The sequence below is a fragment of the Amaranthus tricolor genome, chromosome 13 (assembly GCF_026212465.1).
Source record: "Amaranthus tricolor cultivar Red isolate AtriRed21 chromosome 13, ASM2621246v1, whole genome shotgun sequence".
NCBI lineage: Eukaryota > Viridiplantae > Streptophyta > Magnoliopsida > Caryophyllales > Amaranthaceae > Amaranthus > Amaranthus tricolor.
The window spans coordinates 10,896,879-10,965,038 of NC_080059.1; the positions used below are offsets into that span (position 1 = coordinate 10,896,879).

The window sequence follows — 68,160 nt, forward strand, 5'->3', positions numbered from 1 at the left end:
TAAGACCTCTAACAAAAAAAGATAGTTGCAAGATGGTTTTGCCTACCAACTAGCTACAAAAAGTCTTTAATATCTCTAATTATTCATGACTAATTTATGAAGAACACAAAAAAAATATTTTAATTGACTTTGTCATGCACACTGTGCTCACATTCATGTATTCAAACAAAAAAAAATTATCCAAAATTATTCAACCTTCGTTTAATTTTCCTACAATAATCTCAAGTATTAATTAACCTTTAATTATCTCATGTATTGATACTCGTTTTTGTTTCCATTGTCATACTCACGGTCCATGAGGGCCTAGGAAGTCCCCCAGTCTAAACACACGATCCATTGTATTTTTAATTTTGCCCCCTTACTAATTTAAAATATATTATTTTTAAAGATGGATTAAATATTAAAAATAGTGTAACTTTCAATAGTCAAAATAGTAAAAATAAAACTTGAAGTATGTGGTTTGAAACTTGATATTATATTTCATCCGTTCCCTAAAGAAGTTTTCACTTTTCATTTTGGATTGTTTCATATGTTGTTCTCATAAGAAATCTTTTCGTTTATATTACAAATTTTAGACAAAAATAACCTTACTCATTCTTATTTTAATATTTTACGTGTGATCCCAACATATCATCCATTAACTTTATTTTAACATTATTATATCCGTTATGGTCCCCACATGTTTCCTACTAACTTTATAAAAATATTTTTTAATTAGTTGTGGTCTCTATATTTTTTCCACTAACTTTCTTTTAATATTTTTTTAATATTTTTGCTCCCCACTTTTCCTCCATTAAATATATCATTCAATAAAATAATATTTCCACTATCTAAAAGATTCTATATTTCTTAATTCGCGTGAATATTTCTTTTGGAAACTTCATTAAAGAAGGGAGTAATAATTTTTAAAACATTAATGTAAATTTCAGTAGTAAAAAATATATGTGCTTAACATGTATGTTGAAAAATGAAGAGTTTTGAACTTAATTAGTTATTTTAAATATACTTGACACATAGTATTTGATGATTAAAAAATTTCCTTGGCTTATTGGTGATTGAGTATTGAAATTTGATATGGTAAACAAAGGTGCCCAAACGCTTCATTTGATGCCTATTTTATCAGATTAACAAGCCTAAAAGCATTGTAATTTTATAAGGCAAGCTCCTTGCTTGAGATCCACATATTCCACTTTAGTCTCCATGCTCATTCTATGTTTGTAATTTTCCTCTCCCTACTACACTCTTTCCTCACATATTATCTCCCTTCATATAATGCCTTCATTTTATATCATTTAAGCTACTAGCTTCTTTATCCTTAAAACACAAAATATTATCGCTATGTTGGTGAATCTCGTTAAATTTGGTATTTGTTGTTGTCTTTTTTTTTTTTGTTTTTTACATTTCACATTATTACTTGTTTATGGTCTGGTTCTAATATATACTTTCAAGTTACAATTTCAACATGATTTCAGCTTTGTTCAATTGTTTTTATCTTCAGCTCCTGTGTTAGATTTAAATTCATAACATATACAAAAATTCTCATTTAGGACGGTAATAATCCAACTAAATTAATTAACATAAATAATTGTATGAGATGGTCTCTATATGTGAGCAAAGTAGGATATTCGATCTAAAACATGCAGTTGGATTGGATATCCGAAAATTGACATATCTGATATCCGATCCGATTCGAATATCCAAATTCGATGCTAATGAGGATAAATTGAAAAACTCTAATCGGATATTCTAAATATCCGATAGATGACATCTGAATTTAGTTTAAATGATTTTTTTAAAAAAGTTATAAATTTATTCTTATTAATATCGGATATCCAAATTTACTTCTAGTATAATACGGATATCCGAAATAATGTCGAATATCGAATATCCGACTACTCAAGAATGTCGGATATTTGAATACATCTCAAAGAGTTGATATCTGTATCCGTATCCAATATCCAAATTTTCAATTGGATATCCTAAGATTCGAATCATATTTTTGAATGATTAAATATTTTTGCTAAGCCCTAATGGTCTCCTTGTGAAACGCGCTCTATACATGGATTAAATAGTTTTACTAATACTAATTATGAGAATTTAAGTACCTTATTTTGAGATTGTTCCACTCACATACGGTCTCTCACAAAAATAACAAATTAATTCCAATATATATAAAAAAAATATATATCTACTATAATATCTTAAATACCTAATTTTAAATTTAGACTCAATATAAACTTAGCACTTGTCTTATAAACATGACTCGTTAGGAGACATTCTCGGATAAGATTTGCTCTACCATGTATATATACTTCTAATATAAAGGTTGTGATTAAGACAATATATGAAGTACTATTGAACCATAAGTATTGCAGTACACAGTCCACACATAAAGGGTGTGGCTATTGGCTATGTCTTATTAGTATTGTATTATCTTCTCTTGAATGCTTAAAAAATACGTAATATTTATTTTTGATAAAAATACGTATAATAGTAATATTCTGAAAACCAGTATAAGCCGGTGATATTTGACTTCTATCAACATCTGACGGCTATAATTTCACCAAACCCAACATTGTACTCCATCCTTCTACTAAATAGTTTATTCCACTAAATTTATTCTTTTCATTAAGCTATAATTTATATCTTTTCTTTAATTTTCGCAACACATTTAATTTAGTTTTTCATCACACCCACACACTTCTCCAATATTTTAATAAAATACTTGCTACTTATCTGCACTTTTCTTAATTTATTTATCGATTATTAGAGGTGTTCAACTGGGTCATCGGGTCGGTTTAATGTTGAATCTTGTATCTACGTTGGTTTTAACATGATTGTTAATTCATTTATGTCGTGTAAAATTGAATTCGACTACAAGATTGAGTAAATATCAGATCATTAGATCAAAATTAAATTTGATTACAAAATTGAATAAATATCAGATCATTAGATCTTTTTCAAATGCCTCCATAGAGTAAAGTTGGTTGGAGGAAGGGAACGAGTACTAATAATTTGCCAAACAAGTTTTAACATTCCATCCCCTATTCCCCTTGATCTTACACTACACGTCTCTTCCTCTATCCTTGGCTCTTTCTATACGCCATTATGCCGTTTTAGTCTACCTATATCACACGCTTTTGTTGCTATCCGCCTCTCCCTTTTCTTTAAGAAAGTGAATGTTCAAGTATGAAATACTTTGAATTGAAAGAAAAATAGTCATCAATTTTGAATCACCCAAAACCCAGAATCTTATGTTAGTACATAGTATCAATCATTGAAATTTCTTGTTATTCTCATCTCTTTGTTATCCATTATTTTCCTCCTGAGGTGGGCCTTTGCTTTTTTTCCCCTTGTTATTTCATTTTTTCCATCTTTTCTCAAATGGGTGGTAAAAAAAGTCCTTAATTTTATATTTGGATTGAAGAAAAATCCAATTTGTATACTTCTATTTGATTAGTTTGGTGTAATGGGTATCCTTTATTTTCTTTTATTTTATATTTGGATTGATTAAAAATTCAATTTTTATAATATTTAATTAGTTTAGCGTAATTGGTATTGTTTATTTTATTTCAATTTTCATCCTTTACTTTGTGGTTTTAAAGGCCCTTAAATTTGGGATTAAAAAAGATTGGTTTAAGAATTGTTCAAAGAAAGGTTCTTTACCTGTCTTTCAATAAAGGTGGAGAATTTTAGATAGATAAAGGGAGAGAATTAGAGACAGAAAGAAGGGCTGCCTTTTTTTTTTGTTTGGAATACATGAAATTCTTTAGTTATGATTATTAGAATGATCAGAAATTATCAAAAGAAAGACAAAATTTTCTCTTTTGTCAGAAGAAATTGTGCTTTTTCATTTTGATCGTTTGATTATTAGAGGTACCTATTTAACATTTAAGTACTATTTTTATCTCTTTTCCTTCAGTTGGTTACATTTGATTGGAATATTTAATTGGAGGTTATGCAGTTATTTGTGTTTATTGACCTGAGTGCTATTTTTGTTGCATTTCAGAAATTTTTTCTTGGTGGGAATGGGATGTTTCTATTTTTAGTTGGTGGGACTTCATGATATTGATTTTTGGTGTTTTATCTGTTTCTAGAAATTATTTGGCATGAATAATATTGATTTCCTTTGTGTAAGTATCAAATTTTGACTGTTATGTTCTGTTGATTCTATTCATAATTGTTTGTTAATAATTATATGGATCATGACTTATCAAATTCTCTTTATTAGCTTTGAGGTATCATGATGATGATGATGTTGAGTTGCGCGGGTGCGCAAATAAGGGCTGGCTCTAAGCAAGTGCAAGTCGTGCATGCCCAGGCCCTCAAAAAATTTTATTTTTCAACTAGTGCTAAGGTTCGAACTTTTCTATATACATACAATGGTAATGGTTTAGGGCTCATAAATAATCTTTCGCCCTAGTGCCTAGAAAACCTAGGGTCGACCATCGGCAAATTCTGTGTATTATTTGAGGAAAACACAATTCTATGGCCTAATATTGAACACAAATGCCTTTGGAAATTATTTAGGTGTAGCTTGAACCTTATAACTAGTAAGGAATTCAGGATTTGAGTTTGTAAAGGCTTTTCACCAATACTATTTTGTTTAGGAAATGATTTAGTTGTAGTCTAAACCTTTCAACTTGGATTGAAAAAAGGAAGTGCTTAGACCATCATTCAACTAATAGTCCAAAATTTTTTTCTTTCCTGTTTTGGCTTATAATTGAGATAATGACTTTTTGCATCACAAAAGTAGAAAATATTGTGTAAAAATACGGTTACGGTAACGTTCGCAAAACCTTATCCGGATGATTTTGCGGTCAGTGTGGCTATATTTTTGGTCGCAGTAAAGTCAAAAACCATTACAATACGGTCGCAATACGGTGATTTGGCCTTGTTTTGGCACTATGATAGAAAGTGAATAATGCAAACGAATTGATTATTTGGTGCTTTTAACCATTTTTTATATTCAGGCTCATAAGAATTGTGGCAAATATGCATCCTTGAGGTTTCAATTAGAAATTCCTCTCTTATTCCATAGGAGTATTATATTTTTTATTGGTTGGTGAATGGAGAAGCCTGTTGCAAGTCATTGAAACCTTACTAGATGCATTTTTGATTGTAGGGATACTCTTCTTTTAGTGGTTGATATTGTCTCTTTAATTTCTACTTGAGGATGTAATGTCAAACATTGGGCAAAGGTAGTTTAAGGGTGTTTTGATATCCATGATGAGCCTTTTGTTCTTTTCTTCTGGAGTTCTGTTCTTTTCAAGTAGTTGTTTTTACTCGTCAATCTCTCATAATTCATCTTCTCTTGAACAATTGAATCACAAAACTCAAATAATGCCAAAGTCTTAGGCTATTTTTGGATGGAAACTTTGGAGAGAACATAAAGGAAGGGGAATGGAGGGAAGAAAAAGGAAGGGAAGAGAAATGGAAGGGAAGAAACTCTTGTTTGTTTAAGAGGGAAGGGAAGGGAAAGTAAGGGAGATAAAAGTTTTCCCTTTGAATCTTTTCAACTTTGGAAAGATTGATACCTTAACAAAAAACTGTCATCCAATCCCTCCAATCCCTTCCTTCTAAATCTCTTCCCTCTCATTTTATTATCCAAATAAGGGATCCCTCATCCCTCCATATCCCTCCTCCTCCTTTCCCTCTATCTGCTTCTATTCAAACACACTCTTAATAGCTGAAGATTGGGGTCGAGGACGCCTGCATGAAGATTATTTTTGGTTCTTGATCATGGGATGCAAATAATTTTTACGAAGTTGGTTATCATAAACCTATCACTTACGCTCTTCCTTTATCCGGGCTGTGGCTGGCAATGAGCAAAGAGCACTTGCAGGCGGAGTTAATTGAACCACAAAGCAAATTTCTGTAATCTGGAGGATATGAACTTATATTAGAAAGGAAAGTTTTAGTGCTCCCTATGTTTAGTATCTCCCATGGAACACAGGACACTTGCATATTTGTGCTTTATGATAAAACATGCATCACGGTTCTAGTTCCAGAACTGGCTTTTGTGTTCAGTTTTTCCTAATTGCAACTTCTAGTAAACAGTTCACGTCTGTGACATGTGAGAATTTCTCTCTTGTTTACGGCCAGATCACTGTCACATGATTCACTAATCTCTTTACGAATCGCGAATTATAATCGGTGTTGGGCTATTTTAGGTCATTTTGAGAGAATCGTGAATTCAAAAGACGAATTAACTGGCGAACTATGTTACAGTGGGCCTGATTATGACCCTAAATGTTCGCCTGCCTTGATTATGATTTGTACTTTCCTTTGTGAATGTTTTGTGACTTTATTTTCTATTATACTACACTTTTAGTTGTGTTGCTGATTATATTATGAGTCAAGTAACACCTGAAAGGCTTAAAGTGTTTTCATATTTTACTGCAGAACTGAAACTTGTACATATACTAATGGAAGAATGTTCTAGTAGAAGATCTTCTGGAGGGTTTTCTATATCCCGAAGAGAGCCTAGCCATGTTTTAAGAGACTCTGCTGAAAATAACAGGGATCAAAATGTTCAGGTTTGCAGTCGAGTTGGATGCAGCAGCAGATTGAACTCAATGAAGTATTCCTCTATCGGCTCTCCCGGCAAAGTAACATCTTCAAAAACTACTTTTAGTTCACCTGCACGAAAAAAGGAAATCAGTGAAAATTCATATAAAACTGTTGCTTCTCCTATTAATTTGAGAAAATCATTTTCAGACTTGAAAAAGAAATTACCTTCCAATTGTGACACAGATTCAGAAACATGCAGTCTTCTAGATGAATCTGTGGAACAAGCTGGAAAGACTCGGATGAGGGTTCGTCCTGAGACAGGAAATCATCATTATTCTGCAGAAGCTACAACATCTGAAGCGGGGCGTTCCAGTGTAGGACCCACTACCAGATCTATGAAGAACACTCAGAGATTTGGGTTGCGGCGAGAAGATTCTGCTTCACGTTCTTCTGCTTCGGTTTCTTTAAAACAGGCCAACGAAGGGCGAAGAAATGATGGTTCTAGTACAAGCAAGTATAATCTGAGAAAGTTCAAATGTAATTCAATCCCTGACGTTGTCTCATCGGGCTCTTCAGCGTCTTCAGCCGAGTCTAGTCACCGTAGGAGGAGGGACACTAGTGGTAGGAAGAAAACTGGTGAAGATGAGAGTAAGAAACTGAATGGAACTATGCAGGATGTTAGGAGGATTGACTATATAAATCGTGGAATCTCCATCTCCGAGTCAGGGCATACGCGAAATCCTGGCACTAGCAATGCTGGATCAGTTAGGACTCGTGGGTTATCTGCTAGAACAAGGCTTTCGAATCATGAAAATCGGGAAAGATTGCCACTGGTGGAGTTACCTCGTATACGCCCACCTTCGCCTGAACCTGAAATATCAATTGATGAAACTGATTTCGAAATGGGGAATCAGTTTTCTGGCCAAATCCCATCAATTTTTATGAGTTCTTACAGTAGATCAGGTAGCGGCAGTGAACATATTCGGCCTAATAGGTCTTTAGGTCCCTGTGATGTTGGTGCTGCTCGTTCTTTTATGAACCGTGATTCCTTGAGACAGTATAACTTAGATGGGATTGCAGAGGTATTTTATTGATGCTCTGATCATGTTTTCTTATGTTCTATCTCCTCGGGATATAAATGATCGTTTGAGATATTTCTCTTTGGATCTTGCAGATGTTTTTGGCATTGGAGAGAATCGAACAAGAAGGAGAGCCAACTTACGAGGTAATTAGGATTGATCCTGTATATCGGAGGCTTTTTGAATCATCTTTCAAGCTTACTTTATTTGTGTTTCGTTGTTGCTCATTGTTTTTACCGGGTTTTGCAGCAACTACTCTTTCTGGAAACTAATCTTTTTCTAGGAAGACTTGCTTTCAATGACCAGCATAGGGATTTGAGGATGGATATTGATGATATGTCATACGAGGTATGTATGTGTAACAGACTGATTCTGCCATCATAGTGAATAATAAAAGAATACGGAAATGTACAAGCATAGAGAAATGTAGTAATAGATCTTAATGATGTAATTGATAGAAAACAAGATAACACAATCATTCGAGTGGCTTGCACTCTCAAGAATTGAGCATAAAACTCATTATAATGTGTATACATCATTCTGATGTGTTGCTCTACTTCCATTTATACTAGTTTTCCCTCCCCTAAGATTATAACTAACTGGTACTAAATTACCTAAGATACCTCTATATTACATATATGCCAGTATGCATGACATTTCATTATATTGTTTGATGCATAGTGCAAAATTGTGTTAATGGTTGCGATCGTAGTAACGGAATGGTGATACGATAACATGAGTGACGTGGTTACCATAACGCTCAAGTATCGGCCAAATTCATGAGATATCCCTTGATATGGCCCAAAACAAGGTTATTTTTCACCTTTACAACATGCGAAATATCGGGGTTTTTTTAACCCTTACAATGTGGCCGATGCGAGTCGATGCGGCTTTGTTTTTGCACTGTGGTTTATTGTTAAGATGTTAACCCAGATGTGAATATTATTATTATTTGATAAATTTCCAATTATTATTATTATTTGATAGTAATTAGGAAATTGGAGATCAAATATATTTAGGAAAGTATAGTTTTGTTAATTATATAAGTTTCCTAAAAGTGTTCTATTAATAGGTTGTTTCCTAAACTTATAAGTTTAGGGTTTTTTTTGGACTCCTATAAATAGAGATGTTGAGTTGCTCATATTTGGATCCCTGAATTTGAGAGAGAGCCTATACCAGACTAGTGAGAGTTCTCATTAATGATAGAGGAAGAGTTTGAGAGTTCTAAATCAATCTTGCATTATTTGGCGTTGACAATAATATAAGGGTGCTAGAGTTTTTTCACTGAAATATAAATCTTTGTGTTTGTGTCATATTGTTATAAATATACGTTGTCCGTGTTTGTTTCTTGGATCTTTGTATTTCTATGACGGTATACTTGGATGTAAAACTTCTGGTTATATCGGCTGCTGTTACTCATACATATAATCTGCTATGTGATAAGCAAGTTGCTTATTCGTGATACGGGATGAGAATGAATTTGTTTTTTTTTAACAGGAACTATTAGCTTTAGAAGAGAGGATGGGAAGTGTAAGTACAGCAGTGCCAGAAGAGGTGTTGGATAAGTGCCTGAAAAGAAGCATCTACCAGGCTATTGCAGATTGTAGAGAGAATGCAGATGATGTCAAATGCAGTATATGCCAGGTACCCACTAATGACCTTTAATTTTAGATTTGTTTTAGGTTTCCAGTTAAAAATGTATGTCAACATTTGACACTTGACACTCGACACTCGACAAGCCATACATTGGGGGTGTTTTCCAAACCGCTGATAGCTGATTTGACCAGCTGATTTTAATAACTGGGTTGACCAGTTAATTTTAAACCCGCTGCTATGATTTGCTTCTTCGAAAAACAGTTTATTCATATCAATAAGTTATTTCAACAAGCTAGTTTACCAAACATTATAATTGTATGATTGTACGCGATGCTGGATGCAGGAAGAATATGTAGACGGGCAAGAAGTGGGACGACTTAGTTGCAAGCACAAGTATCACGTGGAGTGTATAAATCAATGGTTGAGGCTTAAGAACTGGTGCCCTATTTGCAAGGCTTCCGCAGCACCTTCACCATCAGCATCTCCACCTTCCTGAACTTAGATGTTATCTTCTTTCCTTCTGTACAGTTCTTGTACTATTTTGGGGCGTTGTACAGATTAAAGTCGGGTTTGTTTCATATCGTACAACTCATAGTCTTGGACCTTAACAAGTTGGTTTTGCTCTCCCTTAAAAAGTACATGTTTCGCCGTGATGTGTTATGATCCTTGGTTTGGAAGGATGATGTTCCTTTGTTCTTTTGAATTAGCTATATTACATAATATTTATAAAGTTCTCACTTTGATTTACGTAAATATACTTCAAAGGAACGGAGGAGTATTTTATCATAATACTATTGTTTATCAAATGGGCAATAACAAAAATTGGAATAGACTTGGGATATTTGCATTTTACAAAATTACTTTAACCGAGTCAAGTGATATTCACTTGTTTATGAATTTTATGTACTTCAAAACTTAGTATAATTTGTTTTCTTTTTACTCTTATTTTTATGAATTTACATACATAAAAAGATATATATTAATTGTATAATCAGTAAGACACACAAGTAGATACAATAACAATGATTCTTAGTAAATTAAGCGATATCAAGTAGAGTGATTTTGAAATAAGTTTACCAAAGCCACATTATATTGTATCAGTTTTAAAGCTCTAATAATTTCATAACAAATAAAATACCTTAATAATTTTCACTATTAATAATTTTGAAATTATCAATTATGAATACAATTTAAACATTAATAAGTCAATAACACCAAATGAAATCTAGCCTCAACTGATAAATAGAAAAGAAAACAGTTTTAAGGTAGTAAGAATTTTCATTAAAAAGCTAAGAGCCCCAACTCACATGCATATTGTTCATAAAACAGTCATAAAATATAGAAATTAGTATCCAGGGATAAAGTTTTTAGGTGGGCTAAGGCCCAATTTAATATTTTTGTAGAATATTTTTGAAATCGTGCCAAAACCAGTACATTCTAGCTGCAATTCTATGATTCTATACAATTCTAACGACTTTTATTGTGATTCTAAAATTTGATAGACATATTTTCTTTTTTAAGTTATATTCGAAAGACATGTTTTTTATGCTTTTAATCATTAGTATGATATCGATAATAATAAAACTTGATAATAATTCGAACTTCATCGGAGGTTGAGAGTTCGAGTCGAAGTAAATTTATGCATAATTCGACTCTGAGTGGAGGTGGACTGAAAAACATAATTCAAGTTTATCCAGAGCAAAGTCGAAGGCTGAATAATCTGAGTTGAGTCCAACCCATTGTCATCCCTACGGTGACCAATAATTCCCGAGTCTTCAGATTATAAGCAAAATCGCTTTGAATCAAGTGCAGCCAATTTACCCAGAATTTAAACAGTTTAACCACTAATCTTAAGTCACTTGATTTTGACAATAGATGGGGACTCTCAAGACATTCATGCCCTGGACAACCCAAAAACACATAATTTCTTCAAATTCTCAGCAAAATGTTTGCAAAAGGTCAAAATCAGTTGAAAGTCTTATTTTCTGTTTTCATTTGCAAGTTTGTCTGGAGGCGAGAGCCTCACTTATCGCAACCTTTTTATTTTCTTTGATAAGAATATAGTGCCGTTTTCAATCATTTCCACACTTGAACATAGCTTCCATGAACATGATTTACCGGATATCATGATGATGATGAAATTACAAATGAAAACATAATGAAAAAGTAAAGCTAAAAGATGCATCATGTATGTCTATTAGAAATAAAACCTCATACAAATGTCAATGACTATGTTAACAACATCATCAGAAATAATTTGAAATTTGAAGAGCTACATGATAACTTTATATGTAGATGTGAATCTGCAGGAAGGCCGAACAAAAGCGAAAGATGAATGTTCATATCATGTGAAATGTCCAAGCCAAGCTCACATGAACGCATTGAGTAAACGCTAATACCCTGTTGTCGTGCTACATAAAAAAGAACACAAAATCAAGCAGGCATTATTTCATCTACAGAAAGAAGAAAAGAAGAAAATGCGAATAATTGCTTTTATGCCCAGAGTTTACTTATACTCGGTGTCACATAATCTACTAATCTCCTCACGAATCACGAATCAAGAATTGATAAATGCAAACTATGTCGATTGTGGGAAATTTTCGGGCCATTTTGAGCAATTTGTGAATGACACTGGTCAATACTTTCACAAGATCCTCCAGTATAGAACATGGTTTGAGATATCTATTGCATAAGACCTACAATTGGAATTATAATAGTCTCACCAGGTTGAAGTATAAGCATGTCAATTTAAGTCCATAACTAGTATTGTTCTTCACCAATTTCCGTTGGTGATGACTTTGGCTATGAGCTTAAACCTTTTATAAATTATTATTTAACATTTTCTTCTTTAATAATAAGCACACAATCAAGGTAGAACCAGTGTAAGCTCTAAATATTGAGGCCCTAAGGCTTGACTTTAATAATAAGCACATCAACTTGTAGATTCAATCGCACAAATAAAATGGAGCAAGTACCTGAATTAATTTCCAACTTCGGAAAATTAACCAAAACTTTTCACCCATTGTTGTCTCTGCTAGAGCTCATGAAATGGCATCTTGATCTTCACTTATTACTTTTTCTCCATTTTTTTCAAGGGTCCAGCACAAGTATAAAGAATGGTCTTCAGAGCTATTCAAAGCACCAATCAAGTACACTGAGAAAAGAGCATACCCAACTCTTATTCTCAATTTCGCTTTTCTCATTTCGATATCCTCTGCAACACACAAATAAAGTGATGACAAGTGTTGAATATGATAAAATCAACTAAAACAGTCATAATAAAGCATCTACAAATGAAACTGAATAAGAGAAGATTGTTTGCAATTTACGCGTAGAATGAACTTCACGAAAGCACTAATCAAGGGTGAAGAGGAGGTATTCAATATAGTAACTTGCAACTAAGAGTTTGACCATTACTAATATAAAATATGTAATCACCAAAGCTTGGTATTACATTTTTTATTACAAGATAGACTGAGGGAAGGGGGAGGGTTAAGAGAGAATTGAACACCTGGGAAAATTCAATTTTAAGAACAACTCAAAACATTCAACTCATATAAGTGTATAAGACACCAAAATTTTAAAAATCAACGGTACTTCAAAAAGAAATATTGGAACAAGAATAGAGACATAGCTCCAAAGATATGAGGATGTTCGACAAGAACCAATGATTTATGTAAAGTTAGCTTTGATGTTTGCAATTAAGGGTCAACAATACAAAATAACTTTTTTGTAATTACAAAGTTAAGTTTGTATACATTCGTACCTAAAACTCAGCTTTATTGGCTTTGGGGTAACAGAATGTTGTTTCTTTCAATTTCCAATGATTGATGTCCACATCAAGTATCTCTTGTTGTCTTTCAATTCCCTCCAAAATTTGCTATTGCCCAACATTGAATCTTTTTGTTAATTGCAATCCAGGACAGAGGTTACAAATTTTGAAGCCAAAAATCATCCATACAAAATTTTACAACTGCAATAATCAAAACACTAACTTCTTAGGGAACAAATATAATGTTCAGTAAGACAGATATTAGATCTGGGAGGAAATAGGGACAACATACCCGCTGACAGATTGAAGAGTCAGCAATGACAAAAAAGCATGAATACTCGGTAAAGGCCATCATCATTGTACAGTCCCCTCAATGTTTATGAAATTGCTTCAACCGAGATTTCTCTCCGCTCGAGCAAACATGGCATGGAAAGAAGGGCTACGAACCACTCCTTCAACACAACTCCATGGCAATTTCAAATATTGCACTGTTCTCGTGCATCTTCTTTTCTTCCCTCTCGAATATGTTCATTCTCCTTTTTTATCTTTTTCTTTTTTTTTCCCATTTTTACTCTCACAGCTCCATTAGTGGACAGTATTATAATACTTACGGCTTAAAAAAGCACAAACTAAGTATACATTTAATTTGGCTGTAAAATAATTTTTGACTGCAGAAATTGGCAATAAATTAACCGACTATCAAGCAAAATTTCATCTTTCAACTGAAAACAAGCAAAGCAGTTGGATAACTTTTGTTCCTGTTTTCCAACAGCATACCCTCCGTGCAAAAGATAAAAAGAATACCAATAGAAAAGGTTTGGAGAATTTCATTTGTTTAACAAGAGATAAAAAGAAAACAAATCAAATATTTGCAAGAGACATATAACCCAAAAGAATATCCAATATTAGTGAAATTGCTGAACTATTTTATTGACAATAGCACAATCTGTTTAGAAGCAAGAATTGTGGGTCCCTCACAATGGGAATTTTTCAGAGTCGAGCTACAAAGACAAGCTATCGAGAAGTTAATGTGTTATTATTAATGTTGGAATTAAACTTTAATCTAAAAGCACAAATAGAGCAACATTGTAGCTCTAGCATTATGTAAATATTACCTTTACCAAGCTAAACAACAATATCCCTGCAAAACTTTCTATATGTCCTCCTCTTGGCTATATTACATGACTTAGGCTATAGGAAGAAGGCGATGACGGCCAACAAGAATGCTAAACATACAACCGAGCAACCACAACTGGATTCCCCACGAACCCATTCAATGCTTGCCAGTAAATAAATTCCTGACCATGAACAAACTATCCGAAAGAAGCTGTAACGACATCTCATGCTCAAAACCTTCATTTGATCTTGTGAAGGTCGAGCGACATCTGATGGGTAGAAGTCATCTGGCTTAGGATCAGTGTAACATGATTCGCCAATTAATTCGTTTTTGAATTTGCGATTCGCTCAAAATGACCCTAAAATAGCCCGAAACCGACCATAATTCGATTTTTTTGATTCGTGATTCGCAAGGAGATTAGTAGATCATGTGATAGTGCTTAGGATAGAGGAAGATTCAATCTGTCCTTTGACATAATTGATAACCAGTCATATATATCAAGTTCTTCGAGCCATAATGATCAACCCATCAGGATAAGAGGGAAAACACAAAATATTCCTTGTTAAAACTTATTTTTCATACGCGTGCATGGATATCTTCTCTAACAGCAAAGGCCAATCTACTCCAAGTTGTTGAGGGTTTAACTCCATGGCAACCTTGAAATCAAGCAAAGAAACTAAATGATTATCCCTTTGCTCTTCTAGATGATCACTACTTTGCATGTGTAAATGATTACTTGGCCACAAACCATTCATAAGTTTGCCGTGAGTTTGTTGTTTCGGAACAGAATACAGAGACCTGTTAGTTGTAGATCGAGAACCAACTAACTCTAAACAAGAGCTGATTAGTCGTTTCAAATATACATCCATCATGTTATTTAAGGTATTAGCACACTCCATTGTAACCCCTCCAAGACCCTGGGAAGCTGCAATCTGTTCCATTCGCCTTCTTATCATGCCACTATCAGACAGTCCACCAATATCAAAGCAGCTAACGTAATCACCAATGTGCATCGCAGGTAATGACTTGCGTGCTCCACCAGTCCTAGCAGAGCAAAACGGAATACCAAGAGGGGCAAGTAGAGGACTTTTGGAGACCTTCAAATGGCTAGCTTGTTCCACCTCATCCCCGTCTTTAACAACAATATTATTCTGCTCGTTACCACGGACACTAACAGAAACATCTAAAGATTTCTTTATCATCAGTTTCTCTTCATCCTCTGATTGCTCAATGAGCCCTTGTGAAGGCTGCAAAAGTCGTTGGTATTCGCATCCCATCAAATTCCCATTCTCTACTATCTTAACGCCAGTGTCGTCGGTTGCAGACTGATGTGAAGTAGAATCCACTTTCCCATTTGGCCCAAGTGTACTTGGCCGATCTCTGAGCTTCCGATCACGGATCCCAGACCTCACTTTTCGTGGAGACATAGGCAAAACAATCCCATTCGACCAAACAGGAGCCACAGAACTTTGATTCTGAGCTACAGCTGCACCCTGAACATGCCCATCCAAGCACTTTCCAGCTGATATAGCAGGTTTTGTGGGGTCCGCTTCATGAACTACCGGAGGAGGGGTCTTAGCACTACAAGCATTCTTCAAAACAGCCCTTATTATCTGATTATGCAAAGGCAGGTTTTCCCTCCCAAGTATCCGATAACACATCTTTTCAAAGTCACTCTTACTTAACTTCTGATTTATAAATCTGTTCAAATAATAGAAGTAACTCTTAAACCTCTCTGAACCAACTTTCTTTAACAAGTGAATCTTGAGTTCACTCGTGTCCATTCGCGAACTTTTTTCGGGTTGCATTCTCCCACAATCACACCCACAAACTCATACAACACAAAAAAAACCCCAATTCAAATCTCAGCAATCTTCAACTTCATCATCATACTAAAATTTACAAAAGTTGACAAAAATGCCAATACATACTACCAACACATACTCAACCCTAAATTTCAAACTATGAGACACCCAAGTAAAGATCTGACTATCTTCATAAATCACTCAAACCCTAAAATTAACTCCTGTATAATTCAAATCTGCAAGAAATTACAAAACCCTAAATTCAAAATCACCAAATTAAGCAACAAAGCTTACAACACCTCAACTTCAAACGGTAAAAACTGTAAAGTTCAGAACTATACCGTTGCTCAAAATCCCACATTTCAAATTCAAAATTAAACAACTGAGCACCATTGAATTTCCATTTCAACAACTGGGGTCGCTAAGTTTTAGTGTAACAAATAAAGATCAAAATTTCCCCTTTTTTCTTCTCCCAAAAATCCAACTTACAAAGCATAAATTAAACAAAAATTTAAATGCATAACAAGTAATATTACCAGAAAATTATAAAAATTAAACCCTTTTTGATCAGTTTCTGACCTTATTGAATATCGCAAGCAAGTAGCTTCAAAAGGTTGAGTCTTGAGTGAAGAAAATGAAAAATATGTAATTCTTCAAAACTTATTTGAATTGTCAGCAAAATTTTGAAGATATCTCAGCTTAATTAATTTTCTCTCTCTTCCCGCAACTGCATTTGCTAATTTTGCTCCTGTGTTTTTCTGGGTTTTGTGTGTTATTTTTTGGGTGTTGATTTATTATTTTTATTTTTGGTTTGAAAAGGGGGAATTAGATTTTGTTTTGCAACCTCGATCGATGTTAGTACTTCTGCTTTCGTTTCTTTTTTTCTTTATCTCTCCTCTCTCTTCTTTGTTGGTCAGCCTCCCACGGTACCACTATTCACTGTACATACTTGATAGTAGAAAAAAATTACTCACAAATTTCTCCGCATTTTTCCTTTCTACCAATTTTAAGTGAAAACATATATTAATATAATTTATCCCATTAATAAAAAAAATAAAAAAATTTCATCATTACTTTCTCCTTTCTACTTTTTTATTTTATTCCTTATTTTTACTCTCTTAGTTTTTATTTTAAAATTTATTTTAAATGGTGGGACCCTTGAAGTTCCAAAATTTTTCACTCACTTAGAGTTTTTTTTTTAAAAAACATTTACAATTTTAACTTTTTAGAATTTTTTGTCATATGAAATTAAAGATATTAAAGATTAAAATTGTGCATTGGATAGCGTGAAAAACAGAATTATAGCAACTATTAAAAACTAGAGGAAATATTTTTTAGTTCGTTTCATTAAATTATTGTTTAAAGTGCAACATTGTAGCTCTAACATGTGAATACTTCACCTTTACCCAGGTTAAAAGTGATTACTTTAAGACTATAGAAAGTGATCACTCTACATAAGCATTAAATTCATTATCTATAATGCAATTACTATTCCAGATTCTTAAATAAGATGGTCTTATTATGAAATCATCTATTGGTCTGGCTTAATATACGCATATTATCTTAAAGTTATCACTTTTAACCTTAAAGTCATTGCTTACAGTTTAAAAGTGTTCACTTTTTATAATCTTAGAGTGATCACTTACAATCTTAAAATGATCAATTAGAAAAATAAGCTAATTATTTGACTTCGTCTCAAATTGAGAATGTCTCATACAAGACTATTTGAATTATTACATGATTTTAATGCGAATTACAGAAATAACAATGTAATTGTTATTATTCTTTATCATACATTTTAACTTTTAACTTCTTATAAGGATTGTATATATCATTACTCTATTTTCATTTTTATCCTAAATTACGTTCTTTCTAAAAATTTTCATTCAAACATTTAAATTATATGTTCATTTCATCAACATATTGGTCTCACCACCTCACAATTTTTATTGTTCTCTCTTTTGTCTTGAAAATCCACCAAATATTAATAGGGTAAATTAATTGGGACATAAATTATTAAATTTATCTTTTAATTAGCGTTCTAATGTTTTTTTTTTTTTTTAGTTTTTAAACTTTTAATTGATATTCTAACATTTGGTAGGAATTTTGTTTTTAAATGTAATGGAATTGAAAATCATATCTTGTCTTTGTTGGAGTAAGAATCGTCTATTTCAGAAAGGTTTTGGAATCGAATCTCAATATTTTCTTGTTGAACATTTAGAGTATATAGACCTAGATTTGTATATACTACATACTTAGTATAGTATAGTAGTGGGACTAAATAAATATATTATAAGTCCAAATTAAATGCCTCAAAGAATTTAATGAATCATTACTTTGATTCATAAGTTTTGTTTGATAAATCATTACTTTAATTCATAAGTTTTGTTTGATGAATCATTACTTTGATTCATAAGCTTTGCTTGGTGAAACATAACTTTGGTTCGTAAGCTTTGCTTGGTGAAACATTACTTGATTCATAAGCTTTGCTTGGTGAAACACTTTTGTTTCAAAATGAGGTATTGTTTGATGCATAGCTCTATAAATAGAGGTTGCATGCCAAAGGACATTCATCCCATCTCTATATCAATTCTTATTTCTCTCTTAAGAATACTCTTATTCTTGTTCTTCCTTTCACGAGATGATATTGAGAGAGTAATTAACTCTTAATATCATCAAAGTTCATAATTCACTACAACAATTGTATTTACTATTGCAATTTCCTTGTGCTAGGATTTTGTTGTGTAGATTGTATCTCATTGTGAATTTCATTTATCATCCCAAGCACCTTTGTGGGAGAAAAATCACAATATGAAAGTGCATGAACGCCTTCTACTCATATCATGTTTCCGAGCGACTTCTCTGATTGTCGCAACCTTATCTTCATGGTGTCCATTTGGTGATTTACAAAGCAAGGAATTTCATTGCCATCCACACTAGGGAAATACAAATTGGTTTGTTTATTTGTATTTGCATTATATTTCCAATAATCTATTGTGATAATTTTTCAAAGATGGCAAGCGTTAAGGATCTCGTTAAAATTTTTCATCAAGTTGGATAATTATTTCAGCATGAAGTTCTGATGATGGCAAATGAAATATTTATTTTCATGGGTATCTTTAGTGAGAAGAAGTATCATGGAAAACAAGTAAGTTTTTCTTGAGATTTAATAATCATAAATTATATTTGATATTTTGTGTTTAAAATTGTGAAAAAGTTTTTACATACATTTAAATCTTCTTTTGGATGATCATATACATGTGTCCAAATTTTAATTTGAAGTAAAGCATGTGGGTAATAGTATTTTACAAAGATATGATCTAGAGAAGTGGGTATGTGTTTTTTTTTTTATGATAAAAATTTATGATGGAAATCATAAAGTGTTATTTTTCTTAATAATTAATTAAGAAAAGAGAATAGAAATCCATTCATGTGATCATCATTGTTAATAGGGCAATGAAATTTTGCAGTATGGAATAAAAGTACTACAATGTCAGGATTTATATATTATATATAAATTAAAATTGCCGAGTATACATTAAGTATGTGTTCTATCGGATATTGATTGATTAAAGTATGATTATGTTCTATACTTGATGGAATTAATTCTTCATGAGACATGTTTGAAGAAAGTGATTAATTTTGTCTTATCATGTTGATAATTGATGTATGTTGTGTAGCATCAAAACCAAAGGTATGATAATATTGTTTAGCATACTTTATTTCATAATTAGAACAATAAAATAAAACAATTACAAATCTACATATTTTATTGTTCTAATTATGAAATAAAGTATTAATTTTATTGATGTAACCATTTTTTGTGGTTAGTTATGGTAGTTATTTGTAAATAACTACTTATAGGTAAATGATAATTTTATTGACTTTTGTCAAGTATCTCATGATGAGACAAAATTAAAGTGACATATATTTTATATACCCAAATTTATTCAATAAAAAAAGAAAAAAGGGGTAATGATTTACATTGAAATACTCAAATGAGTTATGTAATTACCCAAATCAATCAAGTTATATTATAACTAAGATTAAGGGGTAGAATTTATATGTCATGTAGATATACATGTTTATGTATATGGAGCATTTTAAATTTAAATTTAATGTGGTCGGACCATTAATTATAATAATTAAGATTAAATTATTATGTATAATTCAACAATTTTGAAATTATAAGTAATTGGTTGTTTTTATCATTACTTATGAAAATAGTTATGAAATAAATGTTATTCTATATAAGAGAATAAATTAATTTGCATAGATTTTGCAAATTATGTTTTATGGTGATTAAAATTCCATAATGTTTATAAATCAAATTATTATTACTAGTTTGTAATAATAATTTTGGTATGTTTATTTGATCCATATAAGTAAATAGATGGTGTATAATTTATTCATAAATTATACGTGACAAGTTGATTTATTTTAAAAACTATAAAGTGATTACTATTTATAAGTATTTATTTATAAAATTGTGTCCTTTAAGACATGTGAATTATCAAGTGGTATGATAATGTATTTTATGCCTTAAGCATAAAATGTATATTATGGTAAATAAATTCCATAATGTTTAATAATTTATTTATTATTACTAGTTTGTAATAATGTAAGAAATTTTCTCAAATTATACATAATTATATGTATGAAATTCAATTTTGAATTGGATCACAATGAATTGTCATTTCTATTTGTGATTGAATGTTTACAAATAGGGGAGGTAATTTTAAACTTCCAAGTTTAAACTAATAAATATAATATTTTATCCACAAAAATTTGTCTTAGTTTTAGACAAAGAGATTAAATTATCTCTTGTTTGAGATGTTTGATAAAAAGTCATTTTTAAGAAAAAATGCGCACTAAGAAATTTGATGAATATGTTTTTTGGTCAAATATATTAGAATAAAATTACTTTTAGTTTTCCATATTTATTTAATGTGGAAGGAGATCTATTGAATTTTAGTGATGCTATGGCATCACAAGATAGTGCCTTTTAGAAAGAGGCAATAGATGATGAGATACAATCCATCACTCCATCACAGGGAATAATACTTAGGTATTAGTAGATCTCCCACCGACTTGTAAACCAATTGGTTGCAAGTGGAACTTCCGCAAGAAGATGAAAATTGATGGAACTATTGATAAGTTCAAGGCCCGTTTAGTGGCACGGGGCTTTAGACAAAAGCTTGGTATTGATCATTTTGATACATATGCACCAGTTGCAAGAATAAACACCATTAGGTTGTTGGTAGCGTTGGCTACAATTTATCATCTAGAGGTCCATCAAATGGATGTGAAAACGCATTCTTATACGGTGAGCTAGATGAGGAAGTTTACATGAAACAACTGGAAGGTTTTGTTTTTAAAGGACAAGAAAATAAGGTGTGTAAACTTGTTAAGTCACTATATGGACTTAAACAAGCACCAAAACAATGGCATCAAAAGTTTGATGAAACTATATTGTCCTTTGGATTCAAGTTGAATCAAGCGGATAAATGCGTTTATAGCAAATTTGATAACCATGGCAATGGAGTTATCATTTGCTTATACGTGGATGACATGCTCATCTTTGGTACTAGTATAGTACATATCCAAGAGACAAAGGATTTTTTGTCTAAATCCTTCCAAATGAAGGATATGGGGTAGGCCGATGTGATCTTAGGCAAAAAGATCAAAAGAGATGGTGGTTGTATTAAGCTTAGTCAATCTCATTACATTGATAAAGTGCTTAATAAGTTTAAATTGCAAGATTCGACACCAATCTCAAGTCCCATGGAGCAAGGTATGAAATTTACCAAGCATACCGAAAAACCAATTTCTCAATTAGAGTATGCAAAGATTATTGGATCTTTGATGTATGCTATAACATGTACAAGGCCGGACATAGCATTTGCGGTTGGTAAATTGAGTAGATTTACTAGTAATCCGGGTCCCCAACATTGGTTGGCGATAAGGAGAGTATTACGATACTTGAAAGGAATCATAAATTATGGTGTAACTTATAGTGGTGAACCTCCTATTTTGGAAGGTTATTTCGATGCTAGTTGGATCACTAATGAAGAGGATAATTGTTCAACTAGTGATTGGGTGTTTGTTTATGGGGAAGGTGCCATTTTTTATGCTTCCAAGAAACAAATGGTAATAGCAGATTCCACTATGTCTGCAATTCATTGCACTCGCCTCGACGACAAATGAAGCGGAATGGTTAAGGAATCTCATGTTTGAGATACCTTTGTTGCCAAAGCCAATTTCTGTAATACCCTAGATTTAAATTGAAAAAGGATTAATAGACTACTCATACCAACAAGATGCATCTTCTTTTCTAGGGAGCCCATTTGTTAAGAACTCCACAGTTAAGCATGCTTGGTGGGGAGCAATCTTAGGATGGGTGACTTCCTAGGAAGTGTTCCCGGGTGCGCACGGGTGAGGCCAACGTGCGCTGGAAAGACTTGTGTTGGTTTGTGGGGCCAATCTACAGTCTCCATGAGTAGTCACCAGCGGTCCGAGGGGCCGGGGTGTTACAATTTCACCCCGGTGGCAATTCATTCGGATTGCACAACGGCTTTGGGAAGAGCTTATAGTCAAGTGTATAATGGTAAGTCGAGACACATTGCTCTTAGACACAGTCTAGTGCAAGATCTTATCATTCATGGGGTCATAACTCTTGACTATGTGAACACCAAGTTCAATTTGGCTGATTTTTTCACTAAAGCAATGAGTAAGGTTTCAATTGAACAAGCATCAATTGAGATCGGTTTATGTCAATAAAGTTTAAAGGAAAGTCCTAACTCACACACAAGTAGCATTGTGTCTTGAATTCAATGTGGTAAAGTCCTTTAAAGTCTTTGAAAGCAACAAGGATGAATGACCCATAGTTGCTTTAGACCGTGATGACAAGGTAGTCGCTTAAGTTCTCAAGATCAAGGGTTGAAGAGCTCTTGGTGGTATCCTATCACGGGGATATGTTTTACGTAGTGAGAACCTACCTATATAAGTTTGAAGTTTTAGCCGCTTCAAGTAGTCAAGATTGGCATATCCGACTATGATAAACTTATGAATAGATATGGACACGACCCTATATAATGTGTCAAGGTAAATGACAATGTGTTATTGGTTTTGTGTGTATTTAACCTTCAAGTGGTTGGATGGGCTAGTTGATTCAATCAGTAGGGACATCATTCTAGTTCGATCGCTTGTGAAGTGTTTTATACTAGGCGTTAATTCAATCCGCAGGGACATTAGCGTTGATGCATGAAACGGAATTATATACTTAATGTGTCAAGGAAGAAGGAGGTTTGTTATACTCTAAATGGGGGAGGATTATTGACAATTTAGAGTATATAGACCTAGATTTGTATATACTACATACTTAGTATAGTATAGTAGTGGGACTAAATAAATATATTATAAGTCCAAATTAAATGCCTCAAAGAATTTGATGAATCATTACTTTGATTCATAAGTTTTGTTTGATAAATCATTACTTTGATTTATAAATTTTGTTTGATGAATCATTACTTTGATTCATAAGCTTTGCTTGGTGAAACATAACTTTGGTTCGTAAGCTTTGCTTGGTGAAACATTACTTCTTGGTGAAACACTTTTGTTTCAAAATGAGGTATTGTTTGATGCATAGCTCTATAAATAGAGGTTGCATGCCAAGGGACATTCATCCCATCTCTATATCAATTCTTATTTCTCTCTTAAGAATACTCTTATTCTTGTTCTTCCTTTCATGAGATGATATTGAGAGAGTAATTAACTCTTAATATCATCAAAGTTCATAATTCACTACAACAATTGTATTTACTATTGCAATTTCCTTGTGCTAGGATTTTGTTGTGTAGATTGTATCTCATTGTGAATTTCATTTATCATCCCAAGCACCTTTGTGGGAGAAAAATCACAATAGGAAAGTGCATGAACGCCTTCTACTCATATCAAGTTTCCGAGCGACTTTTCTGATTGTCGCAACCTTATCTTCATGATGTCCATTTGGTGATTTACAAAGCAAGGAGTTCCATTGCCATCCACACAAGGGAAAAATACAAATTGATTTTTATATTTGTATTTGCATTATATTTCCAAGGGAAACCTAGGTACAAATCTCATTAACCCCTCCCTCGCCTACCGTATAACATAAAAAAATTGGCATTTTGATTTTTCTTTTATTATCAAATCTTCTCAAAATTACTACCTCTATTAGTGGTTCTTTTTAAAAGTTAATATTTCCTTCGTTCTTTTTTATTTATTTACATTACTCAAAAGATAGTTTCATAAGTTTGTTTATTTAAATTTATTTTCTAATACTCTTATGGCATATTGTATGACTATATGACTATTGTTGGTGCTCTAACTTGAATTCTTAACCTCTCATCGTCTTCTAAAATCTTCTTTCATATTCTTTGGCATATTTTTATGTATTAATGATTGAATGCTCTGAGAGAACCCCAAATCTAAGATGTTACAATCTGAACTATATAGTGGTTGTTGAGTTAAAACAAATGTGTAGCATTATCTTGGTGCCCCATATCTTGTTATTAATTCATCATGCGTACCCTCCAAAAAACCAAGCCCCTGCTCCTTCTAATCAATCATCAAAGGGTATGTTATTGTGGTTTGGAGCCATTATGGGAAATGAAGCATAAATGAGAAGACAAAGATGCAGGAATTTCAAATTTTCTTTAGGATTGCTTTTCAACTGCTTTAGGGTTGCTGGTTATTAATAGAAGCATCCTGATATGGATTTTGGACTAATTCTAATACCAAACAACTATACCAAAGTCCAAAATCATAACAAGAAACGGTAAAAGTCTATTAGAGTAAAACTAAATCTTCTACACAGTTTCCATTGCCCAACATGGTCACTATAGCATATAACCAAACTCAAACCAAAAGATTCGTTAAGTGCACTCCCATCACCTCTATTGTCCCTCTCCTTCCCAACCAGTTTGATCTGCGAGCAATCTAAAAGATATGGACAACAAGGAGTCAAACTTAACTGAATGAGAAGAAGCAATCCAAAGTAAAACAGAACATGAGAAAACAAACCAAAAAGGTACAGTTGAAACTTGAAAGTAAAAGACTTAAAAACAACATTAGTCCTAGATCTTTGAGCGCATTAGAAATCTAGTTGAGAAGGGCCCCATAGCTCTAAGGCTATGTTACTCTCGGGTGAGACTAGACATTATCTTAATGACAATTCGCCTCAAAATAGGGAGTATAGAACAATGTGTCCCTCTACTCCATTAGTGGCCGGCTCTCGAACCCAATCCACTGACTCATATCATAACATCAGTATAAGTAATCACAATAAGCTTTCTCAATAATTTTTCACTTTCAAAAGAACTTTAATTAAATTATCTTAAGAAATATAAGTTTTCACTTTCACTTTCAATAATTTTAAGAGACTGCAACCACTCACCAATAATGTCGCTTCAAAGAGTAAAATCCAAGCAACGACTATCCGCTATAAGGTATCCTCGATGAATTCATCCCCAAAATCATATAAATATTCATAATTGTTACTAAGATGCGTTACTTTCTTATTATGCTTAATATATGACTTGTTACATCTCTTTCTAAAGCTGTAACTCAACTCAGATTCTATTCTAACAATCCAAGATTTAATGTCTTAAAAGTTGTTTCTAATTATAACAAAAAATTCAAAGTAACCTACGAACAAAAAAAAATTATAATATCAAGATTAAAGTACCTATTTAGTTAATCTACTCAAGAGTAAAAATGATAGAAATCAAGATTATCATAGACTAGCCATCATCTTAATTTATTCAAGTAATCGAACAATCCTCAATGATTAATGTTTAATCCAATAATAACATTACATAATTATATTTTCCAAATAGTCTCATATACTTTTCTCAATCTTTAAACTTTAAAATTAATTAATAAATAAATATTCTAAAAAATTTTGATGTATTACATACAATAATCAAATTTCTATATCTTCATTGTTCAAAGTACAAAAAATTAATAATTCTCGTTGTATTCACAAAAAAATATTTATTTATTCACAAATTATATAATCATAAAGCAAATTTTTAATAACTTTAAAGTTGTTATTAAATAATAAAGAAAAAGTAACACGACAATATAAACAAATCACTTTGTAAAAAATATATCTTTCGTTGCAATTGATTATGACTTATTGTATGGAAAATATCATCATTCATATCCTTCATTTGCCAAAGTGTAAAGTTCTCTTAAGTTACAACTTGTAAAATATATGCAACTCTTTTTCATGATTTCTTTTTAACTCTTCATTTATCTTCTTCTACATAAAATCTTCATTAAAATCAACTCTCTTCATATCTAAATTTCTCATAGACATTAAGTACATTTATCATGCCATTACCCATTACCATCACCATTCAACATATATTTAAGAGTTAAGACTCCATCAATACATCCATAACTTTAAGCATTAATCGTTAACTTAAACACACATTTAAGTCACACTTAAATATCCATATTATTCTGCATCTCTATGCAAACATTAATGTGTATCAAAATCGGTGCACTCAAGTCACTATTTCTCATATGCACGGGCTCCAAAACTCAAATTTAGTGAGAGTATAATCATGACAAAAAAGTAATTCAATAAAAAATATTAAAATAAGAATTAATTAGCAACTATGACCTTAAAGTTTAGGCATTTTAGAATTAATAACCTCGGAATTTTTTTTTAAGCAACAACAGCCTTCAAATTACCAAACATAACATAAATACAGCCATTTTACCGGATGACCTGCTAAATGATCGTTTACCATGTTAAATAATTTTTGACTTTCAATTAAATTTATTAATCTAACCTAATTACCGAATTAAACCTTCTTTCCCAACCTCTCTCTAACCCTTCCACAATCACCACCATTTCCCCACCCAACACCATCACCACCACCACCACCATTAAAAACCCTCCTATTAATAACAACATTAAAACCCCTTCTTTCTTCTATATTTGACTAAACCCTTATCTTCTTAAATTCACCCAATCCCACAATTGCAGAACGATTCCACCGATCCGAAAAAAGCCCGCAAATTTTCTTCTCAAATTATGGTTGCCCACTTCATAAAACAATTGAATTAAACCCAAAAATCATGAGTGATTGCGAAAAAACAATGTATGAAAAGGCAGCCTATACACTTGCATTTTTCATACTTCTCACATTTACTTACCTCTTCTTGATTGGAACTCTTAATCTAAGAGGATTTTATCTAACCCCATTCCTTCAATCTTTTCCTTCAAACCCCATTTGGGTCTCACCATTCCAGAGTTTAACACCATTAAGAGTGTACATGATGATCTTTCTAGGAGATTTAATATTGATATGCTTCGAAGAAAGAATACTGATCAAACGCCTGTAACAGCAAAGACATTTCCACCATGGACTAAAGTTTCTGGGTTGAGAAAACAACGTAGTGTTGAGTTTTGGATGATGGCTTCTTTGTATATTGTGCTGAAGGAGGGGAGGGAAAATAATCATGAGGTGAAAATGGAAGCTGCAAGAATATTGGATTCAGAGATTTCTGATGTGTTCTTTGTGCCCTTTTTCTCTTCTTTGAGTTTTATATTTATGGGCATAATATGACTGATCCAAATAATGAGCAAGATAAGGAATTTTTCAGGTAAAATCTTACTGTAAAGATTAAGTTTTTGATCTTTTTTCTGGGTATCTTGTTATTTCCTATTGGGCTGTGTTTTTTGTTTAATTTTCGTGTTTGAATCTGCTTGATTGTGTTTAATTGGAGTTTATTAGATTTGGGTAGTAAAAATGAATAGAGGAGGAAAAATATTGGTTCAGTTTTTTATTAACTTGTTATTAAAGTAGGGTGTTGAATGGTGGCGGTGATAGTAGTGTTGAGACGGGGAATTGGTGGTGATTGGGGAGGGTTAGATTGTGGTTGGGGATGAAGGGTTTAACTAGAGGTAATTGGGTAATTAAGTTAGATTAATAAATTTAATTGAAAGTTAAAGGTCATTTAGCAAGGTCAACGGTCATTTAACAGGTCATTCGTGAAGTGGTTGTATCAATGTCGTGTTTGGTCATTGAAGACTGTTGTTTGTAAAAAAACTTTAAGGTGTTTATTTTAAAATGCTTAAAATTTAAGGCTGTAGTTGATTATTGATCCTAAAAAATATCATAGATATTGTTTCGGTTTTGAAACGAGGAAGTGCGAGACACTTGATATACCTGGAAATAAGCAGAAGTATGATCAAGAGAAGCGACTTATGAGAGGAAGTGACCTGAATTCCTGCGACACAACACGTTAGCCTTATCCGGGGGGTGACCTCCCGGAAAACCCCTCCGACGCTCAAGTCAGAACGTAGATCGGAAATTAATGAATGACAGATTGTAGAATGAATGCAAGAAGGCAGGTCGGGATTGGGATTGCTAGTGCTAGTGCTAGTGTTTGGGAAGGCTAAGGAAGTAATGTAAGCAAGGATACTAGGAAAGCTATTTCAGATGTCCTCTCCCCTCTGATGGTTGTCCCTATTTATAATGTTGAAGGAGGAAGTTACTTCAGAGAGGAAAGGTGGAAGATCATGGGAGTAATGGGCAGCAGCTGGTGGTCATGAAGGAAAGTAGAAGATAGTGGGCAGTTATCTACCTTGAAAGAAGGATTATCAAAGAATGTGGGGGAGTGGGGAGTGGGGAGTTGGGTCAAACAGGAGGTTATTATTCTGGAGGGAAATTAAGGCATCTGAAAGTGAGTAGCTCATGGGCCATTCAAGGAGGATGGGACATTCAACAAAAAGCCCATTGACCGAAAGTCAAGGTCAACAGAAAAGGTCAAAGGGTATTTTGGTAATATGATGATAATTATTAAATAAATAAATTAATTAAAAAACAGTACCATGACATTTAGCCCCACGCATGAAGGGTGATGTGAAGGGAGAGCCACAACGACTAGAAACATTCTCCTTTATGCGGAAAAACAGGTGTCCTGGCGAATCTCCTCAAGGATCTTGAAAATTGAGCTTGCAAGCTTCGAATCGACAGTTCATGTGCTGAATTCCGAGTTGTAATGAAAAAGATATGACCTTTTAAGCTTGTCAGGTAAGAACGTATTGAATACGGGTCAAACGGGCATATGAAGCCGCGGCTTGAAGTATGCCGCGGAGTAGCCCCAGACGTGTTATAATACAACAGCGAAATAGTGAATGTGGGATCTAGATTCCGCGACATCATGTCTCGACCCTTGCTTTCACTGATATCGCAGAAATCAGGTTTTCAACAAAACACCCAAGGAGGGTCCGACTTATCGACTATGCGGATTAAATCAACTGTCTGTTTTGAACTGATGCCGCGTAACGCCGAGGGTATTTACGAATCGGATCCCTAGTAATGACGCGGCATAGCATTCTCCTCAAGATATTTTTACACCTATTGTTGAACTATGCCGCGAACTAATAGTTTGCGTCTTTACTCGCGAGTTCAGCACGAGAATCCCTCTTCAACACTTAGAATATTTTGAGAAAGAGAAGGACCACCTGGGGGTCCGACTTATCGACCACACGGATATCTTTGATATTTGTGAAAAAATGTTCAGTACTTCGTCAAAGCAGCCCCCTTTATTCTAGCATGATACGGAATGAGCCCCATAACTCGCATCTTCAATCCCGCGGACACACATGAGAGGTTCTATACTTAGAATTTTTCACCTGGACTAGGGTCATTTGGGGGTCCGACTTATCGACCACACGGATGAATATGGGAATCAGCCACTTTACTTTTCTCCCCTCCTCTTTTATGACGGGGAACCAGCTCGCAGACCCGTGTCTTCAATCATACAGAAATACGGGACTTCTCTCATACTTAGAATTTCTACATTATGACTGGGTGCACCAAGGAGTCCGACTTATCGATCACACGGATTTCCTTCGCCCTTGAGATATTTTCATATTTCCTTCCATCACATTTTACCCGCCGTGTCCATAAGTCGGACGGATGAATGGGTAATCTCTATACTTAAAATGATTTTCCTTTCTGGAGGTTCAGTTTAGGGTCCGACTTATCGACTCTCCGGACATATTCGAGTGCTAAAGGACTTGAATAATTATCTGCTCCCCCCTCCCTGGGGGTCTGACTTGTCGACCCACCGGTTGGATGGCTTTGACATTCAAACAAATTTATGACGTTCCTCTCTAATTGGGGGTCCGACTTTTCGACCTTCCGGCTATATTCAAGAGTTAACACTTAGAAAAATTTTCGCAACATAACCTTTCAACTAGGGTCCGACTAATAGACTTCACGGTCATTATTAAACACTTAAGAAAAATATGTCTTCCCCTTATTGGGAGTCCGACTTATCGACTTCCCAGCTTTCCTCCGGAATTCCACCCTTTCGTTCGAGTGCTTAAGTCCCAAGTAAAACATTTATTGCTGCTATAAATAGGGTAGTTGGAATAGTTCCATTTCACCTAATCTTCATTAACTCCCTCAAATCTTCAAATTGCAAGAAAGAGAAAGCAGAGAGAAACGCTCGGACAATCTTCATCCCCCCTTCAAACTTCTGACAAATCTTTCGAAGATCTTCAAGGTTTCTGACAGATCTTCATCATGTTTCTGACAAATCTTCAAATTTCTTTAAGGTATTCAAACTTTTCCCAGATTTTTCGAATTTCTTCAAGTTATTCTTCAAACTGTTCTTGAATGTTAGCCTAGAACTTTGAATTTGTTTATGAATTTAGTCTCTATTCTTTACAAGTTTCGACTACTACTTTATTATTAACATGGATGTCGCGGCTACTCAAGAGACTATAGCTAACTCAGACACCAACCCTACTAACTTGCCGGAAACTCCTTTGATAGTACGTAGGCGTCTTAATAAAAAGGGGTTACCAATGAATGACTCGGATGAAAGTAGTTCGGTGAGAATTACCCCCCATTATGAACCAATAAAAGCTGGGGATGAGTCGTCTGTATCCCCTATATACCCTCCGGAGATTATGAAAACTGCTCCTTGGGAAGTGAGCATTGCTTTCTTTCCAAATTACTTGCCGCGAATAAATCCTGACCTAGAAGGGTTATTGTATGTAGATATGGAAAACCTTGAAGGATCAGCCGAGTCTTCTGGAAGGGAGAGTGCAGCGCCAGTTCCTCCTCCGTTCTACATTCCAAACGGCGGGCCCCTAAACTACTTCATTGATTTACAGACCAAAAAAGATCTAGACAATCGCCGGGAGGCCATCTCTCAAAAATGGGGTTTGAAGGATAATATAAACATCATTACCCCGGGGAATTATGATACCGTTAGGTTTCCTCCCCCACATTGTATAGCTGTATACTTTCCTTCTTTTGAATTAGGGCTCAGATTTCCTCTTCACCCGTTTTTTAGGGAGGTGTTAGAGTTTTTGAACATTTCAGTGCCCGAGTTATACCCAAACGCCTGGGGTTGTATGGTGGCCTTTTTGATCCTATGCAAAGTTTTGGCCGTGCCACCAACACTCACAGCTTTTAGATATATATTCAGAGCCCGCCTATGTAATTCGCAATCATACGGCTGTGGCTGGATTACTTTTACACACCGTCGAGGACTGAAGATAGTCCAAGACCTCCTCGATAACCAGAAGGGGTATAGGACGAAATTTGCATTTTTGTATAACTCAGAGGGATGGAACATCAAGACCTCTTTTGACATTAAACCCAACCTCGCGGGTTTTAATAATGGGATCCCGCAGTGTTCTTTTAGTGACGCGGTGATCATAGAATACGCAAAGATGGACGTTCAATTGGGAAGGAAACCAATGAACGTCCAACTTAATTGGATACCTGGTCGCCCTGAGTTGGAGAACGAGAGCCTCCTCTCATCATTCGGCATCAGCTTGGCTATAGATCGGAGTAAGAATTGCCGGGTTTCTTCCTTTTCTTATGATATGTTTAACTGTTTCTAACTCGCGATTTTTACAGGGATAGCCAAGGCGAATCTTCGAGCAAAGAGTCCGGAGCTGATGAAGAAATTCAGCGTTCTAAGACTTGCTCAAGGGGCCATCCAGCGACCCGAGGATAAGCCTCTTCCCCTTCCTCCGAAGGTATAACTTCACAAAATTCTTCGTTATGAAAGATTTCTGTTGATTCTTCCTAACTTTTTCTTTTGTAGGACTCGGCGACTGTAGAGAAGGGTCTGGAGGACGTGCCCTCAGAGCAAGAGGCTCTCCGACTTCTCGAAGAGAGAAAACAAATTCACATCCCCGATGAATCTGAGAGGGTGATTCCTCCACAGACAAGGGGGGTGAAAAAGAGTGGGAAGAAGAAGAGGAAGCGGGATTCTTCTTCCCGCAAGGAGAGCTCGGCCAAGAGGCCCTCTGTGGGTACGATCCCTACGGCCGTACCTCTCCGCATAAGGTCGGTTGATGAGGAGGCGTCTCCCCCTTCGGACTCTCCACGGCCAGCTTCGAACAAGGGGAAGGAGAAGGTGGGGGAGTCTTCCGCGGCTCCCTCATCGCAGTTTGCTGAGGTTTATCGTCGTCGGGAAGTTTCCCCTTTTCGACACGAGACACCCTTTCCGGAGTTGGGGCATAAGGGCTTAATTGTTCGTTTTAACAGGGCGACGTCCAACTTAATCAGCAAGGTGGACGTCGACCTACTAGAGTCCATGCCCCCCCGTGACAGGGTGCGTCAGGCACAAGCTTCGGCGGCAGAGGTAATGACTTTTTTATGCTTAGTGGTGTGACTACTTGGTTTCCGGATTTCTTTAATTGCCGTTCCTTTGCAGGCGTTCATACGGTTGGCTTTTGAGCTCGACGCAAACCGTCAAAGTGCCGCGGACCAGGAAACCATTACCGCCCTTACCTCCCGCTGTGAGGAGCTGAATGACGAATTATCAAAATTGCGGGAGGACCTGCCGGGCCTAAAAGAGAAACTGGCCAAGTGTTCTGAGCTGAAAGAGCGCTTGGTCAGGACCGAACAATGGCGGGAAAGGGCAAGGAAGCAGCTGGACCAGACCATCGAGAACTTAGATGCTGCTTCCACCTGGTCAGCGAGCCTCGGTCATGAAGTCGGCTTGCTGATGGATACCCATGCCAAGCTCGTTCATCAGAACCAGCAACTCATGCAGCAAGTATCGACTGATTCTGCCCACTTCAAGATAATCCTATCCGCGGCTAAGGTGTATAAATTGTGTTTAACCAGGAAGGCCCGGATGGCTCGAGATTGGCTTCTTTCGGATGAGCCGGAAGCGTCGAAGTTTCTTGGAGATCTGACGGCGGAGATGGTGAGAGCCGGAACCCTGATCAGTGACGAAAAGTATCGTTTGGCTGCCGCAGAGTTGGGCATGGATTTTACATCCCTTCAGCAAACTGCTGATCAGAAGGGAAGTGAAGCCTTGTCCAACCTTGCTCCTGTCTTGGACGGGGAGTCGGCGGTACTGGTCGACGCTGCTTGGGATGCGGATGAAAGGAGAGCCTGGTCCGAAAGGATGGATGCAGAGGCTGAGAGGGAGGCTTTATGCCTCGACTTGGATCAGCTGGCTCTCTCTTCTCCTCCGGCGTCAGATGTCCCGGAAAACTTGACGCTCTCCAACCTGGAGGTTTTGTGCCTTGATCTATCGAATCTTATTATTGACGAAGGTAGGAACCTCCAGGGCTTGTCCCGAGAGCTGTCCGAGATCGGGGTGGAGCCGTTTAACGTTGAAGATTATGTAAGCTTCACTCCCAGTCTTGAAGAGGGAAGGATCGAGCCTCCTCTGCCGCCGGATCAAGACGTCGAGGCTTTTTTGGAAGATGTATAATCTTGCAATTTTGTAATTTTGATTTTTGCAAACATTCAACTCTGTATTTTGAATATTTTGATGTATATATCCCTGATTATGGAGTTTATTCGTGGTATCCATGCTATTATTCGTTGAGCCGTGGCTTCTCTCTTCTGAGGCCGCGGAATAATACTTAGAGGACGTGATTTTTCGATGTCACGCGCAGGCGACATCAAGGAAATTTGTACTTAGAATATTTTCAGCCTTTAGACCCCAGTAAGGGGGTCCGACTTGTCGATGTCCCGGTTGCGGGTTACCTTAGTGGGAGACTTGGGATTTTCTTTTGAACTCAGGGACCCCAAACTGGGGGTCCGACTTATCGATGTCCCGGTTGGGAAACATCATTTGGAATATTTTGAACTTTAGGGACCCCAAACTGGGGGTCCGACTTATCGATGTCCCGGTTGGAAAACATCATTGTGAAAAACTTAGAATATTTTGAACTCTAGGGACCCCAATCTGAGGGTCCGACTTTATCGATGTCCCGGTTGGGAAACATCATTGTGAAAAACTTAGAATATTTTGAACTCTAGGGACCCCAAACTGGGGGTCCGACTTATCGATGTTACGAACGGTTGTCAGATACTTCAAGTGATTTTTGGTCTTGGAACCCTATCCTAAGGGTCCGACTTATAGGTATCACAAGTTCGTTAGTGACAAAATAATTTGATAATGGGACCCCTCTCAAGGGTCCGACTTGTGGATATTACTGATTTAATAAGATTTGCAAAAGAATTTTACCAAATATTTGCGAACATAAGAGCCGGATAATCATTAATAAAACCTGTTTATTAATGATTGTTAAGGATACAAGCGATGATTGAAGTAATTTTGAATTACAACGCAATTATGTTGCGGAATGACTGTAGTCGCGGATTGGTACTGATGAGTCTGTCACTGATGAGGCTGTTTATGCTGATGCTTGTCGATTGCCCCTTGCAAATTTTATTAAATGAAGAATTTTTTCAAATGGTCTCCATTCCATGGTCGGGGTAGTTTTTTCCCTTTCATGTCTTCTAGTTCGAAGGTTCCTGGTTTGACGACGTGGGTGACTCTGAAAGGTCCGTCCCAGTTGGCCCCTAATTTTCCTTTCTCCACGATCTTTCCCGTAGCTTCTATTTTTCGGAGGACTAAATCACCAATTTGAATGCGTCTGGTTTTGTCGTGGCGATTGAAGCTACGGATCATCTTTTGTTTTTGTGCTATTGATCTCAGCATTGCGTTTCCTCTTGTCTCTGGCAGCAGATCTAAGTTTGCTCTTTTTCCTTCCTCATTTTCGTCGTGTGAGTAGTAGGTGACCCTTGTAGAGGGTACGCCTATTTCAACTGGGAGCACGGCTTCAGATCCGTATACTAAAGAGAAAGGTATATGCCCCGTTGCGTCCTTGATGGTTGTTCGACTTGCCCATAAGACGCCTGGTAGTTCTTCATCCCAATTACCTTTGACCCCCTCTATCTTCTTCTTAATGCCATTCAGGATCTCTTTGTTTGCGGACTCTACTTGACCATTAGTTTGCAGCCTGGACACTGAACTGAATCTGATTTGGATGTTAAACTTGTCGCAGTACTCGATGGTGTTCTTGCTGACGAACTCCCTTCCATTATCTGTTATGATTACCCGGGGGATGCCGTACCTTGTGATGATATTCCTCCATATAAACTGACAGACTTGTTTGTCCGTGATTGAGCTAAGGGCTTCCGCTTCTACATATTTTGTGAAATAATCAATGGCCACAATGATGAATTTGCGTTGCCCTTTTGCCGGAGGGAAGGGGCCAAGGAGGTCCATGCCCCACTTGTCGAAAGGCAGGACGGCTTGCATGGCGGTCAAGCAATTAGATGGCTTCCTTCCTATCTTTGAGTGGTACTGACATTCAGGACATCTTTTGATCAAATACTCCGCGTCTTCTCGGAGTGAGGGCCAATAATATCCACTTCTAAGGACTTTCCCAATGACAGTTCGTACTCCTTGGTGTATACCGCATCCACCTTCGTGTATTTCGCGGAGGATATAGTTTCCTTCTTCAAGGGATACGCATTTTAGGAGGGGGTGTGTATATGACTTCTTGTAGAGCGTTCCTTCGTGGAGTTCGAACCATCCGGCTTTCTTCCGGAGCATTTTGGCCTGACTTTTATCTTGGGGAAGCGTCTGATTCCGCAAATATTCGATGTATGGCTCAATCCATGTTTCTGATCTGTCGATGGTATCGACCATGAAGTTGATGCTGGGGTTAGGAAGCACTTCCCAGATTATGTCTCGAGCCGCGGATGTTTCTGCTGAGCTGGCAAGCTTTGCCAGGGAATCAGCCTGGGCGTTCTGGGATCTTGGAATGTGCTCCAACGTGAACTTGTCGAATTTTTGAACAAATTCCTTTACTTGCTGCTTGTACATTTTCATGCTGTCATCTTTAGCTTCGAATTCCCCGTTCACTTGTCCAACAATCAATTGGGAGTCAGAGAAGGCGGACAATTTTTTGGCTCCCGTTTCGTAGCAAATTCTCAGTCCCATCAATAATGCTTCATATTCGGCCTCGTTGTTGGATGCTGCGAACTCGAACCTGACCGCCCTTTCCATACGGACCCCGGCGGAAGACACAATGAGGAGTCCAGCCCCACTTGCTGATTGGGTAGAGGACCCGTCTACATACAACTTCCATTCCTGATTGGGTTCAGGATGATAGGGGAGAGTGCTTTCAGCAATGAAGTCAGCCAGAGCTTGGGCTTTGATTGCTGTTCGAGGCTCATATTCGATGCCGAAATCCGCCAGCTGGTTTGCCCAATCTGTGACGCGGCTTGACTTGTTTTTCCCTTCCAGAATCTTTTTCAAAGGTTGATCAGTCCGGACGATGATCTGGTGGGATTGAAAGTAGGGCTTTAATTTCCTGCTTGCCATGACGATTGCGAATAGGACTTTTTCGACTTCACCGTAGTTTCCCTCCGAGCCACGGAATGCATGACTTACGTAGTATATAGGAAGCTGTTTCTTTTCTCTTTCCACAACCAGTACTCCGGATAACGAATATTCGGAGACAGAGACATATAGGACTAGTTTCTCCTCTTTGATGGGCGAAACTAGTTTTGGCAAGGTGGACAGGTGCTCTTTAAGTTGGCGGAAGGACTCTTCTGCTTCTGCTGTCCACTCGAACTTTTGTTGTTTTATTGTTTTAAAGAAGGGTAAACATTTATCCGCGGACTTGGAAAGAAATCTTCCAAGAGCAGCCAGGCACCCCGTGAGCTTTTGTACTTCTTTTACTGAGGTGGGAGATCTCATGTTCTGTATAGCCCGGATTTTATCGGGATTTGCCTCAATGCCTCGCTCGTCTACCAGGAAGCCGAGGCACTTTCCTCCGGTAACTCCAAACACACACTTGTCAGGATTGAGTTTCATTTGGTGCCTTCGAAGGGTAAGGAACGTCTCTCGTAAGTCTTCGGCGTGCTGACTTGCTTGTTTGCTTTTTGTGATCATGTCATCTACATATACTTCTAAATTCCGTCCAATCTGAGATTGGAAGACCTTGTTGACCATCCTTTGATAAGTTGCCCCCGCGTTTTTTAATCCGAAGGGCATAACCTTGTAGCAATAGACTCCCATACTGGTAATGAAGGCCGTGTGAGGTTGGTCTTCAATTGCCAACGGAATCTGATGATAGCCGGCATTGGCATCCATAAAGCTTAATAATGCATGGCCTGCTGTAGAATCCACCAGATGATCTATCTTTGGAAGTGGGTAATCGTCTTTAGGGCACGCCTTATTCAGGTCCGTGAAGTCGACGCACATCCTCCACTTACCATTCGGTTTTTTCACCAAGACAACGTTGGATAGCCACTCAGAGTATTTGCATTCTTCAATAAATCCGGCTCTCAACAACTTCTCGACTTCCTCCTTGGTGGCCTCAGTCCGCTCTCTCCCTTGATGTCGTAGCTCTTGTTTTATGGGTTTATAGCCTGGTTTGATGTCAAGTTTATGACACGCGACATTGGTAGGGATGCCAGGCATTTCTTCCGTGCAAAAAGCAAAGACGTCGCGGAACTCAGCAATGGTGGCCACTATGTCCTGTTTGACCGTGTCAGGAAGATCTTTCCCCACTTTGATTTGTTTCCCTTCTAACATGTCTACTTCCTCGTATCGTTCTATGGGGCGAGGCCTTTCATGCGTGCTGAGATTTTCCTTGTACACGCTCATGACAGCTGGGACATTGTCTTCCCTTTTTCTTTTTGCAGGTGTCTCGGAAGACCCGCGTTTCAGGGTGTTGACGAGGCATTGGCGAGCCGTCACTTGGTCTCCCTTGAGAATGCCAACTTGTCCATTATCTGTCTCGAATTGCAGCAAGAGTTGATGGGGAAAGATTGCTGCCTTGATCTTATTAATGAGTGGGAGCCCCATGATAGCATTGTAGGGGAAGTTGAGATCTACCACTGTGAACCGTATGGGCATGGTCCGGCTTTCACTTCTTTCCCCTACCCGTACGGGGAGAATGATCGTGCCCAACGGAATGACCTGACTCCCTCCAAACCCAATCAGTGGTTTGTCTAGGGGTTGTAAGTGCTTTTCCTCGAACTTCATCTTTCTCAAGCACTCCATTGTAATAAGACCAGCCGTGCTTCCCGTATCTACCAGCACCCGTCTGACTTTCATTTGCCCGATTTTAAGAGTGACCACCAGGGGGTCGGTATGGGGTTGTTGCAGCGATTGGGAGGTCGTGGCATCGAACTTCATGACCGGTCCCTTAGATGCGGCCATGGGAGGTCCTTTCAGCAAAGTGTGGACGCTGTTTTTTGCCGCGCGGATAGTGGGATATTCCTCAGTGTATCCCCCAAAAATCATGTTGATAGTTCCCTGAGTGTCGGAACTTTCGCGTCTGGCTTCGTTCCTCTTGGGGGATCGGTGTTTCTGTTGCCATGGCCTCCTTTCCCCTTCTCTTCCAGCATCATAATCTTTCCTGTTGAGGAACCTGGACAGTTTTCCCTCGTCAGCCAACTGATGCAAGATGCGCTTTAGTTCGCGGCATTGTGCCAGAGTATGGCCGTGCTCTTTGTGGTAATCACACCACAGATTATAGTTGCGCCTATCAGAGGGGGTGGTAACTGGAGGTGGAGCTGGCAATTGATCTCGAACAGCGAAGAAAATGTCCCTCCTGTTTCGATTGAATGTGGGGTCGTTTCCTCCATCTCCCAGATTCCGCGTCCTAGTTTCTCCTTCTGTAATATATACGTGTCGGGCTCGTGGAGGTCCCATATCAGATGGCGGCGTAGGATGACGCGGCATGTATTTCTTCTCTCTCCTCGAAGAATGCTCCTCCCTGTTTCGTGAGGATTGATGGGGGGGCCCGACATCTTTTTTCTCAAATTTTCGCCTTTTCGGATCATGTGCTTGACATGTCTCTGAGGCCGTGACATAACTTTGGCATTGTTTCATGGCCTCTGCGTACATCTTTACTTGACTTTCAACCAACTGGAACTTCAGCCGTTGGGCCTTCATTCCGTTGATTAGGGCGTTTAGGGCAACCGACTCCTCCAAATCAGTCACTTCCAGCACTGCCTCATGGAACTTCTTAAGATATGAGGATATGGACTCTCCTTCCAATTGAGTGACACTGAGCAGGTGGAAGTTTGATTTCTCCTGCCTTCTTGAGGCTATAAAGTGGCCCAAGAACTTGCCCTCTAGTTGGGCAAAGTTGTGGATGCTTCCTCCGGGAAGGGAGGTGTACCACGTCAAAGCTACTCCTGTAAGAGTAGTTGGAAAGAACTTACACCATAACGATGAGTTGGTGGTGTACAACAACATAAGATTCTTATACGCCGTCAAATGCTCCTGCGGGCATGACGTGCCATCGAAAGCAGCCATGTTTGGTACCTTTATTTTCCCGGGATTGGGAGTATTCAGTATCTCTCTGGCCAGGGGAGAGACTAATGATATGGGCTCTTCAGGAAGGACACTCTTGTCGTCCTCATTCCGCGGCATGGAGGTGGGAGTGAGGGGACGGCTAGACCCGGCGAGTTGTGCCTTCTTCCTTTCCTCCCTTCTTTTATCTACCAGGGATTGGACGCTCTCAGACGTCTTTCGCTTTTTGCTCTCTATGAAGGTTCGGGCATCTGGAGTGGCGGTTTTGGATTCGCCATCTCGTGTATCTTTCTTGCTATGGTGCGGGTAAGTTCTGGACCTTTCCCGCCTATTTTTATTGCGTCTACTGGAATGGGAAGTCCTCGAGTTCCCGTCTTGAGATTCATGAGATTTTGGTATCTCTTGACGGGGCTCGATTCGTTCCTCTAAGTTCTTTATTTGGTTCGCCATGTCTTCCAGTACCCGTTGTTGAGTAGGGGTATTGTTTATGACGGCGCGGAGTTGTTCAGAGAACGCGGCCGTGAGATTTCGCGCTAGCATGTCCAGATCACGGCGAGTCACGGCTTGATTATTAGCGTGACCCGCTGAAGTGTCTGTGTCTGTGCTATGCACGGTGGCGGTTTGAGTCGGGTTCTTCTTGGGAGTCATGACTTCTTGTACAGTCCCCACAGACGGCGCCAAACTGTTTCGGTTTTGAAACGAGGAAGTGCGAGACACTTGATATACCTGGAAATAAGCAGAAGTATGATCAAGAGAAGCGACTTATGAGAGGAAGTGACCTGAATTCCTGCGACACAACACGTTAGCCTTATCCGGGGGGTGACCTCCCGGAAAACCCCTCCGACGCTCAAGTCAGAACGTAGATCGGAAATTAATGAATGACAGATTGTAGAATGAATGCAAGAAGGCAGGTCGGGATTGGGATTGCTAGTGCTAGTGCTAGTGTTTGGGAAGGCTAAGGAAGTAATGTAAGCAAGGATACTAGGAAAGCTATTTCAGATGTCCTCTCCCCTCTGATGGTTGTCCCTATTTATAATGTTGAAGGAGGAAGTTACTTCAGAGAGGAAAGGTGGAAGATCATGGGAGTAATGGGCAGCAGCTGGTGGTCATGAAGGAAAGTAGAAGATAGTGGGCAGTTATCTACCTTGAAAGAAGGATTATCAAAGAATGTGGGGGAGTGGGGAGTGGGGAGTTGGGTCAAACAGGAGGTTATTATTCTGGAGGGAAATTAAGGCATCTGAAAGTGAGTAGCTCATGGGCCATTCAAGGAGGATGGGACATTCAACAAAAAGCCCATTGACCGAAAGTCAAGGTCAACAGAAAAGGTCAAAGGGTATTTTGGTAATATGATGATAATTATTAAATAAATAAATTAATTAAAAAACAGTACCATGACAGATATATATTTTAAAAATTATTGTTTTCAATTTATGCCTTAAAACTAATATTCTTATAATCTATTTCTACGGATTTACATATTGTGAAATTAATTTTACAAGTTGTGAATTGAAAAGTTTATATACATGTGCTTTATAGAAGTTTAAGTAATAAAAATATCAAAAGACAAAAGTTAATAAAAAGTGTGTAGTTTAGTTGCTCACAAGTGTCCCTATAGCTTCAATACAAAAGGACTCAAGGTTCAAAAATTCTACAAACTCAGATGAGTGAGAATGAAAAACAATTTTAGTAATTTAAAAGAGAAGGAGTAAATGCTACCAACTAGGGGTGTGCATAAAAATCCGACCTAAAATATCTGATATTCGGTATTCAAAATCGAATATTTTACAAGGTTTTCACAAATCGGATAATTCGGATCGGGTACCCAAATTTTAAAACCGGATACCCGATTTGGATCACATATTTTTGAAAATCGGATGTACGGTAATTTTTTTTTTTTGAAAATAAAATGATTAGCCTTAGAGTTGAATAATCTTAATATAATTGTTCTCTCCATTTTTTTTATAATTGTTCTTACTTTAACCAATGAGCAATGCTGTTATTCTTTAATTTTCTTAAGGTAGAAATTTATAAGATTTAAACATGTAAGTGATGTAGACATTTACACACTTACAAGATTAAAAATATTCAAAAATAAAAATAATATTTAAAATTTAGAGAGTTAGTATTTGAATTTTATATAAAAATATTTTAAAATAAAAATATAGACAAAAAAATGCACCTTTGAATAAAAAAAGAGAAAAAATATTTTAATAAAACTAGGTATTCAGATCCGACCCGTTATAAACCGGGTATTCGAAATCCGGATAATCGGTTTAATCCGGGTCGGAACTAGGATCACATTTTTAGCATTCAAAAAACCGGATATCAAAATCTCCGAATTTAGGTCCATAATTATTTATTTTGTGAAATTTTTTTAAGAAATACTCCCACAATTTTAACCTAATTACTATTGCTCAACATAAGAAATTTGCAAACGTAAACCCTAATTTCCAAATTTATCTCCTCAAGAAAATTTCAATCACTCCAGAAAGTAGAAACAAACAACTGCTTGTCGTATATAGGGATGGCAATGGGTCGGACTCGGCTCGAATTGTACATACTCCGACTTTGCTCCGGATTTTAGTCGAACTTTTTTTTTCAGTCCACCTCCACTCGGAGTCGGATTATGCATACTCCAAGTTTGCCTCGACTCGGACTCTCGGACCTCCAACGGAGTTGGATACGGAGTCGGATTATTATCAAACTTTATCGTTGTGATATAGTACTAATGATTTAAAACATACGAAGTTAACAAAATATATTTTTCAAATACAATTTAACAAAAAAATATGTACGTTGAATTCAAGTTTAACATGAGAAATATTCCTAATACTACAATTTACAAAATTTTCTCGCATTTTGATTTGGTGTATTTTATTTCTCTTGATCTGATTTGTCGTATTTTGATTGATTGATCTAAATAAAAATACTAAGTAGTTTTTCAAAATCGAAAATTACAATTAGTATGAGAGAGAGCTTGAATTAGTCACGTCTAGAGTTTTAAAGGAAACAAAATATTGGATTAAAAGTCAAATTCAAAGTCGGATTTCCTTCAGGATCGGAGTCAGATCGGAGTGTCGGATTTTTAATAAAGTCCAACTCCGGTCCGTCTCTAACTCGGATTCGGATCGTGAAGTCGGATAACCTTTTCCTCGGACTCAAATCGGATTATTTTCCTCGGATCAAGTCGGACTAGAGTCGAATTCGGACTGAATTGCCATCCCTAGTCGTATATCACTCAAAATTAATTTTGAACTGTAGCAATCCCTCTTTCCACTCCTTTCATTTATCCAAGTAAGAGCTTGCAGCTTCTGAATTTGATTGTCTCTACCATCATTTTGATTTCAGGTAATAAGTAATTTCCAAGAATTTTTTAATCAAGCTTTTGGAGTTAAAACTTGGACATTGTTCTAAGATAAAATTAGTATTCATTTCAAGGCTTGAATTAGTGACGATTTTGTTTTGTAAAATTTGATATAAATTCCACAAGTCGGCAAGGATCATTTGATATATGCACCTCTTCTGTGCGCCAACCTGCAGAGGTTTATAGAAGACTACGAGAATTCGGTTATGGAATACCATTGGGTGGTGAGAGGGTGCGTCCATATGACGGCTATTCAAGTGATCGAACAAAACACATACAAGTGTATCGCCATTTTACTTGAGAAAAAGTACTAGAAGGAGCGATGCAGTTATTTTATTTACCCACACAACATAAATCTTGCCTTCTGCTCAGTTCACTGATCTTTTAAGCAAATTAGGTATGTCCTTGGGACGTCTTAGTTTTGAGGGGGTGTTGAGAATATGGCTGATATAGATACATCAGGTGTATTTTTCCCACCTCCAACTTGGTGTGTTCTTTCTCTTTGCTCTTGGATTTTGATAAACTTGCTAATATTACTTTGTTGTTGTTCTTTGATCCCCATAATTGAAAAAAAAAATGTATTTTAATGATCTGATACAAAAATCTAGTAACAATATAATAAATAATAATAATATGTTCAATGTATAAACGTTTATGAATTGCTGGGAGTGTGATGAATGTTATTAGCCTAGCCTTGGGAAGCTTGATATACTTCATGTTGGCATAGGATATTATATGTTCCCTCTGATCTGATTTTCACGCAATTTCCTGTATTGGTCTGAACACAATAATTAGCACACTATAAATAAGATGAGCTAACATATCTTCTTTTCCATGACAAACACGAGAGTCCTTTAGAATTAGGAAACATTGCATAAAACATATCCAATTTCAAATATTGTATTTGTTGGGATGAACTTTGAACTTAGTTTTCATCTAATAGACTTTTACCTGATGGTGACCTGAACATTAGGTCACTTGCTCACGTGGTTGTACAAGTGACCCCTTAATCTGACATGGTAATGCACATGTCACCCTTCTATGACGTGACTATACATGCAGCACAAGTGGTTTGATGTTCATGTCACCAACAGGTAAAAACCAACTAAAGTTCAAAGTTCAGCCCGTTACACGCAATTTTTCTTAGAATTATAAGCAAAATATATTTAGAGGGAGTACACTTACATTTAAATTTCTTTGAGAACTTTTTGTATTTGATCTGGGATCTCGATATCTTTCAATGTTGGGCAATCATGATATTCAGCTTTTTGAAGTTCACACAAAGCGTTAACTCCAGCCTTTATGATTTTCAAATTGTGCAATTGTTGGATGCGCAAAACGTGTAGTTTCCTGAATCCCCTGTAACCAAAATCTAATACCTTACCATCATAAGTGTTATCTAGTTCAAGCACTAGCAAATCTTTCGTAGTTTTTAGCGTTCCCAATGGATCTTTTTTCAATTGCGAGTTCTTTAACTTTATTCTTACTAAATGAGCGAGGTTACCTATCCATATTGGCAACTCATTATCCTTCAAACGCCCCACTAAGTAAAGACGTTCCAGAAATTGAGGAGGATTTTTTACATTCTGTAGGTTCAGAACATCGTCATCCTTCTCCATGGTTATGCTCAATGATCGAAGCTCGGTCATGTTTTCCAAAGCCACGTAAAAGGTTTCTGCGAGGCTTGCCTTCAGTTTCGCAATACCCAGCCTTCGCAATTGCGTTAATTCACACAAGTCCGTAACTAAATGGTCTGCACTGCCATCAACAAACACAAGCTTTTGGAGCTCCTTGAAGTTGTGTAACGTCTTCTCTTTGATTTTCACGGGTACCTTGTTTATATCTTCATAGCGGCCTGCTAGAAGATGTCGCAGCTTGTGAAGACGTTTTATTTCTTCTGGTAATTCCATAACGGAAGTTTGCTTCAGATCTAAAGTTTGCAGGTTCCAAAGTCCGCCTATAGTGTTTGGAAGTTGCTTAACTGCGGTGTTCCTCAAGCATAGATAACGTAAGTTGTGTAGATTTCCTACTACTATTGGGATTTCAGTAAACTCGGCCTTTTGAAGGTCAAGGACTTTTAATCGAAAGGCAGAATCCTGGAGTGGCACTGGCCATACAATTGGAAACTTCTCAGGATGAGCAAACGAAAGAATAGAACGAACATTAGAAGAAATGACGGTGTCTTGGAGATCACTGTGAACTGATAACCTTCGGCATTGACTATTTGTACTAAACATGTTTTGTGGCAGTACTTGACAAAAACGTAGATCAGCCAATTTCGGGAGCATTATATGTTGCCACATATTAGGAACTCGAAATTTCCTTCTTCTTCCTGTTTCGTCGCTCTCCAAAAGACGAAGCATACCTATTACATACATAATATGTTCGATCATATTAGGAATGTAAGGCAAGTAGCAAAGAAATACAAGTTCATATTAGGTGTAAGGAACGAATGAACTATTACAAGTTAAAGAAATCATACCTCTTTCAACAAGTTCGTTGAGATATTCTTCAGCGGCTTCTTCCACAGTGTTGTGTTCTTTAGCTTGAACAAAACCCTCAGCAATCCATAGACGAGCAATAGTCATTCTATCTAATTTGGAACCTTTAGGAAACATGCACAAATACAAGAAACAAGGCTTGAGATGATAAGGCATCTCATAGTAGCTTGAGAGTAGAAATCTCTTGGCCCTTGGCGAAAGAGGATTGATTTGAAAATCATGATACAACTCAATCCACTTCTGGGTAGTTGAGAACACTTCCCCTACTCTCTCAATTAAGAAGGGTAAACCATCGCATTCCTCCACAATTGTATCCTTTAAGCTTTCTAGCTTCCAAGGGCATTTTTCTTGGTTACCAAAAGTCTTTTTATTGAACAGAATTTCCGCATCTTCTTTAGACAAAGCTTGCAAGCCGTGGACTTCTCCATGGAAAGATGAAGTCTTCCAATAATTAGCGATGCCTTCACTCTTTGTGGTTATCAATAATCTACCACCGTTGCTGATACTCGGTATGAAAGCTGCCTTTATGATCCTTGACAACTCTCCTTTATCCGAGACATTGTCAATAACCACCAAGTACCTGTAGATGTATAGAAATATGCATTAAAAAGTTTTCCAATGCAAATCTTAGCACAAGGCCTACCTAGGCTATGGTCCGGATCATTGGATTAAAAATCCTATTAATGTTTAATTATGTATATAAAAAAATAGCCGAGTTAATTCAGTACACATATAGAAGTGAGTGTTCGACTCACCCTATACTAGTATACTGGATTCACCCATGCTTCTTATCAGATTCATAAATATATGGAGTAGCCAGGTCGAAGCTATTTTGTGTATTTACTTATATATTACCTATCAGAGGCATGGTTTTCTATGAGGTAAGTCCTCAAACGATCAGTGATTACCACCTCGTTGTTCTCCAAATTTTGCACATCTTGCACAGATATAGGATTAACTAAGGAAGTTTTTCTTGATTTTGAACAGTTAATGAATTGCTTAAACAAGCACTTAAGTAGATCGACTCGCTTATAAGGTTTGGTTGCTGTGGTCCAAGCATAGCATGAGAAATACTTCCTTACTTCCTCATCTTCATATACTTTCCGAGCAAGAGTTGTCTTTCCTACACCAGGCGGACCCCAAACTGCAAGCACAAATTGTCCTTTGTCATACTTAATCTTCTCCAAATCTAACTTGTGTATTATTTCCTTCTTTCGCTCATTAAATCCCACAAGTTCTTCTTCGTCCTTATAGAGTGGTCGATATCCAGGGTCGTGCAATTTCTTTCTTCGACCATTTTCCTCCTCCATCTCATCCTCGGAATCTGACTCTCGCACCTGAGTGCAAATCAGGTCCTCGTAGTTTTTTCCATTTCCTTTTAGTTTGTCCATTGCGTTCTTAATCCTCACAATCTTGCAAGCAAGCCCATGTTTACCTTTGAAACCTACAACAGCTGTGTTACTACCATGTAACAACTCCCGAATACCCATGATGCACCCATTATTGTTCTCTTCGTATTGATTGTTGTATTGCTGCTGACCTAGTATCTTGTAGTCGTCTAAGACATCCTCGACCATAAACACCAATCCTCTTAACTCTCCAACGCGTTTCTTTGTTCGATCATCTGCTTTATCCACTCTTTCTTCTGTTTTTTTGAGGAAATCTTTAGCAATTTCCATTTCATTTTTAATGCCATCAACTAGCTCTGGAACACTCAAGATTTTTTGAGTCTCTGTCTTAATGATTGGAGCAACCTTTTCTAACAGAAAGTTTAGCAACTTTTCTGGTATTGGTATTGCTAGAGCCATTGTGTATGGGTAGTTTTACAACTTCTTTTTGCTAGTGTAACCTTGTAACTTTCCCTACGAGTATAAAAAGCGGCTGAATTTAATCAACAAAATTATGTTACTACAACTTTCTGTCAGCAGTATATACTAATAATATGTATTTGACAATTGAAAATATAAAAATCATAAGTGACCAATTTGAATTAGTGGTTTCTCGTTTGATTATTGGTATCAAATAGTGATTATAGATATACAAAATGGAAGCAACCCCAATTTAATTCAATTGTCAACCTGACTGTTGGGAAATAAAAATAACCAAATATGTAGCTGAAACTGAGTTTCCCCAACTAACATGATTCAAACGGCATAAACGTCGACCTGAAAGAGTTTAATAAATGTTTGGATTACTAAAACCAGTGTGGACTTGAATTACTGTAACTCGAACCCTTATTAAGTCTAGAGTCAATCTAATTGACCCCGAGTTAAACCAACTGAAAACCTGAGCTTAACTAACATTTGTAACCCTAACCGAATTCACTAGCATTATTTTTGGATAAAAACTTTGGAGGGAAAAGAAAGAAAAGGAAGAAAAAGGAGGAAAGGAAGGGAAGAGAACTGGTAGGAAGTAACTCTTGTTTGTTTAGGAGAGAAGGGAAGGTAAAGAAAGAAAAATGAGAGTTTTTCTTTTAAATTTTTCTAATATTGGAAAGATTGATAACTCAATAAAAATCATTCAACCAATCTCTAGGTGGTGTCATAACATAACTGATGTTTTGAGTTGTGGCCTTAATAGGTTGTGATTTAGGTGGTGTCCACTTGGATGACTGATGTTTTGGGTGGTGTGCGCGTGGATGAATGATGTGGTGGTGGTCTAGATGAGGGTGGCTTGATAGGTAGTCAAGTCAAGGTGGTCGGAGAGGATAGGGCTGGGCTCATGTCTTTCTTTAGCTGGGGTGGTAAGGCACGGTGTAGGAAATGAAGGATTGCACAAGCCTCTTCATGTGCTTGAGGGAATCAACAACCAAAAGACAGACAAAACAAACAAAGCACCAGCTAGCTATACATCAAGCAGACTGGCAACCAGGGGCCCAAGAGGCAGCACCTGCTGCACACAAAAGCACCAGAACAACTGCCACATAATGCACAATGAACAGAAATCCAACAGAGATGCACAGCAAACCCCTGCTATAAGAGAACAATCCGCCCAGAAGAAACACCAGAAGACAGACCTGAAATCAGAGCTCACCAAACAACCAGAAGCAAGCCTTTATAGGATGAATATGCCCACTACCAAAGATTGAATTGTTTCTTTGGTACCATATGCCCACTAACAAGAACCTATGATTATCCAACTCATATTCAAAATAATGACCTGAAGCCCAAACTCAAAATAACCCGATCTAAAGTTAACCCAAAATTAAAAAATAACTAGACCTATAAGTTAAACCAAAATTAAAAATGATCCGACCTATAGTCCAACCCAGGGGCGGACTTAGGTAGGGAATTTTAAAAATGAATTTTAAACTCAGAATTTCTGATTCTGAAGGAAATGTGACTAAGCAAACAACTCAACCTTATCTCCTTATTCCTTAAAACCCTAAAACTTTCACCGATAGATTTCTTCCATTTCCTCCGCAAACCCCAACCCAATTTAGAGACAATCTTGCGTAAATTCTGATTTATTGCGCCTGATTTTCCTTATTCGACTTTGATATTGATTCTTAGCTCTATAATATTGTTTTATTGCTTCTAATGGGATTAAGTTATTTGACTTTAAAAGACTGGTAATGTTGCTGCAATTTATTTGAATTCCATATTGAAGAACTGTTATGTTTGATTTATTTGCGTTTAGTTTTGTGGAGATTTCTGAGTTTTTTTTTTTTAATTTTTAGATTTAATATGCAAAATAAAAAGCAATTGAAGAAATCTTTTGCTGTTTAATTACATAAAAATGCCTGAAAAGAAAGCAGGGTCACCATCTGCACCTCTAAAGAAGCTAATAAGCACATCCGGGACGAAACCCACATCATTTGTATTACCATATCAAACCCTCGTTTAAGGGATCATTATTTGATAGGAAAAAAGTTTGGTAAAGGTTAATTTGGTACAACATATTTGTGTACTGAGGAATCAGGCAATAATCTTTATGCTTGTAAATCAATACCCAAAAGAAAACTTGTGTAAAGAAGTAATGGATGTTTGGCGAGAAATTCAAAGAATGCATCATTTATTAAAACATCCAAACTTAAGTGGACTTATGAAGATTTCAGTTTTCCTGCGTTTGGTTATGGTTTATGTGTAGGTGTGCCCGTGAAAAACTATGATCAGCATTCGAGGAGGGAAGAAAAACGACAACCTATATTCAAAAAGGAGGACAGCTGAAGAGTCTCTTGGATTGAGAAAGATCCTCAAAATAATAGATTCTTGCATCTTACTATACAAGCTTAATCCTTAATCATAAAATTAGAAAAGTCACTATAGTGAAAGTTGCTGCAATTGTTGAGAAAATCAAGTGCTTATATCCAAATTCAAAAATAGGTTTAAATTTAATTATAATCCCTTATCTAGTGTTAATAATAATAAATGTTTAGATAGTCATTGTCGTCTTACACTCACTGTCTTACTTGTGTGTTGTGTTACTGAATGTTCATTGCAAAATATTGTGAATAAAAGTTAAAGTTTCACACTATTGCAATTTTTATTCAAGGTGTTTAGATATGCTGATCTAGACCTCTTGTTGAAAAAGTTTTCTCTGTCATATTTGTGCAAGTTTTTTCTTATAATTTGCTTTCTCTTATATTGTTTTTGTAAATGTCATTTGTGTTAGTTAATCCAATTAAATATATAATATGCGTATAATAATTGTAGGATGTCTTAACAAATTGAGAAGAGTTGGATAACTAAACCAAGAAATACTGAAGATTATAATATATGGAGGATTTGATTCTCAATGTTAGTATTGATGCTATTATACACGATTTCAATATATGAAAACTTGGCGAGAACAATTGTAATTCATTCTTTATTTTGTTACTTTTATTTCATTTTGTTGGAAATTTTTGTAAATTTGAACGTTATTATGTGAGGATATTCAACTCCATTAATCTTGTGGGTTGCCACCATTTGAGGTGGGGATGATGTTAATTGATCACTTTATATTACCTTGACTTTAGCTTGAGATTATTGTATTTCTACATATCATTTTGCAAAAAAATTTTAGTTGTTAGTTTTACCAATGAACCTCCGCTATAATTTCGTTCATTTGTTGGTGCCCCTAGGACTTTAAACTCAAGATCCACCATTGGTCCCACTCGATTTAACCTAGAAGAGAACCAACATGGAACCCACACCGTATTGACCTGGCCCAATATATAAATCCAAAACAACTTTAGCTCGATCTGAAACTGAATCTCATTGTGTATATCTTTCACTCAACATAGAGCCATACTCTAATATTTACCCGTAACCTAAACAACCCGAATTAAATTGCTAACATCACCCAATAAAACTTTAATTTATAGAATTCGAACACAATAAAGCCAACCCAAAAGCCCCCGACAGAGTAACCGAATTTAGCGTTCTAGTGTTGACAAGCATGATCTATTCCTAAATAAGAGCTCTAGGATCAATTTATATATTTTATTATTTGAATATTACATTGATAATATTATTGGTCATCTTTGTTAGAAATTAGGAAACAAATCAGGAGACAAATCAATTGATGCTAGAAATCAGGAAACAAATCATTCAAGAATATTCATTTAGGGGAATAACTAATATTGCAATATTGTTTATTTTAGGCAATAATGAGATTTTCCCTTGTATATATACAATTGAATAGAGATCAGATAAGAGAATGAATTACAGTGATTAAACCCAAAAAAACTTGTTTTATTCTTGAAATCATGGTATTAGAGGCAGAACGTTTCTGAGGAAGAAACAGTTCAAAGCGGCTTCATCATTTATTGGAAAAACTTACCTGACTGAAAATGGAGTCTGATTCCAAATCAGTTATTACACCAGATCAACCAATAACCATGGGGCAGTTATTGCAACTGTTCTCACAGTTAAACACCAACAAACCACCCAATGAAACCATAGCCAATACCCCCTCTTTTTCGATATTTGAGAAGTTGAACCATCAAAACTACACCAAATGGTCTGGGCTGATGTACTTGGCCATTAGTGGTCGTGGTCGGCTCAATCACATCATCGCTGAACCACCATCACCAAAGGGCCTAGAGTACAGCCAATGGGCCAAGCAAGATTCAATAGCCAACTCCTGGATAATCGAAAGCATAGAGCCGGATTTGGTAAAACAATTCCTTGATTTTCCGACAGTAAGGATAGAAACTATATACAACAGTGGCAGTGATGGGCTATAAATTTTCGATCTCATAGTCAAAACAAACAAGATTGAACAAGGCACAGACATAATCGAAAAATACTACAGTAAACTCATAGCGCTTTGGAAGGAGATAGATAGGAGGCAGCCTAATCCCATGAAGGACCCTGAGGATATTATCACTTACAATCGATTAATTCAACAAAATCGATTGTATCAATTTTTGGCTGGGATTAATGAAACTTTCGATAAGGACAGACGAGATCTACTCCTCCAAAATCCACTACCCACAGTGGAGGAAGCATATGCAAGTATCCGGCGGGAGATAATGAGAAGAGCCGTTATGATAAAAGAGCCCTTATCGGATTTTGAATCATCGGGCACCGGAGGAGTATTTAACGTTAAAGGGAGATCAGAAAAACTTTACCGACAAGATGATAAAAGCCATGTACGGTGCACCCACTGTGGAGGAACAAGGCATACCAAACACGAGTGCTTTAAGATCGGGGGGTACCCAGATTGGTGGCCCGACACCAAGAAGAGAGGAGCATAGATAAACAGCCGATTCTCTGATCAACCCAAATTCGGACGAGCAGCCATGGGAGTAAGTTTGGAAGAAAAAGCCGATGAAGCAAAGGAGGAAACAGCCATGGACGGCGCTACAGATAACAGAGAGACAGAAACCCAATCTCTCTCAAAAAGAGATTAAGGGTTTGAAAGGATAGGAGGAAATGGGCCGTTTGTTTCCTCAAAGGAAAGGGGGTATGATGCTCCCTTTAAAAGGGTGGAAGGCTACGTGAAGCCCCATGATCCACACAGCCACATTCCTTTTAATTCTGATATTTGTGCTTTATTTGCTTCTAATAATGGATGGATTTTTTATTGTGGAGCCACAGACACCATGTCCTATGACCCGGAAGATTTTTTAACTCATGTTAGACCCCGGAAAAATCTCATTAAAACTGCTAATGGGGAAGAGATCAAAGTCAAGGGAGTTGGAACAATTTATTTTTCGAATAATATAAAACTAAAATAATTGCTTATTTGTTCCCGAACTCTCACATAAACTCTTGTCAGTTAGCCAACTTACAAGAGATCTTGATTGTATTGTTCTTATGAAACCTGGCTGTTGTCTCGTGCAGGATGCTCAGACGGAAAAAATTATTGGACGTGGTATTGAGAAAGGCGGACTGTACTACTTGGAGAAGACGGTTTACAAAGGCAAGGCAGTTCTTGCTCACGAGTCAAAGGAACGACGATTGTGGACTTGGCATCGGAGACTTGGACATCCATCTATAGGGTATCTAGAGAAACTTTTTCCTACTTTAGCTAGGTTGAACTTAGATTTTAAATGTGAGACATGTATCCTTGCAAAAACTCATAAACATTCATATTCTAATAGTATGAGTAAAACCAGTTTGCCTTTTATGCTTATTCATTCTGATGTATGGGGCCCAGCTCCTGAAACAGGAATACATGATTTCTCATATTATATTATTTTTATTGATGACTGTACTCGATGAGCTAGATTTAGTTCCTTAAACATAAATCTGAGGTTTATAGAGTTTTCGTTGAATTTTATAATATGATTTGTACCCAGTTCCAATCAAAACCTCGTATCTTAAGGACAGATAACGGCAGAGAATATGTGAATTCTCATTTTCATCAATTCATCACTAGTAACGGCCTAATCCATCAAACCTCTTGTCCGGACACCCCCAACAAAACGGTGTGCCTGAGAGGAAAAACAGAACCTTACTAGAGATGACTCGTGCTATTATGCTTGAATCACATGTTCCCACCTACCTCTGGTCCGAAGCCATAGCCGCAGCTAACCATCTCACCAATAGACTCCCCACAAAAGCTTTAAACTACAAAACTCCCTTGGAGGCTCTCCAAGTGTTCCAACCCATGCCTTCCTCACATTCCCTACCTCCTAGAATCTTTGGATGTATAGTCTATGTTCACTGTTCCAGACGGGTATGCAATAAATTAGAACCTCGAGCAGTTAAGTGTGTGTTTGTAGGGTATGGGAGAAATCAGAAGGGGTATAGGTGTTATAATCCCTCAGACCGAAGGATATATACCACCATGGATTGTGAGTTTTTTGAGTCTGAATTCTACTACAACCATCTTCGATGTCAGGAGGAGAAGAAAGATGACGATCTCAGATAGCTAACTGGTTCATGGATATCAAATCTTGACCAAAATGAGCAAGTAGGCGGCGCTAGAACTGACTTATCCAGTTGTACAGTCCACACCACAAACAATATTGTCTGAGCATCAGGTGAGTAACTTAGTTAATGAACATGAGTCTCTTGATACTAATATTGTTAATGTTCCAACTGATGGGCTTGTGGAAGCAGAAGAGGAAGAGACAGGTGAAAATCATTGTCAGAATTATGTTCTTCCACCCCGTACCACACGAGGTGTCCCTTCTAAGAGATATGATTCGCATTTTGAGTCAAGGAGATCGAGATATCCGATTGAACAAACTGGTAAAGGGAATTTGTCATTGAGTGCTATGGCATTCATGCGGCCCTACATAGAACCGAGCTCCCCAACAGTGTTGAAAAAGCCCTAAAATATGATCACTGGAGGAGAGCTATGCAGGAGGAAATTAACGCATTGCGGAAAAATGGCACATGGGAAAAGTATATGCTACCAGAGAAGAAGAAAGTTGTTGGGTGTAAATGGATATTCACGATAAAATATAAAGCAGACGACACCATAGAAAGATACAAGGCCCGATTGGTAGCTAAAGGTTATACTCAGACTTATGGTGTTGACTACTCGGAAACCTTTTCCCCAGTAGCAAAACTTGATACGATAAGAGTCTTATTTTTGGTGGCAGCAAACTTAGACTGGCCCCTTCATCAGCTCGATGTAAAAAATGTCTTTCTTCACGGAAAACTCAAAGAAGAGGTATACATGCAGGCCCCACCGGGTTTCACTACAGAATTCGCAGATAATGAAGGGTGTAGATTAAAGAAAGCATTGTATGGATTAAACCAGTCACCCAGAGCATGGTTCGGAAAATTTACGTCTGCAATGAGGAGATTTGGATACAGCCAGAGCAACTCTGATCACACCCTGTTTCTAAAGAGAAGAGGAGGAAAGATAACTTGTCTCATAATTTATGTTGATGATATGATTATCACTGGAGATGGCAAGGAAGAGATTGAGGCCCTCAAGAACAAATTGTTTCAAGAGTTCGAATTGAAAGATCTAGGGATACTCAAATATTTCTTAGGGATTGAAGTCCTAAGATCCAATCGAGGCATCTTCATATCTCAGAAGAAATATGTTCTAGATCTATTAGCAGAAGCAGGTATGCTAAATTGTAAACCCATTAAGACACCAATGATGATAAACCATGGGTTGCAGATGCTTGAAGGAGGAGAACCTACTAATTGTATGCAGCATCAACGATTGGTAGGAAAACTGATATACCTAGTTCATACGAGACCAGACATTGCTTACGCAGTTGGAGTGGTTAGTCGATTCATGCACAGACCACAGGTTCAATGGAAGCAGTAATTAGAATCTTGAGATACTTGAAAGGATCCCCAGGGAGAAGGATCTTATACCAAAAGAATGGTCATCTAAATCTCATTGCTTATACAGACGCAAATTGGGCGGGTGACAGAGATGATAGAAAATCAACATCAGGTTACTTCACTCTGGTAGGTGGAAACCTTGTAACCTGAAGGAGCAAGAAACAAAAGGTTGTTGCTTTGTCTTGTGCTGAAGCAGAATTCCGAGGAGTAGTAAAGGGGATAGCTGAAATATTATGGCTCAGGAAGCTACTAACAGAACTTGGGTACTAAGAGCTGCGAACTGTATTGTGATAATCAAGCGGCCATTAACATATCCGAAAATCCAGTACAACATGATCGCACAAAACATGTGGAAGTTGATAGACATTTCATAAAAGAGAAATTGGAAGCAGAGATTATCAAACATTCTCATGTACGTTCAGAAGATCAACTAGCAGATATCCTTACAAAAGCAGTAGGAGCTCAGATCTTTGAAGAAGTGTTGTGCAAGTTGAGTGTCGGTGACCATACGACCCAATTTGAGGGGGAGCGTTAGAAATCAGGAAACAAATCAGGAGACAAATCAATTGATGCTAGAAATCAGGAAACAAATCATTCAAGAATATTCATTTAGGGGAATAACTAATATTGCAATATTGTTTATTTTAGGCAATAATGAGATTTTCCCTTGTATATATACAATTGAATAGAGATCAGATAAGAGAATGAATTAAAGTGATTAAACCCAAAAAAAACGTGTTTTATTCTTGAAATCAATCTCAATTATAGTTTGATTAAGGCTGATTGACAAAATACTGCAACGGAAATTTTTTTTTTTTAAAAGTGCATATATTTTTTTATTCCACAGACTAAAGCTTACATTTCAACAAGAAAGATCATATAGCAAAGATCATAAAAGTAGTAAATAACCAGTAGTTAATGCATTATTGTGTTTGTAGAAAAATCAAACTCAGAAAAATGTCTTTATACGGGAAAGCGATCAGGAATTTAGTTTGCCGTTTATTTTATTTGTAAAATTAAATCAAACAAAATTTAAATTAATAGTTGGTTTTTCAATTCAAATAAAAACCAAATTTGTGTTATAATATTAAATCAAGTCAAACAAATTCGTTTAAATTGAATCAGAAAATCAAATTTAGTGTTAAAACATATTTAATGACCTGATATTAAGCTGACCTTGTAATTGAATCTAATTTAACTTAAAAAATAGACAGATAATTATGTAAAAACTAGACACAATTTTCCATTTTTAACCGATTCGAAACACTTGATCCAAAACTAATTCGATAATCCAAATGAACACATATTATGATAACGAATAAAAAAAATATAAAGTTATAGAAGTAGCAAAGAATGAAAAAATAAAACTAAAATTGTTTATTAAATACTAATTTTTTCTCGTAATTAGATTTTTTTTTTAGTATTCCATTATTTATACTAAAGTGAAGGTGAGCTCACATTTTGAAGTTTTCGATTTTCGATCTTAGACTAAAACCTAGTTTAAACTAAAATATTTTGGATCTAAATTATAAATAGTCCAAACCTATTCCGATTTGAATTACTTGGTTTATAGTAGTAGTTTTTATTCAAATAACATTTACACTTAAAAACTTAAAAGTGATACTTGTTGGTTGCTTGATAAGATTTGATTCCATGTTTGCAGAACAAAAACAGCAAGAAATACCAGGAAATTAGCAGAAAAAAAAAAAAGAAATACCTGAGAGTTTGATTTTCAGTGATGATAATTACATCTTCAGGTGAGCTGACAGAATAAAAAGAGGAGCTTTTATGGAGAGAATGGTGAAATGATGGAAGAGAGTTTGCCTATACCTTCTAAATTCTAATGAAGTTGGATGGGTCCACCTATTTAAATTACAATAAACTGCTAATTAATTAGAAAATATTAGTCAATAGCGGTTATTTGTAAATAACTATAAAAAGACAAAAATAAAATTAATAAAATAATTAAATTAAAAAAAAACAAAATTATGAAAATGATGGACTTATGATATAGTACCGTATACCAGTGATTTACAATTGATATAAATCGCGGTTATTCACCTAGCAAAGCTCCTAATTAATTATGAAAATTTTAAATAGAGTTAAAATGTATGGATGAAATTTAAAAAAATAGTAAACCATTGTTTAAGAATAAAAATGATGTAAAATAAGTGGAACGAACAAAAATAACAATTAATGCAAAATGAGTGGAACAGGGCGAGTTGGTTGGTTCCACCATGGCCCTATGTGGAAAATAGATCTATTGACTCTGATTATTGGCTGGTTTTATTAAAAATTATGGCTTATATTTCATTTTTCATAATCATTTATGAAATTATTAATTTTTTTAATTTAGTTTGCATTATTTTTCATTTTAGAGTATTGCACATACTTCGTAGCATTTCCATATTTGAAAATTGATTTACCATATTTTTTAAATGAGCTACATGGTAGCATCGAACTTTCATGAAACGCCAATGATAGCACTTTTGTAAGATTTTTCCACATGAAAACATTCAGTTTATGCCTTATCTAACTGTCGTAGAATTTTCCGTTATATTCTTGTCAATTTCCGTTTGATTCACCATTTTGACGTTTCTACCCTTATTAAGTGTTGGTTCTTGTCTTTATAATTTACCCTAAACATTTGAGAGCGTTGATGAAAACAGTGAATTAAATGTCAATATGGTGAATTAAACATTTAAGAGCATAAAAATGATTTAAGGCAAATTATAAAGATAACAACCAACACTTAATAAGGGTAGATTCATTAAAATGGTAAATTAAATGGAGAATGACAAGAATCTAACGAAAAATGTTACAGCAATCAGATAAGGCATAAATTGGATGCTATCACGTGAAATTTTTTTACAAAAGTGCTACCACTAGTGTTTCATGAAAGTTCGATGTTACCATGTAGAATTTCCCTTTTGAAATTTCATCCATATTGTATCACTCTTTAATCGCAATTTAATGTCTCTCTTCATTTATTACAAAATATTCTTTTTTCTTAAAACAACTCATTTCCCTTTTGATATTAATTAAAGGAGACAGAGTAGTACTCCTCTTTTCCGACTAAGGATGCACACGATCCGATTTGGTCTGATTTGACACTGAAATCAAATAAAAACCAAAAATTTCAATGTCAAAAATTTTCTAGATTAGCCCTTTTAAATCACCAGACCAACCCTTCTACAATGATCTGGTCGGATCTAGTCTATGATATTTTATCTTTTATATTCTAAATTAATATATGTTTATGCAAATATTTTGTACCTACAATCACCAAATATAATACTCTAATTTATAAATAGTTGATTACGTCTATATCATTCAACTATATATTACTATGATTTTCGGTCAAACTACGGTTTTGCAGTTTGCTCTAGTCTGAAAAATGGAAAACAGAGACCAGACCAAAACCGTAAAGTTTTTTGAAAAAAAAAACTGGACCAGATCGTTAAGGCGGTAGATCAAACTAAAACTACAATTTGGTTCGATTTGGTTTGCTGTGTAGACTAAACTTTATTCAGCCCTAGTTTTGGTCTTGTATCTTTATTTACTTGACATGTAGACTAATAAATTATGTATATCGGATTAAAGTAATGGAATATTTAGAAATCAAATATACTTCTATAATATAGAGAATAAAAATAGTGGATGAACACAATTAAAATGAAAATGAGACAAATTATTTATAATTTCTTTTGTAGTGTTGTAATTTCATTCGCTTAATTTCTCATAAACAAAACCTTCTTTTTTAACATAGATATTCTACTCTCACACCCACCATTATCGGTCCACGGTTAATCTCCTTTCAATCTCCTCTTGCTAAAATTCAATACTTTTTGGTAGGAAGCTTTATCTTAATCTCAGCCCATGCCTTCGTGTAGATAACGGATCGAATTCATGAAAGCTAATTTAATTACTTTACTTTGTTCAAATTACCTCGCAATAAAGAACATAATGGAGTATATGAAGTTGCACGTATTAACACTAACAATATTACTTTCTCGAACCGAATTATTTACACTGTTCACTCATTTTTCTTAATTTGTGATTAATATTTAATTTATAAGTTAAAACATAATCAAATAAGATCTTGTTTAATTCGTCTCAATGCAAACATTAATAATATTAAATTTTTATAATTATTTTTTATATATAATTAGAGATACTAAGAATTAAATTAGTACATTAAACTGCGTGAAAAAAAAAAATATTACAAATATTTAATAACGAAGAAAGTATAAAATTAACCTAATAGAAAGGCTAAATAAGATAAACAAATGCAAAAATTTGGCTCTAAACAATAATAAAGTGTAGTATATCATGAATCACTACACCTAGGCTCGAGAAGTGCAACACATGACTGAGTAGTGCCTCCATGAGAATTAATTTTTGTTTTTTTTATAGGGTGTGACTAAGTTTTATTAAGTTGGTTATCATCAAATCACTGCTTGCTATCCTCTTTTATCTAGATTTGGGATTGACAATAAACGACAAACACTCATATATAGAATTATTGTTAAAAATAAAAGATATAAAATGCGTAAAAAAAATAATAAACGATGCTAAATAGGTGGAAGGGATGAAATATCAAACATACAAGAGTCAATAATGCATGCTAGAAACGAGAAATTTAAATATTAAGGGTTTTTTGGTATATTTATTTTGGTGGAAAGGGAAAGAAAGACAAAAAGAGAGTCATGGTGAAAAGGAAACTAATTGTGTTACTTAAAAAAATTATTTGGTTTAGATAATTAATGGACGCAAATCCTTCTATTTATTGTTGTCAAAAGAATATTCATGAGCTTTTTCAATTAAGGGAGACGATAAGCTTTTATTTCTACTAGTTCATAAAGAGTTTCAAAGTAACAGATTTCAATACTCTATAATAACCATTTCATTATTATCCTTATCAAACAAATAAATAAAAAAATATTCATTAATTATTTTCGTTACCCACTTGAAATTTTTTTAATGTGAGACAAGTTTAATACTCGCATGGTTGCCTTTTAAATACTTTTACTAGTAAGTATTTGTCATCATACCATAATGCGTCGCAACTTGCAAGATAAAATATGTAATAGGTAGCGAGGATAACTTGTCAAGCCGAGTGATGCTCCTTTCTATTGCACCTTTGTTTTGTACTATTTATTTTTGTTTAAGAATGTGATTTTAATTGTTGTATCTATAATTTATTATTTTGTCCTATTCTTTTTTATTGTCCTATTTAAATTAAAGATAAATATTAAACAATAAAGGGAACCATAAGAAATAATGATTCCAATATGATAGTTAAGTACTTATATTATTCCATCATATTTGCTATTATTGTCTTATTTATTTTTTGAACAATATTTATTAAACTCTTAATTTGTGTTTTATTCTTAATCTATAAGTTAAAAAATAGTCAAATGAGATTTTTTAATTTGCTTTAATGTAAATTTTATTAATATCAATTTGTTATAAATTTTACTTAAACACAATTACATATATCCTGAATTGAAATAGTACCTTGACAAATATATCAAAATCAAATGGGATAATATTAGTAAATACTTATTACTCGCTCCTATTCGCTTTATTTGTCCCATTTGATTTTTCAACACTATTCATCAATCGCTCTTATTATGTGATTTGTTCTTAATCTATAAGTTATAACATAATCATGTGGGATCTTGTTTAATTCGTCTTGTTGTAAATTTTATTAATATCAACTTTTTATAATTTTTTTTTCAGGTTTAATGAAAATTTTTTTCTTATTCCCAAAAGCTTTTTATAATTTTTTTATCAAGCACAATTAGTGACATTTAAGATTGAAAAAACACATTGATAAATGTGCCAAAGCTAAATAGGACAAGTAAAAAGAATAGAAAAGAGTAAGAGAGAGTACTATTTTAATCACTAGATTGAGGGAAGAAGAAGAGCTAGATAAGAGAACTTTTTGAAAAGTGATTATTACTCTCCAACTGAAATATTTTCATATAAAAAAATTTAAAAATAAATTTTTTTTAAATATATAAAAATTTAAATTTATCCATATGAATTTTATTAGATTCCTAATCTATAAAATTTTAATGTATATAGTTTTTTGAAACACATAGAGATTCGATTTTTTTTTTTATTATTTTATACATTAAAAAAATTGAAAAAGCAAAATAACCTTTCCTAGTATGTAACAGACAAAACAAATAATGCATGGTAGGACCCAGGTGGTAGGTACTTTTTTTTTAAAAATAAACACTTAATGGGAGACTTTGACATTATTACTCTACTAATTGCCTTTTAAATATTATTAGGAAGTAGGATGAAATGTTGCTAAAAGTATTTGCGTTCATACTTGCAACTTGTAAGTTAAATATATGTAGTAGGTAACGAGGATTATTACCTATCAAGCCAAGGGATGATAGTTGCACAATTTATTTTTGTTTAAGCATGTGATTTTAATTGTTAATCTCAATAATTGATTACTAAACTTAAAATGGTTATCACATAAATCCGAAACAATGCAACCCAAAAAGTTTAAATTATTAAAATGAAAAATAGTTCAACATGCGAATAAAAATTAAGGTTATTGAAAATAATGTGACTGAGAAATAACAAGCTCTTATTGAAAATCGGATGTGGAATTTAGTCTCTCGATTACCTAATGTCACAGTGCTTAGATCAATTAGATTTTTTGACATAAAGAATACTAATGGTTCTTTTAAGCGATACAAAGCTTGTCTTATAGGTGATGGTGTAGGTTAACGGGTTGGTATTGATTGTAGATATACTTTTAGTCTAGTGGTCAAGCCAGGCTAGCTAGCAACCATTTGCATTGTACTTAGTTTAGCTCTCTCTAAAGCCTGGCATATTCATCAACTCGATATCAAGAATGCTTTCTTTCAACATCTCGATGAAATAGTCTACATGCATCAACCTATGGGCTTCCGAGATCCTCATCATTCTTCCTATGTATGCATACCCAACTAATCATTGTATGGTCTCAAGCAAGTTCTTAGTGCATGGTATAGTCGTTTTGCTTCTTGCGTGTATAAGATTAGCTTCGCTCATAGTACTTGTCTTAATTCTTTGTTTATTTATAAGCCTCACATGCGTGCTCTCCAACATATTTTGCGATACGTCAGAAGTACTATTTATCATGGTATGCTTCTATATACGTCTCCAGTCATATCTCTAGTAGCATAAACTGATGCCGATTGAGGTGGTTGTTCTATTACATGTTGATCCACCTCTGACTATAGTGTTTTTCTTGGTGATAACCTATTAGCATGGTCCTCTGAAAGACAATTAACTTTTTCACATTCAAGTGCTAAAGTTGAATGTAAAGGAGTTACTAATGCTGTAGATGAATCTTGTTGGCTACGTAACCTTTTGCTTAAACTTCATTGCCCGATCATAAATTCTACTTTAGTTTATTTTAACAATGTCAGTACTATATATCTTTCTGGTAACCTTGTACGACATCAACAAACAAAGCATATTAAGATGGATATTCAGTTTGTACGAAAGAAAGTCACCAAAGTCCATGTCCATGTACATGCCCTTCGTGTTCCATCCGAATACCAAATTGCTGATATGTTTACCAATGGTCTTTCATTCATTCTTTTTCAAGGCTTTTGAGATAGTCTCAACATTCGTCAATTTCCCGCTTCAGCTAAGGAGTGAATTAGAATAGAATAATATATTGAGATATTATTCATTTTTAATTTATATTTTGTATATATTTTGATATATTATAATCTCTTAGATTAGGTAATTAGAATATGTTGTATTATTTCCTTTTCTAAGATACACTTACATACCTTAATATATGTTGGGTTATTCCCTCTGGCTTTTAATTAGTCAATAGAGTAATATTTTACAAATTCTTGCGAGAGAGGGTCTCTTTGAGAAATCATTTTTAAATAGATCGGTCCATTATATATTTTTTAATATATTGTAAATAGGCATTAAGAATATTGTAAGTAGACAGTTAAGATATTGAAAGTAGGCATTAAGGATACGGTAAGTAAGCATTAAGGATATGGTAAGTCAGCATTGAGAATATGGTAAGTAGATATTAATCTTTAATGGATTGTGTTTGAGATACGTCTCTCTAAAATACGGTCTCTCAAGAGACTAGCTTTTAATATTTTACTTGAAAATAAAAACATGTAAGAAATAAAAAAAGAGAAACAAAGTAAAAAAAAAATAAAGAAGTAGCATTTGTGACCTTCTTTCTTAGGTACAAAAAAGAGGAAACATAGAATAGAGAGCGGCAGAGAAACAGTAAGGGGCAACGAAGGATTTTGATTCTCATTGAACAATCTTGATGGAAGGCTAATTGTATTTTTTTTGCGTTAAATTTTGATTTGTTTCTGCCTATTCGATCGACATATCTAATAGTTGCATTGTCGTCTTGTGTACGTGGGTGATTTACATTAAAGCCTTAATTTTTCTAATTTTTCCACTTAATAGTTGACTACTATTTAGTGATGTTTTAGGATTATTTGGCGTTTGTGTTGTCTCTAGTATTAGCTAGACAACGTTTTAGTTGTATTCAATAACTAGATAGATTTCCGTATAAAACACGGATGCTATAAATATTTACTGATATGAATAATGATATTATTTTATAAAATTAATTCATTTACAACATAAACTTAATTATTAAATCTTTATATTTGTTATGATATTATAAATGTCTTCAACTATGATAATTGAGACAAATAAAATTTAAAAGGTCTTCAACTATGATAGATAGGAGGGAGGATTTAGTTGAAAAACAACCAAATAGTTAGCTTATTCATTATATGATGATGATTGATTATCTACGTTAAGATAAAGATTTACATGTATATTATTTTTTTTGTTTTGTATAAGGAAATATAGTATTTTAATAGATCATTACATATAGTTATAGTCAATCAACAAATATTACATGTTTTGGTGAGTTATTTTTCCCTAAATATCGAGTCAAATATCAAAAGTTTTCCTGTCAATAATAGAAAAAAGGCGGGAAAACTTTTAATGACAGTGTGACACGTGTTTCAAGTTGTTTCTTCATTAGTATATTTTATTAATCTATTAGTGAGTAGTATTAACTAGGAAGAAATGGTGGTAGAAGTATTTGTGTTCCTACTTTCCTCCGTTTCACTATACATGTTACATTTGACTTTTTACGCAATTTAATGTGTTATTTTGATTATTTATATATTGAACTATACACATTTAAAAATTATAAAAATTTAATATTATGGAAATATGCAATTAGATAATTTAAATAAAATCTCACTTGACTATATTTTTTTTACACATTTTTCGTAATATATAAAATAAGTTTGAACTATAAATACAATCAAATACCCTTTTATAGCAAGTATTTCAGAATAAAAGAAGTATATACTATAATGTGATGATAGTCTTGCAAATTGCCAATTAAATATATATGTAGTAGGTAACGAGGATTACCCGTCAGGCCGAGAGATGCTGGATCCTGTAATGGCACCTTTATATTGTACAATTTATTTTTGTTTAAGCATGTGATTTTAATTAATTATTAATGTCAATAATTAATTAATATGTTGCATTAACACCAATAATCTCTTTGTAAACTCTCGATTGTATATATAATATAATAATATGTACATATACAAATTAAAGTCCTAATAAATCAAAAGGTGCTTTTAAATTTGACACAATTAATTTTAAACTTACTCTAGTCACAAAAATAACGAATACTTGATTCTAAAAAGAGTGTCACACATCCTACATGTTTGTCACACATCAAAAGCTCTCGGTTTTTGAGATTCAATCCTACATGTTTCATATAGAAAGCAGCTTGCGAAAGTGAATAGTGGATTCGAGTTGAGAATTTTTGTCCTTCGAATACACATCGACATGGCAAATTATCAATCTGCAAATCCAACGAAACACAAATAAGCATTAAACTCATCTAAAAACATAATTAATTATAACATCCTAGAAGTACTTTATAATACCAACTTAATCCTAAAAATAGAAAAAGAATAATACATTATCAACAATCAATCACCAAGGAAAATCCTCATTATACAGTTAAAATGAAATGGGAAATACCTTTGGAGGGCTCATTACAAGGCTAGTGAGAATCTGACCAATTATATTAAAACACAAATTGACATAAGCAACTTTAATTTCTAAATTTGCTCCTTGATGTCAGCACTATAGTCTATAACTTCCATGTAATCTCCTCTTTTCACACATTCTACATAATATTCTAGAAGTACAATCATAAGAGTTGGGAACTTGATCATTCACAAACATCGCGTTCAATCTTAAATCTTTATAAACATAAAAATAATGACACAAAAGCAACAAACCTTTTGAACCTGATTAAAGCTAAAAGAATTGTTCATTAGCTAAAAGATATCTTCTTGTATTTTATAAGTAATGTATATAAATCTCATTTCATTCCGAGGTTCTTTAAATCTCTTCAGTTTCTTAGCCGATTTTCGATAAGCAAAAGCTACTATCCTACATCCAAATTTCTACTTCTCACAGATAATAAAGCAAACCAGGTTTAATACCAGCAAAAATTATCATCACGAAATAAAGATTGATAATTAAATTACATGATTATAATCTTACATGATGTCGTTTACAAGAACAATTACCCATTGAACCATTGATACCACATGCATAAGTAATTATTCACATTCAAATATACAACTACATATATACATAAGTAAATTATTCACATTCAATCTACCCTAAAAACCCTAATTAATTAAAATTATTCACATTCAAATATTCAAGTACATACATAAGTAAATTATTCACATTCAAATATAAAATACATACCTTGGTAATGAGATATGATAATTTTATGTCTACAGTAAGATTATGTAACCTACAATGAAAAACAAAATCAAAATTAGTATAAAAAAGACTAAATCCTTATTAAAACACAATGACTTGAAAAAGAACAAGACTAGCCCTAATTAATTTCGTGGCTTTTGAAGGAATTGAAAAGCAACAATGGTGGGTTGAAGAACTTAAACAAAGATGGAGAAGGAAATTTGTGCAATGGGTGGATATTAAAGCAATAAATTTCAACAATACAGGAACTTAAAGAACTTAAACAAAGTCGTGGGGTTTGAAAGATGATGAACGAAATGAAGAGAAAACACAGTAGATCAGTCGTATGGTTTGAAAAACTTGAAGAGATTTTTTGTGGGTTTTTGAAGAAATTTTTTGAAATCGAAGAGCTTGAAGAAGAAGACAGTCGTCGTCGTGGGTTTTTGAAGAAAGTTATTTGAGGGTTTCAAGCAATTAAACGTCAAAACGCGGTTTTTATATATTTTGAACTGACTATTTGCGGCGGGCTAGAAAAAACCGCAGCAAATAAGCATTACTTGCTGCGGTTTTAGTAAGCCCGCAACAAATAAGCACTTATTTGTTGTGGGCTTAATAAAACCGCAGCAAATAATACTTATTTGCTGCGAGCATCAGGTAGCCCGCAGCTTTGTGCTATATATATTTTTTTCTTTTTTTTTTTGCTATTTAATGCTGCGTCTAAGGAAAACCGCAACAAATGACACGCAACAAATGAGGTTTTTTCCACTAATGAATAATTTATTAGTGAGTAGTATTAACTAGGAAGAAATGGTGGTAGAAGTATTTGTGTTCCTACTTTCCTCCGTTTCACTATACATGTTACAATTGACGTTTTACGCAATCTAATGTGTTATTTTGATTATTTATATATTGAACTATACACATTTAAAAATTATAAAAATTTAATATTGTGGAAATATGCAATTAGATAATTTAAATAAAATCCCACTTGACTATATTTTTCTTACACATTTTTCGTAATATATAAAATAAGTTTAAACTATAAATACAATCAAATACCCTTTTGTAGCAAGTATTTCAGAATGAAGGAACTATATACTATAATGTGATGATATTCTTGCAAATTGCCAATTAAATATATATGTAGTAGGTAACGAGGATTACCCGTCAAACCGAGGGATGCTGGATCCTGTAATGGCACCTTTATATTGTACAATTTATTTTTGTTTAAGCATGTGATTTTAATTAATTATTAATGTCAATAATTGATTACTAAACTTAAAAGGTCATGAAATAACTACCAATCCAAATTGTCACTTACTGATCACTGTGCTGCATTCAATGTGGCTTTAATTACCTACGTCGAGTCGTGTGTTGAGGTACATACACTGAGTCGTGGCTAGCTCTAAACTTGTTTCCTCGCTTTTTCTATGATCGACCAGTGGGCACAAATGGGGTGTCTTCCGTCTTCGTACGCGATGAGTCAAGAAGCAAGATCACTTGAATGATTCCGGTTTAGTCTGGTCTGATTTTTGTATGATTTTAGATCTGACAAAAAATCGAAATCAAGTTGAAAACCATATTTTTTTTTGAAAAAAAAATCAAGCTAGACCGCTTCATCGTAAACTAGATCAAATAGTAAAACTACGATTTAATTAGATTTGAGTTGCTGCTTAGACGAAACTTTATTAGCTCTACTCACCCATTTACAAGAATAATCACTCAACACCCATAAAAACATCATATTTTGTACAATAGTACAAATCACCAACACCGACCAAAGTGAAAAATACTTGAAAATTAACGCTCACAATGCCTAAATGCTAGTATAAAAAAAGTAAGTGTTGCATTTATATTTACCATCTATTTACTAATTGGTACTAAATGGTAAAAATAGTAATAAAAGTTAGTGTTATTTTGATTTGTATGTCTCTTGGCAAGTTCAATGGTCATGGTTATACTCTTTCAACAATGTTATTTTTTTCACAAAATTCATTCCAATGCATTATAATTATTTAAACATGCAGGATTAGGTGGTAATGAAAAATTATGAAGAATTTTTTTTTTTTTATGATCAAACTTTCATTACCATGAAAATGACATGATAAATGTTATGAAAATTTACACTACAAATTATTCACATTTCCAACATTTAGTATCGATTACCAAAATAGCTTAAAGGGCATTTGTGTGAGAGGGTTTGATGAAGTATTGTCTATAACATATCCTTTGACTTCAACCAATATCTTAAACTTTTAATTGA

At 35.2% G+C, this 68,160-nt stretch overlaps 4 protein-coding genes across 13 annotated transcripts; 2 read left to right on the top strand and 2 right to left on the bottom strand.

Moving 5' to 3' along the window:
* Nucleotides 1–3,041: 3,041 nt before the first annotated feature.
* Nucleotides 3,042–9,941, top strand: LOC130797802 (uncharacterized). 6 transcript variants are annotated; one of them, XM_057660563.1, is made up of 7 exons: nt 3,042–3,330; nt 4,232–4,357; nt 6,406–7,595; nt 7,688–7,738; nt 7,842–7,940; nt 9,090–9,236; nt 9,532–9,941. In XM_057660563.1, exons 3-7 carry the CDS (start codon nt 6,429–6,431, stop codon nt 9,682–9,684), a joined length of 1,617 nt encoding a protein of 538 aa, XP_057516546.1. In that variant the 5' UTR covers nt 3,042–3,330; nt 4,232–4,357; nt 6,406–6,428; the 3' UTR covers nt 9,685–9,941. The 6 variants fall into 6 exon arrangements, with proteins under 6 accessions (XP_057516546.1, XP_057516545.1, XP_057516543.1 ...); XM_057660564.1 differs by lacking the exon at nt 3,042–3,330 and adding an exon at nt 3,353–3,876; XM_057660562.1 differs by lacking the exon at nt 4,232–4,357 and having other exon boundaries at nt 3,042–3,876.
* Nucleotides 9,942–10,798: 857 nt separating this feature from the next.
* Nucleotides 10,799–16,834, bottom strand: LOC130797804 (uncharacterized). The gene is made up of 5 exons (XM_057660566.1): nt 16,462–16,834; nt 13,253–16,118; nt 12,955–13,161; nt 12,164–12,402; nt 10,799–11,599 (listed from the first exon to the last, which is right to left on the bottom strand). Exon 2 carries the CDS (start codon nt 15,883–15,885, stop codon nt 14,647–14,649), a length of 1,239 nt encoding a protein of 412 aa, XP_057516549.1. The 5' UTR covers nt 15,886–16,118; nt 16,462–16,834; the 3' UTR covers nt 10,799–11,599; nt 12,164–12,402; nt 12,955–13,161; nt 13,253–14,646.
* A 9,825-nt stretch (nt 16,835–26,659) lies between these two features.
* On the top strand, nt 26,660–41,485 carry LOC130797806 (uncharacterized). Its single transcript, XM_057660573.1, has 4 exons — nt 26,660–27,543; nt 31,830–31,951; nt 32,020–32,562; nt 32,635–41,485. The coding sequence occupies exons 1-4, from the start codon at nt 27,519–27,521 to the stop codon at nt 33,646–33,648; spliced, it is 1,704 nt and encodes a 567-aa protein (XP_057516556.1). The 5' UTR covers nt 26,660–27,518; the 3' UTR covers nt 33,649–41,485.
* Nucleotides 41,486–42,369: 884 nt separating this feature from the next.
* On the bottom strand, nt 42,370–56,917 carry LOC130797805 (disease resistance protein RPM1-like). Of its 5 annotated transcripts, XM_057660571.1 has the most exons (6): nt 56,785–56,901; nt 51,142–51,444; nt 46,231–47,237; nt 45,357–45,955; nt 44,060–45,239; nt 42,380–43,652 (listed from the first exon to the last, which is right to left on the bottom strand). In XM_057660571.1, exons 3-5 carry the CDS (start codon nt 47,181–47,183, stop codon nt 44,062–44,064), a joined length of 2,730 nt encoding a protein of 909 aa, XP_057516554.1. In that variant the 5' UTR covers nt 47,184–47,237; nt 51,142–51,444; nt 56,785–56,901; the 3' UTR covers nt 42,380–43,652; nt 44,060–44,061. The 5 variants fall into 5 exon arrangements, with proteins under 5 accessions (XP_057516551.1, XP_057516555.1, XP_057516554.1 ...); XM_057660572.1 differs by lacking the exon at nt 51,142–51,444 and having other exon boundaries at nt 42,376–43,642; nt 56,785–56,917; XM_057660570.1 differs by lacking the exon at nt 51,142–51,444 and having other exon boundaries at nt 46,231–47,256; nt 56,785–56,903.
* Nucleotides 56,918–68,160: the final 11,243 nt, after the last annotated feature.

Coding starts and splice junctions, on each gene's coding strand:
- LOC130797805 (XM_057660568.1), bottom strand. CDS start 47,183: ATGGCTCTAGCAATACCAATACCAGAAAAGTTGCTAAACTTTCTGTTA. Junction 45,956..46,230: donor GAAAACCATGCCTCTGATAG/GTAATATATAAG, acceptor ATACATCTACAG/GTACTTGGTGGTTATTGACA. Junction 45,240..45,356: donor CAACGAACTTGTTGAAAGAG/GTATGATTTCTT, acceptor TGTATGTAATAG/GTATGCTTCGTCTTTTGGAG.
- LOC130797806 (XM_057660573.1), top strand. CDS start 27,519: ATGAGCAAGATAAGGAATTTTTCAG. Junction 27,544..31,829: donor CAAGATAAGGAATTTTTCAG/GTAAAATCTTAC, acceptor CGATTTTTACAG/GGATAGCCAAGGCGAATCTT. Junction 31,952..32,019: donor CTCTTCCCCTTCCTCCGAAG/GTATAACTTCAC, acceptor TTTCTTTTGTAG/GACTCGGCGACTGTAGAGAA.
- LOC130797804 (XM_057660566.1), bottom strand. CDS start 15,885: ATGCAACCCGAAAAAAGTTCGCGAATGGACACGAGTGAACTCAAGATT.
- LOC130797802 (XM_057660560.1), top strand. CDS start 6,354: ATGAGTCAAGTAACACCTGAAAGGCTTAAAGTGTTTTCATATTTTACT. Junction 7,739..7,841: donor AAGGAGAGCCAACTTACGAG/GTAATTAGGATT, acceptor CGGGTTTTGCAG/CAACTACTCTTTCTGGAAAC. Junction 9,237..9,531: donor TCAAATGCAGTATATGCCAG/GTACCCACTAAT, acceptor TGCTGGATGCAG/GAAGAATATGTAGACGGGCA.